Source organism: Ixodes scapularis, unplaced genomic scaffold (genome assembly GCF_016920785.2).
Source record: "Ixodes scapularis isolate PalLabHiFi unplaced genomic scaffold, ASM1692078v2 PGA_scaffold2__306_contigs__length_199485367, whole genome shotgun sequence".
Lineage (NCBI taxonomy): Eukaryota > Metazoa > Arthropoda > Arachnida > Ixodida > Ixodidae > Ixodes > Ixodes scapularis.
The window spans coordinates 122,667,233-122,723,224 of record NW_024609857.1 but is presented as its reverse complement, the minus strand read 5'-3'; the positions used below and the strand labels follow the sequence as shown (position 1 = coordinate 122,723,224).

The window sequence follows — 55,992 nt, the reverse complement described above, 5'->3', positions numbered from 1 at the left end:
CATTTATGTTTGGCCGACTAAAAACTAAAAATGTTTTCATTGTCCTTTAAAACTGCCGCATGAACCTTTGAGCGAACTTACTATTTCTACACAAAAACAAATTAAACATATATTTTTATTGCTAAAACATGGATTTGAGAGCAAGTTCATATCACATGGTACACTCCAAAATGTATCTGGGGCCAGATGCTCACATAAAGAATGACACAAGGATAATGTGCACATAGACATGTCCGAAAAAACTAACTCAGTGCTACCGCTGCGTCCATTCACATTTTTTCTGTGATTCTGTGTATACACCAACTTATGTGTACAAACAAACCGGAGTGCTCCAAGCGGCATGCCATCAAGACGGTGCATGCGTGACGGGGTGTGGGCAAGAAGTGGCACGTCCCACATCAACAAACCATTTGAATGCAATGTTGTAGGCGTCGGTGCAAGTCCTTGGTGTCTTTTTCGCATTGAGAGAAATTAATGAGGCTCATTACTACGCAAAGCTTTGCACAAATAATGTGACGTGCGGCGATTCACTCCTCGTGATTGCTGCAGAATGGACGCTAAAGCCTGATTCCCATGATGAGATTCTACTCGCTATTTCCAGTCACAACGTCGCTCAGACCGCAAAAGCGTGTACAGTAGTTGCAATGCTGACCAAGTGAATTAGGCGTAACAAGTCAGTAATGGACACTGGCAACAATGAGCTGGTTTTGCCTCTACTCAGTGTTTGAATGCATTTGAATGCAAACGCCGGCATTTGGCAGTCAAACACATTTGAAGAGTGAGTAGAGACGAAGGCAGCTAGTTTACCGTCTACCCACTAATCATTCCAGTCAGAGCTCGGTGTTCCGATGTCCTTGCGCGCTCTCCCCTCCCCCTCGCTGTTTCTCGTTGCATAGCTTTGCACTTGCTGCATGAGCACTCAAGTCTTTCTAGAAACAAACTGATTTAGTGGTTTTTAATGATTTGCAGCAGGTTTCTATTAAGGCTGCGGTCCCACGGCGGCCATGACATATGACGCTTTCCGCACGTTTTCGAAATGCGATTGTGGCGTGTTCAAGCTTTCTAAAATTATGTGTTATATATCATCTTGTCTTGTACAACATTATCCTTCCTCTGATGTAGGATTTGTTTTCCTAGTGCAAAACGCTAATTCAGTGGGCACCCGCGAACATTGGCCTTTTCGGCAAAACATGGTTTCGTAGTACAGTGGTACAGGGTGCACAATTGGAGCAATTTATTTCAAATTTTAGAATGTTATAGAAGATTGAAGAGTGCGTTCATTGTCATTAGAGGCCCTTTTTTCGTTTTTCATTTTATTTTGACAGATATTTACTTTAAAAAATGTACCTCGCGGAAGCACATTCAGTCGCGGATTTTTGGCCGCCTACTCAGTCATTTTATTTGAAACCTTTTACATGTGTTTGCAACTATGGTAGAAAGAGCTACGCTAAATTTCATTGTAATATGGCCTAAACGTTTTTCGAAATGCTCACGTGAAAAGTGACAAAAACAGTTTTTTTTGGCAAACTTCATTTGGTAGTACAGTGGTACAGCGCTTAGGGATTGGCACATTTGAATAAAATTGTAGACCTGCAAAGAAAAACATATTCTGCTTTGTCATTAGAGGCCCTTTTTTTAAATTTCACCTTTGAGTTTCCATACAAAAAGTTTGAATATAGGCGAAATCACGAATTTGTTGATAGTCAAAACTGAGTATTTTGACCCTTTTTGGCAGACATTTAGGCCGATATTTTTAGAATTAAATGGAGATTACTGTTCCAGGTCCTGATTATTAGCCCACATTTTCACTAATCGAGCCTATTTATTAAAACAAATCATAAAACATACAGAAAACACAAATTGGATGTCTGGTTGCGCCCTCTATGTGGCGGTGGCTGAAATGTGACTACGCGAGGTTCAGGAAACTGCCGAGGATGGCGCTGATTCCAGCTGTGGTTGCCAGCTTCGGAAACTGGTTGTACACTTGGCTTCTTCCGTTTCTTGCAAAATAACGTGCTGGAAAACTTGGTCGAAACTCGTGAGGTCCTTTATAACACGGTACTTTCTGCTAATATAGCTTTTAGGAAGAATTTCAGTCGCTTTCATATTGTCAAACGATTTTTTTTTTTATGCGAGGCTCCACCGGTTCAGTTTGCTGAATAAATTGTTCGCGCAATCGATATCGAAGTTTCAAATTACCGAAATGCCAAAATCGCCAGTTCCGCGTAGATACGCAGCGTGACGCACGTGCTTCTGGTGCGTGTACGTGTTTGCTGCGTGGTTCTTCGGTTGCTGCGAGTTTTCGCGTATTTATTGTGCACTGCTTACCTCCGTCTGCGCACGCCTCTCATCCTTGTAACTACCCCTGCTCTGTTTGCCTAGAGTGAAGTTTGTGTCTGTCTTTTCGTTCGCTGTCTAAGCTCGTGTCGGTGTCCTTCCTACTGGCTGCTGTTCGTGTTTGCGTACCGTGTGTGTCGCTTTGATTACTAGGTCCCCTGCTTTATGGGGTGGAGCAAGCGATGGGCGTCGCGCCAGGGGTGGGTCGTGATTGGGGAAACAGCTTAGCAGCCGGCGCCGACTTCGGCGCGTTTCTTCTGCGCACGCGCGTACTGTCATTGATATCGCTACTTCGCGCCGTGACGATGCGCTGATCTACAGGCCGGTCGGCGCTCGCGTGATATTGTTGAAAATTCTCGAGCGTGTATTTACGTTTCGAAAGCCATAATAGAATTAAAGTGGACATTTGGCCGGCAGCCGGCATACCGTGGCTCTGAAAACAGATTGCTAGGAGTGCCCTCTCATTCGCTGGTTCCACGCTGGGTGCGCGCAGTCCGTGCTTCTGGCCTCCCCGGCCGCCCAAATGCGTTTTTCTGATGCTTGTTTTGTTTTCAGTAAACAGACAATAGATTCCTGCTGATATTCTCCTTTATAATCTTCACTCTTGAAAACTCTTTAGTGTTGGAAGGAACTCCGTCAAATTTGACGATAATGCATGTGTAAGTACAACTGGAACCTCATAGTTGCAAGAATACTTTTCCTGGATTGTCTGCATTAGAGTGCCTCCATGTGCGCTTCGTGCACATGAAGGCTCCCTAGTCTGCACCTTTCTGATAATATGATCGGTCTCCATAAATTGCACTTGCCCGCTTCGGGAGCACGGCCAGCGGTGGTTCTCTGTCGGTCATCGAACCTCACACACGTGAAGCGTTGTCAAAGCTGTGATATACCGGGCGTTTTATTATTATGTTTTGTTTTGTTTGTTTTTTTGCTGAAAGAAATTATACTTTTGGTATTCCCGGGGATAACATTATCGGCTGCGGCGGACGTAAAGGAACGAGCGTAAATTGACAGTTAGTGGCCTAATAAGCTAAAATTTGCCATTTGCGAACGCTGGAGAGGGGGCGACCTCCACTCCCCCGTTCGCTCCGTTGAAGTGGAACAGGGTGGGAGGAGCTCCCACTTCGTTCTTGCCCTGTCACCGACTACAGTTGCGAATTCCACTTGTCATTTTGGAGCGATGACGAGATAGAGCTGGGTCATGTATTGCGTTCTCTGAGATGAAGAACGCAATGCGCGCGGAGTTGCTCCACGTATGCACCAGTCACCTGTAAAAACGACCTGTCCTCCGAGGAGGTCGAGCGAGACGCCGGCTGACATGGGGGTCGGTCACCTCACCGTCACCACCGTCTACCGTGCCTTCAAAAACACGGGGCGCAATGTGTTTCTGCAGTATAACAAAAAAATTGAACAAACAAGGTGCAAACTTTTATTTTTTTCCTAAGTGTGGTTTGCAGGGCTGAACCGAATACAAAAACGATACGCCGTGCTGGGATGACGTCGACTACAATGGTACACGATCATAACAAGAGCACAAATCCTGCCACATTATTTTGCTACAGTGATAAGAGCATATATATCTTTGTCCGCGATGCAGCAACAGAGACATTATTTCCAAATTAGAGTTCGAAGTTAGCCTTCGATGCTAGCACTGACCAACTCACTTCACTCACAGGGTGAAAACGTGAAACTTTGTATCATTCGGACAGAGATTGAAAAATAACACGCACCGCTTCAACTTGGACTCCCCAAAATAATTAACTTTAGTGGATCGCACGCAAAAGCTTCGCGTACGCAATAAAATTGCCGGTCAGAAGTACGGTTCCGCAAACAAAATCAACATATGAGTCATCAAATTATGAAGAAAAACCAGGTGCTTATGTCACAGTGGAAAGCCGTGAAACTCCCTATAAAATTATTTTGGGCAGTGTTTCCGACGGTGCTCGCTCGATCGTAAAATGCCGCTTTGTTGCTACTTTGGCGAATCAAACAAGGAAGCCACGTTCACCTACAATGCCCTGTCCACAAGAAGGAAATCGAAATTTTCGCTTTGTTTTTTTTTTTTTTAATATTTTTCTCTTCTGCACGATATAGGGTATGAATTATTATCCTTCCCTGTACTCTCGCTGCGACGAACAGTCCGATAGACGAGTCACCCTATGACAAAGATGGGGGTCCCGAAAATCTCCTAAAATCGTGTTTGTTCTCAGAGACACATCCGTGTGTAAGAAAAACCGCGGCCCTCTCCACGAAGTGCGGACATATTTGATAAATAGCGTTGACTTGAGGTTGAACTTTTCATTTGCTTTGTAAACACAAGCGTGACGTCACGTGCGCATCCCACGCGACCCAACTGAAGTCTGAACTGGTGTACTATGTGTGGACAATAGGGCATTATTTTGACTTCCCGACCGCGACGACCAATTGGCGAGGGAGGACAGATGGGGGTCCTGAAAGCTCCTAGAATCGTGGTTTGTTCGCAGGGACACACACATCCGTGTGTAACAAAAAACGCGGCCCTCTCCACGAAGCTTACACTGGCATTGTTGTGTAACTACTGAAGAGGCCTCCCGCAAGGGAGGCGAAACGTCTAGTGAAATTGTTTTTTCCTGTTCTGTGAAGTCGGTGCTTTTATTTTAATTATGTTACCAGTCGGCCTGTGTGACCAGTGCTCATTTGAAGAATTGCCTTTTTCTTTCCTGAACCCTAACAAAAACACCCTCATAACATTTTTTTTTACTGTTCGGCTACGTTGGCATAGCCTATAATCGACATACTTTTTGCGAAAGCCTACTTTTATTTTATAATTATCTGTAACCATTTCTAATTGAAAAAGTGACAAGAATAATAATTATATTATGATTTCATATCAAAATTCGACGAACCGGGGGATGTGAAATTCGGTGAAACAGCTTTTCAAAAAAATATCCAGTGCCCGAAACTTGCTTATATTAAAATGTCTAACATGTGTATGTGTTCTAATACAGAAGATGAGTGCAATGTGGAAACTGAATGGCCTCACAGACAATTGTCAACGAGTTGGAATTTTTGATGAATTACCCTTTGTCGAGTCATCCTACTACCGATTGGCCTATTCAATCAATTGCCCGTCGACAAATGTTGTTGGTTTATTTGCCATCTGGTGTAAAGGGAGAGTGTGGGGCTCGTCAAGCCGACATCTGCCAGCATTTTCATCACGCCTCCAGCGCCTGTACCGACTGACGCCGACGAGTTGGTCTAGAAATAAATACCCACGGACTATACTATAGCCGCTAAATATCTCTACGCGAGCATGATTTGTTTTCAAAGGGGCACCCGCCTGTCGGTGCTTCTTTGAATTATACATGCGTCACGGTCAAAACGTTCCGCAGCTAATGAGTGAAGGGCGACCAACCTATTTTGTCCAATTGTCCGTGTATGGGAGATGAGAATGCCACTGCGTCAAAGACAAGACGTGTGCGAGCGTTGCTAAAAATAGAGACCACTATCGATGTTTTAGTATACATGGTTTCATTCTTAGTCAGAGTGCAAACAGAGGTTAAATGTCATGAAAACACATACACAAAGACAAAAAGCACTTCATCACGGCGCATTGTATGAGTTGTTATATTAGTGGGTGGAATCACCCAAACAAAGATAGTGAACGCCGTGGCGTTTAGGTGTTCAGCTGTTGGTGATGCTTGATCGGTGCAATGTGTCAGTCGAGCTCCAACTGAGGGTGATATGAGGCGGGGCAGCTCTGTGGTTTTACTTGTCGTTTATTCTGGTGTCTTTCGTTTTTGCGCGAAATATTGCGGATCACAACAGCTAGGCATCTTCGTCCAATGAAGCTCTGTTTTACTGATTGGCGTTTCATCGAATAGTGGACATTTCATCGAACACCGCTTCATTGAACGCCAACTCATCAAGTAGCTTGATCGAATTATGTTTCCGCTATCAAATTATTGCAGATATAATAACTACGCTCGTCATATTTTTTAAATAACGGTAGCCTTTAGCGAAAATTTTGTTGCATAGTTAGTTTCGGCCGTCAGCAAATAGTGAAAAATATCTATCTACCTATCTCTCTCTCTCTCTCTCCCTATACATATATATATACAAAGGCAAAAATGCGTACTGTCAGAGTTACTAATTCGAAGTTTACTACGACGTTTCGAGCGGGGACCACTCCTCATCACCTAATGAAGAACGGTCCCCACTCGAAACGTCGGAATAAACTTCGAATTAATAACTCCGACAGTACGCATTTTTGACTTTATATATATATATATATATATATATATATATATATATATATATATATATATATATATATATATATATATATATATATATATACACAATTTACTAATACAATGTCTGGACATTTACACTTACCAAGTAACCATTTTCAGCTGTGATTTGAGACTGTGTTGCGGTTATCCCGCTCTTATTTATTTATTTTTTGTTTCTCTTGTTTCTGGCCTTTTTAGTATAGGCTTCCACCAGCTCGCTTGCGCGTGAACTCTAATTTCAAGTGAAACAAGTTTGTAAATTAGGGTGACACTATATAGGTTTGAAATCCTATACCAATATTATTGCCATTTGGTGAGCCACGTACAAATTTTGAAGTATATCTTTTCATCTAAATAATCAATTAGTAAATCGAATAGCAATTCGGACGAATTTACTACGACGGGAAGAACGAATTTGCAAATCTCATGGCAATTAGGAAATTTCAGCCATCCTTGGTTTCCGATTGGTCGCACTCAGTAGCGGCTCCCTCCGCACAGAGTAGCCTCGAGTCAGAATTCGCGGAGTCTCTACTGACCGGCCAAAAAAGTGCGGCGCTTCAACTGCTCCCACCCAGACGACTTGATGTATTTGTATATATGACATCGGCCGCGATCGGCGATTGAGGTTCCGTTAGCCGACGCAAGCGTCAGCGGACGTCTCATATTTCCATACTCTCATTTAACTACAGAAACAAAAACAACAAAAAAAATCATCCAGTTCATGTTCACTATGTTCACCACTGACAAGATAGTCGGTAGTCGACGAGTTTCCGTGCAAAGCCGATCAAAACGAGGCACCAGATCAACTTTTACGGCTGCCATCAGGAAAGATCTGGCTTGTCGCGTTCCCTCAACGTCACTCCGAATATTGTTTGTGCCCCGCGCACCATCCTCTTGTAGCAATATTTTTATTGTCCCCATGTGATTTCTTTTTTATGTTCTTACTGGTGTTTGATCATAATTCGGTCATTGAAATAGTTTTTGCTGCCGACCCTACCATTATTTTGACCCTCTGGCAGCAAAGGAATATTATGCCGGCATTACACACGAAATAAGAATGTAGACACTCCGTCCCATATCTCAAATTACATCACAATGTGTTTACACAACTGTAGTGCAGAGGTATGATGAGCAGGGTCTGAGAAAATATTAGTTTCAGTATTTTCAAAAGAGCGACGAAGCAAAATAAAGAAAGGACCGCCAATCGGCAGTGCGTGCAAGCAGAGGCAGTAGTGACAGTAAGCGCGAGGTGTGTCTTTCGTACGGCCGGCATCAACTCACGCACTGTCTGAAGATGTACTCTGTTTTACTCGTAGGATTGCAACGCTGCGGAATGTAGGCGTGTGATTTCAGAAAGCGCGTCCTACCATTTCTGCGCGAGAGTGCTCCTGCAACCCAAGCATTGTATACAGTTACGTCCTCGCGCCCGTGCCTTGGCCAGGCCCGTACACAACTTATGCAGTATCGAAAAGGCATAGTTCAAAATTGACGGTCCCACTTTTCCATACCGCTTCAAAACCCCATCTCGCTCAAATCACTTGGCAGCCGGACAATTTTGGCAGGGGGCCTCAAGTTGGGGATTATCCGGTACATTGTCCTCCCAACAATGAACGTGGGCGCGACGCGCCAGAGGGTGAACACGTGAAAGGAGGGGCGTAAGAGTGGAGAAGGAAACTCAAGGTCGCAAGCAACGGGAAAAAGGGTTTCGAAATTGGCGCGCAGGTTTTGCAGCATTTGCTCATACTAGAGTAACTGTATATGCTCCGCTTGCGGAGCAGAGTACCGCAATGGTGCCATTCTGGAGCCAAGCACTGCGGGAAGCCACGGTCGGTTTTTGCAGGGGACGCGAAGGTGCAGACGCGAGGCGGCGTGCTGTGGCGTGCTGTGGCGTGCTGCGGCACGCCTCGTAAGGAAAATAGTGCGGCGTGCGGCGACGAGCCGCGCAGGCGCCGTCATCGTTGTCCCGTTGTTTCCTGTTTCCCTCTCGATTGCAAAAATTGCACCCGCGGATCCTGCAGGTCGCGTGTGAAGTGAAGTCGTCCATACATTGCGGTAAATGACGCAGCGGCTGACGAAAACGCCGTCCCCTCGCTTTCGCGCAGGAGCTCGCCGACTCGCCAAAATGGCCGGATGCGCCGGTCGCGTATCGCGTACCACTCCGCGAGAGCCGCAGACGCGAGAAACGCGATCGTCGTCCGTGTCGTCTGCTTCCCATACCTTGGAAACGGATGTCCTAAAACATCGCTCGCGTTATAAAAAAAAAACAGGATTGTATTGTACCCAGTTGACGCACATAATCTTCAATGACTTAGGAAGCTTTCGGTTCGTTCGATTTTAGTCTAGGATCTATATTTGGCGGAAAATATGTTCCCCCGAAACTCGGCGCTCTGGAAGGCCGCTTTCCCGCACGAAGGTCGGATCCAGTTCTGCCCACGTGACCACTCCTCCGCCAATACGGAGATGGCGGCGAAAGGAAAAGGAACGCGATACTCTGGCTCTGCAAGCAGAGCCTATACAGTTACTCTAGCTCATACGGACAGCCAACGCCGCCCTGGTGGTTCAACTAATGTTTTGTTCAAGGTGGCCGCCGTGCTACCGCAGCCTTAAGAACCATATCTTTCTTCGCTAATTAAAAATTATATTAACAGATTTAGTTAGTTATTTGACTTATCGTGCTGATTAGCCCCCAATAATATGTCCACCTGGACGTATGACTCACCTGCACACACCGCTTTGTTGATCGCTATAGACCATTCCATTTAGCGCTCTCTGGGTGGCACCATTTTGTTCGACAGCAGCGCCCTCTCCATACATCCGGGAAATTCAGCGGGTTCGGCGGGGTAAAACGAGAGAGAGGGCACGCGCCCGACTCCGCTAGCAGACGACAAACTGGGAGGTTGCCATTCTCCATCTTTGGGCTGTAGCGGCGGGCTGTACGGAACATAGAACTCTCGCTCGTGGCTGCCGTTGTGAAGTGATTCGCCTTCTTAGAATAGCTGTGGCTACTCCAAAATCAGCCTATAGCTCTCTGTTGTTCTAGTTCGGTAAATGATCAACTAACATATTTTTTTTCCGTTACTTAAATAGCAGTTGAGTCAGCCGGCAGTACTACCCTCTACTACTGCGTATATTGTAGCAGGAAAGCACGTTTTTATTTATTATTTCAGACTTCCACTCATGGTCGCTAAAGGCCTACACCAGTACGAACTTTGTATAGTAAATAAGGTGCAGCAACCGGATTTACTTTTCGCCGGAGAGACCAGCCAGTCTGACACAGTTTTCCCTATTTCTTTTTTATTTGCACGCAGGTAACAGCGCAATTGAACCCTGTTAGTCTTGTTTTATCTAGCATAGTATTGCACGATAACTGGCATACCAAAATATGCGCATCTGCACTTGAAATTTCCAAAATTACGCGATTTTAAACAGAGTTTGCATGCCAGCCGGATGCCAGGTACTGCCCACTCCGGAGAGCAGACGACATGCGTGGTGAGAGGGAGAGGGCATTTTTTCTCTCCATTACCCTCTCGCTATGACCCTAATGGAACGGTCTATAGCCTTCACAGCTTTTTAAAAACAAATAAGTAAAGCCCAAAAAATACACTTTGCATAGATAGGTCCAACCTTCATAAGGTCAGTGCAGGTACATGCATAACTGAGAAGCCAGGATTCTAAAGCAGGTTAAATTACGACTTCCATACTATTCTAAGAAATGACCTGTCCCTGGAAAGAAAGAGATAAGCTAACATTGCTGACTGGAGAGAACAACCATTTATGCTTTGTTGCCGCCCCCCCCCCCCCCTAAAATGATAACTACCGTAGAATACCGTGCATCCGCCCATTCCACACTAAGCGCTCATACCCAAATTTGTAAGATCTGAGAAAATATGCACAGTACATTGATATGTAAAATTGATGACTGGACAAGCGCTCATCTCCCATTTTTTCGCGATTATCTCTAAATTTTGAGTGGGTGCTTGCCCGGTATTTTACGGTAGGTAAATCACAAAAAGCAAAAATAGCTCGATATTTTTTTTGTGGTTACACATTTAAGGTTATTTTACTCTTTACTTTTACTTGATTCACTCTTAATTTGAGGTTGGCTGTCTTTCAGAGTATCATGGTAGTATAGAATAACTATAAACAAAATTTTCAGTACTTCTGTTTTCAATAGAATTTTATATGAATATCACCTGATATTCTAGTTTGCACTATTAATTAATGTTACAGAAAAGCAAATAGTAGGGTATAGTGCATAAAAGTGCATTTCATAATGTTCTTTGCAGATCATGTATGCATCATCTCCCGATGAACTGGATGCTGCGACAGAGGAGCTTCGACAGAAGTCCCACCAGAGATATGTCGCACGAGTGGAGGCTTTTCTGGAGAGGAAGGAGGAATGGGTGCTCCTTTTTCGATCCAGCACCACAACAAGAGGCCACAACACAAATAACTTTGCAGAAGCGTCAATTCCTATTCTAAAGGATGTGGTACTCTGCCGTCGCAAGGCGTTCAATGCAGCGGGGGACGCAAAACAGCACAAGCCGATGACCCCAGCTCTCCCGCTCAACCCGCGAGACAAGGAGCGACCGACAACTGGATGCACTCCCTCACGAAAACTCCAAAATTGAGGAAAATAGTCGAATTTTGTGACATGGTTCATCCAGTGGCAAGTGGTGAAACTGCAACTGTCTTTTTTTAACCACCGGACTGCAGAAACTGTAATTCGGGCACTTCGGTATGCTGCAGCCTTTCGGCATAGCCACCGAGGGATTGATCACAAACAATGTAAACACTACTCGAGCAGCCAGAAAACGACAGTGTGCTCCGCGAACGAAGCGCAACCAGAAACCCGTTCAGCAGACGATGCTCGGGAATGACTGCGCTGGAGTAGTAGGGTCATTCTCTTGCTTCATTTACCACATGATAGATGGTGCTTGGCTCTAAGCATTATCATATTTGTCAATTTTCGTCACATCTCTAATTATGCTACAAAATGTGGGTCTGAACATTATTTAAGAAAACTTTTTGGGAAACATTCGCCGGCTATTTATTGTTTATGATTGTGGTGCTGGTGAGATAGGCTCTTACCCAATAGGCGACGTGGATTTGGCTGACATGCAGTGGTTCCGCGGATGCATCGCTGTGAAAAGGCAAAGAGCTTTCGAAGGAAAGAAGGTCTAAGAGTCTGGTTTTCTTTTAAAAGTTCTATAGCGAAGAATTTTTTTTGACAAGAAAAAAACAGTTTGAGGATTTTTTCACTACAAAAATTTATGATACACTGAGACACACTCTTTCTCCACCCAAAGATAGTGCTAGCGGTCTGAACCGGATGCCAAAATTTTAGAGCTAAGTGTTACCTTATGCAAAAGTTATCTGTGATATTCTCAAAAAGACAGTAGGGAAAAAAAGCTTGAGGTACACCTAAGCACTCCTTACGAGTTGTGAATGCAAAAGCATGCAAGCCGCTCGTCCGCTCCCTTTGTCGTCTGCTGCATACTTTTCATCGCCGGTCAGCACGCGTGCTAATACCTGCGTCTGCTTTCAGACAAAAGAAGAAGGCAAAATCCCGAGCCGAAAGGGGTCAATCTGCATTCAGGAAAGGATTCTTCCCCTTCGAGAAAAATGGCCGTCCGGGAAAGTGGCGTTGTGCTCGTTCTTCATGGACTGCAGCAGCTGGGCGTCATCCAGCACGTCCAGCACGGTTCGAGCCAGGGCCTTGCCGGCAACGAGCGTCGCCTGGTGGGCGGCCTCTGTGGCTGCGGCTTCTGCGAAGGCGGGCGTGTGGTTTATGGCGGCCGTGCCGATGTCGAAGGACGGGTGGATCAGCGGCACCTCGTGCGACACGTTGCCGGCGTCCGTCGAAGCGCCCATGGGCTCGTTGCGGCTGGAAGTGGCATCCTCGAACACGAATCCTGCGGACATTCATAACCCGCATGTGACCGACTATACACCAACAAGGTGTTTCCAAATGAGCCTGCTTTGCCCGCTCCGGGTGTGGGCACTGCGCGTGCGCAGAAACCGAATTCGGGACAAGTGAAGCATTTGCGCATGCGCAGCACCAACAGTAGCACCACCGCAGTGGGGCGACGTCAGTGAGTTGAGTTGGTCTATACTCCTTTCACACCAAGCCCGAGCGCAGACGAACCGATGGAGGCAATCAAAAAACGCCAAACGTGCATCGTCACAGCGCTTGTTGTCTGTATGGGTGTATCCTGTCTCCGATGGATCGGTGGAAGGATATTAATAGCTATACCCCTTGTAACGGGCAGTAGCTTGCGCCACCTAGCCTATACCTAGCCGACTAAAGCGATTACGCGCAGCTTCGTCGAATCGGAACATAGGCTGCGGGCCGCAGCCTACGTTCCAGTTACAAGTTACCAAAGAAGTAACAAAATTACAGTAACGCGTTACTAGTAACGCGTTACTACCCAAGACTGCCTGCGGCTTGGCTGCACTCAGACATAACGGGAAAGTGTAATCAAAAGTAATGCGCTTTTCGCAAACTCCTCGAATTAGTCTTGCTTCTAACAGTAATTGCCGTCGATACTGTAACTGCCTCGTGACCCATAAGACCAATAGTATGAAAAGTTAATTAAGAAGTTTTAATAATTAGACAGCTTGCCTGGACGGTTATTCCTTCATGAAGTGTCCGTTGAGCCCAGGGTATCGGAACAAAACAAAAAACAAAAACGAAAAACGAAAAAAACAATATTTTTGGGCGGAACGGAAACGTAATCGAAACATTATTTATTATTTTGTTCCGGAGTGAAACCGAAAAATGTTCTTATCGGTTTTCGGTTCAATGGGAAATATCAGGTATTTCAGTAATTTGTTTCACGCAGCGAAGAGACTGCCGTTGGTTTGTGCCATAATTAAAGAGAAGACAAGCAAGCCATCGCCCCCGCGTCTAAACTCCGGGCGAACAAGCATAGCAAAAACAAAGACAAAAATACAAAGACAAACAAAAAAACATGACGCAAGGCGCCATTGCTTCCCACCAATGAGAGCGCGGTGGCGCGACGCCTCCACACGCTCTCAACGCTCTCTTTGGCTCTTGCGCCCTTTCCCTCCACGCTTTCTTCGGACGACACAGGCACACAACAGACTACGGCAAGCGCGGGAAGTTTGCGACACGGCGTTGTAGAAGTCCATCTTTTGTTTTTCTACGGGTACGGCAGTCTGAGACTCTGTTGCAAAAGTGTACTTCTTCATCCCTATGGGGCGCGAGAGAACTAATCGCGCCCGAAAATTTTTCAACTATGACAGCGTCTCAAACAAATCGACGTGTCAGATTGAAGACTGCCAGCACGTTGTTTCTGGAGACCACGGCGGAAACTTGGAGCGCCATTTGCAGCGGCGCCACAAAGAGGTATACGGCAAGTTGCTTGCTGAAAAAGCCACAAAGCGTGTTGTACTAGGCCGGGATGAAGACTCTCCTGCCGCAAAGCTCAGGCAAGTGGACATAACAAGCATGCTTCAGCCGACTTCATCGAAGTGCGTTTGGCTTGAAATAACGGAGGACAGCATAATGAAAAGTTGCGTCGAGCTCGTGACGAGAAACGGACGGCCGTTCCGACTCGTCGATGACTCCGGCTTTCGACAGATTATTGATCCGGTCCTCAAAGCACTCGGCGCCAGACGGGCTATAACAGCGGCGACTGTTAAGGACAGAGTCCAGGAAGAAGCCAAGAGCAAGCGAGAGGAGATTTCTTCGTCGCTTAGAGGAAGGATGTTTTCTCTCAAAATTGACTGCGCGTCCCGACTTGACCGGGCTTTGCTCGGAATCAATGTACAGTACGCGGAAAATGGAAGGCTAGTTCTTCAGCCATTGGCCATGAAGGAGCTTTTTGACAGACACACTGGGGAACACCTGAGGCTTCAAGTTAAAAGCACACTGTCTCGCTACGACCTCAGCATCAGCCAAGTCTACAGTGTAACAACCGACAACGGAGCTAACATGCTGAAGGCTGTTCGTCTTCTCGGTGAAGCTGATGATGAAAGTGATGACTGCAGTTCAGACGAAGAGGCCGACAGCGGCGAGCACGCATTTGGAACCTACGGCTTAATCTCTCTGCTGGACAACCCAGAGGTTACTCACCTTCCAGGTCTTGACGACGCAGACTTGATGTTAGGCGTCAGGTGTGCCGCGCACACACTTCAGCTGGCCGTTACTGATGCCCTCAAAGAGTCTGGTTCCTGCACCATCGTCGCAGAGTGTCGCGCGCTCGTGAAGAAACTCCGCGTACAGAGTGCTATGGGCTTGATAAGGAAGCTAGGGCTAAAAAAGCCTGTCATCGATTGCCCAACACGATGGATGTCGACGTTGAATATGTTGGTCAGGTTGACTGAATTGAAGAGCTTCGTCGAGGACTTTCTATCGGAGGAAGAACGCTCCCGCTGGATCGAATGCATGTGGGCAGAAGTTGAAATGCTCACGGTGGCCCTTGAGCCGGCACAAGTGGCCACGAAGAAGCTTCAGAGAGAGCAGCTGACAATTGGAGACTTCTATGATGCATGGTTGACCTGTGTCTTAAGCACCTCCAAGATACTGTCGCCACTGGCAAAGGCCCTGGTTAAGTTCATGAAGAAGAGAGAGCGAGATCTCTGCGACACAAATATTTTTTGCGGTGCACTGTACATGGAGCCACGCTATCGCCTTCTTCTTACCACCGAGCAAAAATGCCAAGCAAGGCTGCACCTGAGCAAGACCTGGAAACGAATTACAGGCCTTCAACCGAAGCAGGACATCAAATACATCCAAGCAAGCGTGGCAGCAGCTCCAGCGGAGCCACAAGATGCCCTCGAAGCGTTGCTAAAGGAAAAGGAAGCTGAGGCTGGCGCTCACCCTGAAGCAGGTGGGCTAGGCCCAGTGGACATCGCATGTTTGTTGGAAATGCTGGACAAAGAAGCACGCCTTCCAAGAACCACAAATGTACTGGCATTTTGGGAAGAGCGGAAGGAACGCCAACCGGAACTGTATTCTTTAGCGAAAGTTGCCCTAGGTGTGCCAGCCACACAGGTCAGCGTGGAGCGGGCATTCTCGGCGCTGAAATTTATTTTATCGGACCAGAGGTCTTGCCTTTCACTGAGCACACTTGATGACGTGCTGTTTCTGAGATCATGCTCGGTGCCTTGATCATGATCTCATTCTCAAGGCAATGAACATGATCTCAGAAGCAATGTCGTTTCCGCGGATTCCTCTAGAGCGCCTGAATTATATATTTTTGTGTAAAAATAAACGTTACGTTCCTTTTACTTTTTGTTGTCATTTTTTTTTTCATAAAAAGAAACCGTTACGAACCGTTACGGAGCATTATTTTTTCGTTCGGGAGCGGAAACGGAACGGAACTTTTTTGTATGGAACGAAAATGAAAACGGAACGAAAAACATTTCGTTCCAACGCCCTGTCTGTCTATGCTAGATCGCAAACTCAACGATGAAGTTAACTCAATCGGTCGCTGATTGGCTGCCCTTTTGGTCACGTGATGTGACGTTGCGATTGAGTTTTTCCCTACGGATTCCGATGGAGTTCGAGCTATGCTGGTGAAATAATGAAGTTCGCGGTGACGTCAAAATGTCGTCACGATTGAGTTTGGCGATGGAGATAACTTTGTAGTAGTCGGGCAGCAAAAGTTGCCAAAGTCAATGAAGATGGCGACGTTCAAGCTCGCGGACGGGGCGGACCAAAGCGGACTATCGCTACGTTTTTATGTGTTCGCCGTTCAAGGTTCGTCAGGAACGTAATCGGGGAATACTGCCCGACACTCGCTGGTGCTGACATTTGCCGTGGAAGCTTTGGCGGCGTCGCGAGGGGCCCCATATGGTGACCGCCGAGCAGCAAGTGCTCTCTTTGAGCGTTGCTGGCGGCACATTTTGCTCTCTGATTTTGCTGCGACGAAGACGTCACCGTGTGTCGGTATGCTGCGAATCGCATTCTTTGGATGCTACAGAGGCGATAATCGATAACCCGGGGCTGAAGGTGGGTGGGCTTCGCGCGCCAAGTGAAGACGGAAAGACGACGACCAAGAAGTTCAGCGATACGAATTCAGTGGTGTTGTCGGTAAGTGCTCTATACACATTTTCTCAATGCGCTTGCACGAGAGCTCTCGGTAGAAAATGGGTGCCTCGTTCACCGTGATGAGTGTCGTGTGAGATAGTCGCACGGATTCAAGCTTACTCGTGATTCCATGTGTATCATCCAAATGTCTCGGGCCTCAACATCTGGAAATTGTTCTGCTGCAGCACGTTGTGTACGTTTTCATTTTACGATTGCAGGTTCAAACTGGTACAGTATCTTGTTCTTTTGCTTGTGTTGTCTGAAACGTTTCTGCTGCTTTTCTGCCACACCGGGTAGGGCGCCTCGTCAAGCTGCAAGCCATGCAGCTTGACGTTTGACATTATATGTCCCATCTCCCACCTTTGTATATAAAGGAAAATAAAGAGATTATTAACTCAATTGACACCTCTTTGCTCTGAAGGCATAATTTTGGGTATTGTGCGAGACAAGTGGAATATCTCCATTTTTTTTTCAACTTTTTTATTATTACATTTTCAGCCTTTATGGGATGCTATGCAACTACTATCTCCAAGTAGAGGCTGCATTAGCATATAGAATTTCTATCTAGTCTTGATGTGCTTTTGGACAACTGAAAAGGTTATGAAACATTCATGTCAGATACCGCCTCATTGTTGTGTGCAGGTGACAGCGACAAAACCCTGAAGCCATGCTTGCACACCAATTCCTCGCAACCCCAATGGATGCTCTGCTGTTCTGAGTCCAAGCTTAACAAAAAGCATTGCTTAGGATTCTGTCGTAGAGCAGTGAATAGGATGCTGAAAAGCAGGTTCCGGTGGTTGTAAAGGTGCTAGGCACAGTAACATCATTTGACTTTCTGCACAATGCGGGCTTGTATAGCTCTATTTTGGGGCCTCTCCCTTGAGCCCCAAGAGTCCGACCCCGAGGACGGTGTAAGCTTTGACAGCAGAGGACGCGCTGTGCAGTGCTGAAAATCTGAGAGGTGGCCACCTCTGCAAGTATGTGCTGCCTACCAGGGTCTCCCTGCTCAAACTTGAAGCCTGGCAGCTGTTGAGGCTACTACGAGCTTTGTCTCTCGTCACATCTGCGAAATATACTTGTGTGTATCCGCTTGCAATGTTTTGTCATACTTTGTAACTTGCCAAATCAAGTAGACACAGTAAGTCCCTTTGGCTGCAGAGTGGTCTACCTAAAAGACAGTTCAAGCAGAGTTTTGGTATGGCACCTAAAAATGGAAGTTTGTAATAAGTTGATGTTTCTGAAAAAGCTTTTTAACACAATGCTTTTGGCAGGGTAACCTTGCAAAAATGCAAACCGCATAAGCGAAATGTCGAGGCATTAGAATAGAGAATAAAAGAGGGCCTCCTCATGGGTGGCATCTTGTTTCCCATTGACTGCATAAGCATTCTGGCTCTAACAGTATATTGTTCCAAGCATAGAGGAAGAAAAGGTGAAGAATTAACTGTGGTTGCTGGTATCTGGACAATTGAACTTGCACCGCTGTGTCACCGTTAATTGTGAAATTTCTGGTGCCCTGTATATGAAATATACATCGACATCTGAAGTCGAGATATGAGTCCCGGCACATAAACAATTGCACCGAGATTTCCTGACCCAAAATTTGTATTCGATGTATGACAATTTTGTCGAGTGACCAAGGTAGTGCTGCAAACCTTTTTTCCATGCTATACTGAAATCATGACAGACGCAAAATGGTGCCTAGGGAGCATGTTTTATTGTGCATGGAAATTCTGCACCCCCATGAGGGGCAGCATGAGTGTGGTCAGTGAAGATGACTGCTGGCTATCTGCAGCTGCTTGTCCCTCCACAGCCTGCAAACAAAGTACACGAAAAGGGTGAATGTTTATAAAAACAAGCATTTTTAAAGACTATGTTACAGAAATTGCATAGGACAAGAGAATCCCAGGGGTGTGGTGAGCAGTAGTGTATGGCATACCACTGCTTTTATCTTTTTAGAACTCTTATGCAGTGCTGGAATTATCAAGAATGCGAGACCCCTGAAAGACATTTTGTTTATGCGGGCACCTTCCTAACCAAGGAACTGCTCAGACCAGCAAGCTCATGCTGCGGGTCTTCCAGTACAACACGCAACCTATGAAGCAAGCAGCCTTGAGCAATGTGCACCTAGCATGATCCAATCACTTTGCAGCAGACAGGCCTGCTCTGTCCATCACATGAAAAATGGAAAGTGAAAAGTTGGAAATCACTCACTTCGAAACACAACACAAAGTCCGAAAATAAAAAGGAGCGAAAACAGAAGAGTCCTGCATTCACTTTCCTTTATGCTATAACTGTCTGTCATAACTGATTCCCAATGACAAGTTAACTGTTGTTCCCGTCAATGTTTTTGGTGCTGTGGAAGTCCAGCTCTTCCGCATTGCATTGAGCAAACAACAAAGACTGTGAGCCCAAGCTGCTCTGGGTGTAACTCAATAAAGCAAGGACGAAGAAACTTGGCCTGGAATAATTCATTAGTGCCATATGACACAGGTTTTCTTTCGACGGTTCTCCAAACAATGCTTGCCAGCCAATTTTAGACCTTGACTGCACTTCTCTACATCTAGGGCACTCGTGCTGTAATGTTGGGTGCCCAGCAGCATGTGCAATGCAACCAGCTGCTCCCGCTGAGTGGGCGAGAGGTCCTAAACAGTGCAGCTGGGGGCAGTTCAAGCCCCTCACCATCCAGGGTGGCAGTGTACAGCTGCAGCTGAAAAAGATTAGCACAAGTGACCGATGACCGGAGTAGCAAAATTGCGACAGGCAGCGCTATTGTTCCCGAGCGCGCCGATAGCAAGTGCCAGTCATGTTCCATGTCTCAACGTTGGTGGCTGCCAGAAAATTGAGGGATAAGATAGCTTTCAGAATGCAAGCTTTAGGATGGGCTGCTTTGTGCCGGCCACCACCGTGTCGCGATTTTGCTGCTCCGGTCGTTGGTCGCTTGTGCTTATCTTTTTCCACTGCAGCTCTACCTGATGACTGGTGCACAGCTGACACGACAGTTTCAGTAGCATGCATACATGGTTTGCAGGTAATGTCATGTCAGTATAAAAGACAAGACCTTTGAGTACTTCCAAGGGCACCGTGTTGGTGACCACCACTTGGTACATGTCAGATGTGGTTAATGGCAGAGGCTGCTCATATTGCCATGCACGTCTCCGAGCAAGCTTGCCCGTGGCCGAATGTTTATTGTGCTTAGCTTGCACACAAAGGGCTGAGGTATGATGCCTGGCCGCACATGCACCTTTTTGTTATTTCTGTAAATGTTGCATTCTGGTTTAATTCAAGAATCCCATTGCTTGTTCAAACTCAGAATGTTCTACGCGCCGAACTTTCTATACCGATTGTTCCAGAAGTCCACGCATATACATGAGGGGCTCTGCGTGGCGATACAGAGAGAGTCTCGCTCTTGCGCTCAATCGTGCTACTGCGCCGACCTTCGATGCCTGTGATGCTACCTCTTTGTATTTTTGTTTTCAGCACAAGTTTGCCAAATTAAACGTTTAGTTTCTGTTCATTCGTCACCTGACCATATGTCATTCGCGAAATTTTGGTGGATGTGCGGGACATTAACAAAAAGGTGCACGCGCGGCCAGAAATCGAACCTTGGCCCTTTGTGTGGGAACCAAGTATGAGAACCATTCGGCCACAAATGCGCTTGCTCGGAGACGTGCGGGGAAATATGTGCTAGTGCAGGCACTTGGGCTAAGCCTAGGCAGAAGTTTAAACCGTCAAGTGATGATGACAAAGTTTGTCCGTGTTTGTCCAGTTCAGTACGCAGAAAATATTGCTCTGTGTGGTGGCGAGAACCATCTGCTACTTACTCTCAACTGTGACAGATTGTGATATCTAGCCAAAGGTGGAGGACGTGAATACCCGAGTGCAAAAAATGAAGAGAAGTATACAAAACTGCACGCCGATGATTTTGCTGAGTTCGACAGGCAATGCCCAGCCAGGTGCGTCCTGCTTCCACAGCCCTTTGGAGCAAATATTTTTAGAAGTGGACCTTTTATATAAATAGCAGACATTGGTTTTGGAATTGGTGAGCCAGTTTTGTCTTAGTGTCATTCCCTTGTCCATTTCAGGGCAGTGGGTAGATGTGGTGCTGCCGGGAATGTTCGGTGGAAGCAGGTTGCTGTTGGGAAACGGGACCGGAGGCACAGTCTTTTTCCTGACACAGTCTCATTAATTGGATCTGTGTCTTGTCCCACACAAAACTCAAGTAACCATGTGTGGATTGTCTCTGCACCATGTGTACACTTAAGTTTTTGTAAGTCTTGCTGAGGTGTCACCTTGCTAGAAACATCACGGTTGGACCTACAGTCACCTTGGGAGCTACCGACCAGGCACAATATGTTAATGACAGCATCTTCTACATAGTCATGCACAGTGCAGGTCATGTTCACATTTTTGTGCAATTGCTGAGATGGGTACAAAAGCTGTCACTTTGGGCCACTGGAGCCAGCACAGTTCACCATGATCACAGTGTAGCAAAGCTGCAACCCCACAACATCAATGGCCACCAGCATGAGGCTACCGACGGCACTCATGCATAATACATGTCCTGACACAGGCGCAAACCACGTATTATGGAGATGAATCCAGACTGTTTTAGAGCGCAGCTCTTAGGGGCCCGTTTCCGGCTTGAGCGGCGTCGCCGTCGGCGTCGCCGTCGCCGTCGGCGTCGGCGTCGGCGTAACCGCGCGGTGCATCATGGGAAATGTCCCATAATGCACCGCGCGAGCCCCCCACCAAGGTCACGTGACCTCGTGGGGGGGTCACGTGACCCCCCGAAGTCACGTGACTCCCCTGAGGTCACGTGGCCCCCTCCTCGAGGTCACGTGACCCCCGCCGATGTCGCGTGACCCCCCGATGACGTCATCGTCACTGATGACGTCACCGGCATCCACATCGTCATCGTCATCATCACTGATGACGTCACCGGCATCCACATCGTCATCGTCATCATCACTGATGACGTCACCGGCATCCACATCGTCATCACTGATGACGTCACCGGCATCCGCATCGTCATCGTCACTGATGACGTCACCGGCATCCACATCGTCATCGTCATCATCACTGATGACGTCACCGGCATCCACATCGTCATCGTCACTGATGACGTCACCGGCATCCGCATCGTCATCGTCATCATCACTGATGACGTCACCGGCATCCACATCGTCATCATCACTGATGACGTCACCGGCATCCACATCGTCATCATCACTGATGACGTCACCGACATCCGCATTGTCATCGTCATCATCACTGATGACGTCATCAGTGACGTCACTGATGTCGTCACCGGCATCCGCATCGTCATCATCACTGATGACGTCATCAGCGACGTCACTGATGACGTCACCGACATTCGCATCGTCATCGTCATCATCACTGGTGAAGTCATCAGTGACGTCACTAATGACATCATCGGTACCCGCATCGTCATCGTCACTGATGACGTCATCAGTGACGTCAGTGATGACATCATCGGCATTGGGGGTCACGTGACCCCCAAGGTAACGTGACCCCCCCTGGTTAGTTTAACCCCCCCCCCCCAGTGCCCTTCCCTCCTCCTCCTCAAGAGCTGCGCTCTAATTCGGCGTTACAGGGAGTTGTAAGCGGCTTTCATTTTTTTATACCTACCATTTGGTGGTGGTGGAGCTGCCATCTGTGCTGGGTCCTCACTAGCACCTTTGGCCACAGCAGATGAGTCCTGCATCATCCAATCAAACACAAGTTAACGCACAACAAATTGGCAGCCTTTCTGGTTCCGCGTTGATGTAATGCCCAATTGCCTACACTTTAGAATTCAGGTATCGGAGTGCCTCATGCACAGCTCTAGAGAAATTAACTCGTCAGATTGAGCGCTACGATCCGAGCTTTCAAAGAAACATCACGAGGCAGCACACTCGTGCAAAGTCAATAAGACCAAAAACAACACAGTGTCTGTTTACTACAAGTAGCAAGTTTTAGGAGACCGTTACCGTGTTCTGCGGTGGCCACGGTACGGCTGGTAAGGCTTTAAGCGCGCTAAAAAGCATGCTTCAAAGTTACAGCGCGAGCTCCCAGTAGCAATTTCGCTGCGCACGGCAACGGTACGCTAAAACCGCCCATTGAGATGCCATGCACTTACTTACCAACACTGCAGCCGAGATGCCGAGTGGCGACGGACGAGGCGCGTCCGCCCTCGAAATCATGCGCCTTCTTCCGTGTCTTAGCGAGGAACCTTTCTCATATGGGCCAAGATTCTGTCCTACTCCTCGAGTTCAGCGAGGACACTTGGTTCACGTCCCCCACCAGACTGCCCAGTGGTAATCGCGACGTGAAAAAGCCCGACTTGACAGCAAAAATTCCAAAAGTGAGGCAAATCTTCGTACAGGCACACGAGCACTTGTCGTGCGACATCCAACGTCGGCCATGACGATTCATCACGATCGCGATGCAGCTCACGCATTGCGATCATCTAAATTGTTTCACTTACGTAAAAAGACATGATTCATGCGACCTAGACTTGACACCGGTAATTATATTTAGATTGTACCGCATTATACATTTTCAGAAGTTAAAAATGTTGCTTTTACAAGACCATTCGATGCGGCGTTGCGCATTTCCCTCTAGGGACATATTTTGGGGACAAATCCCGATGAAGTTTCAACTCAATCGCCACTCTCCGTCGACGTCATCAACGCGCCGCGATGAAGTTCCCTGCCAGTTGAGTTCGCCGCCGATTGAGATTAGGCTCCTCCCACCGGCGACGTCACGATGAAGTTTCTTCATCGCTTTTTCCAGCATAGACAGACTGGTTGAGCCTGATAAATACTCGGTGAAGAGAGCACCCGCGTAACTCATCCTATTTTTAAACATCTGTTAAAATTACAGTAGAGTAGATTGTTGGGCTAGTTGGCGAGAATCAGACACCAGCGCACTGTGGTGTCTGATTCTAGTCTTTTACAGTGCAGCTCTTAGGGGCCTGTTTCCGGCTTGAGTAGTGTCGCCGTCAGCGTAACCGCGAGGTCACGTGACCCCCTGAAGTCACGTGACCTCCCTAAGGTCACGTGAACCCCTTGACGTCACGTGACTTCTAAGGTCACGTGACCCCCTGACGCCACGTGACCACCTGAGGTCACGTGGCCCCTGAAGTCACGTGACCCCCTGAGGTCACATGACCCCCTGATGTCACGTGACCCCCCTCCCCCGACGTCACGTGACCCCCTGGCGTCACACGACCCGCCCTGAGGTCACGTGACCTCAAGGAGTCACCTATCCCTCAGTACGCTTCCATCCTCCTCCTCAAGAGCTGCGCTCTAACCGGCGTTACAGGGAATTGTAAACGGCTTTCATTTCTTTTTTGTCCTTGTTTTTGAGCGCTAAAATGTATTCCAAATGTTAAAATTAACGTCCAACACCCTGCTTTTGAAGATTGAGTAGCTTAATGAATTCGTGGGAATCGTCTTTTTTCTGAGGCGAAATTGGGTAGCGTGCGAACATCATCGCAGCTAGTATACTGCATTTTGTTAGTCCAACAGAACTGAACAAGCAACAGTGACATGGGATAAAAAATATAAAAAAAAAACATTTATACATTGTATTTGCTGCTAGAGCAAGGATTTGGCCTTATACACAAAGAATGACAGCATCTAGTGACTGGATGTATACAGGAAACAAAATATATAAAACGGGTGTATTTACAGCTCACAAAGACAATCTACTTTTATTTGTGAAAACAAGGTTCTGGAATTTCATTTAGATGTAGGTTTTTAATTTTTGACAAGTTTTGTTTTTCAATTTTATTTAAGACAGACGGAAGATTATAGCTTAACATTTGAAACCCATAGATTGTGCGATTTAATGAAATTTTCCAGCGCTCCCTTTTCCTAACGTCATGAGGTTAAAAAATAAAAGCTAAATTAAAAAAAAAAAAAAAAAAAAAAAGAAATAGTGGAAGGGTGGATGGATCGAAGGGTGGACCTATATCGTGTGAGGAGAGTATACTCATATGAATTAGGGGTGTCGCGAACCGGCCGAGGTTCGAGTTTGACCAGGTTCGACTTTTTCGAACCTTTAGTGGAAATATCGACGAACCTTTTATTGAGGTTCGACTCATGTGCGCATGCGCGACAGGCTGGCCAGTTGGCTTTGGATTGGATGGTGATGGCTAGGGGATGAATTAAGGGCATCACTGATTGGTTATTTCAGTTAATACAATACAAAACAAATTATGTTATTAACTTCTTTACTGATTAGATTCGGTTTCTTTTAATTGCAACTGTTCAAAGTCGAACTGGTCGAATCTGGTGAAAAGTTCGAAGGTTCGTCGAACCCCGAAAGTTTGACCTAAAAATTCGGTTCAACAAAAGTTCGCGACACCCCTAATATGAATCAAGAATAGATGTTAGATCCAGCTCTTTGAATAGAGGAGGAGTGTGTGTGTCAGGACACATTTCGTATTGTGCGAACAGATTTTTTTTTAATATGTAATTTATTTAGGTTGGACAGGGTTGTAGTGCTCCTGACCAAGCTACAGTAACTTAAAATTGGTTCCAAAAGAGTTTTATATATAAGCAATTTTAAACGACAAGGCAGTATATTTTTAAACTGGTACAATTTTTCCCTGCACTTTTGAAAGTTTTTTTAGCTATATTGATAGTGCGATCATTCCAAGACGTGGTTGTTAAAATAAACTCCAAGCGTTTTCACATTTTGAACGAGTTCAATTTTAGAGAGGTCAAGAACAATATTAAAACTTTAACATTTCTATTCTTAGGTCTGAAAAGGACCGCCTTATACTTTTGCTCATATTAAATTCTAACGAGTTTACTACACTCCATTCATATAGCTTCTGTAATGTGGTTTTGGTTTCATACACCAGCTCCTGTAGCTCAGTGCCTGAAAAAAATAAGTTAGTATCATCAGCATAAATGATGAAAGAGGGGGTCCTACTGATGTTAACGATATCATTTATATACAAAAATAAAAGAGGATCTAAGATTCCACCTTGTGGTACTCCAGGATTTGATAGGTTGAACGGTAGAATTCTGACCATTTATTACAACACATTGCCGCCAAAAATTGAGATATGATTTTATAATATCGAGTGTTACGCCACGGACTCCATAATATTCGAGCTTTTTTATGAGGGTAATATGATCGATACAATCAAACGCTTTAGAATAATCAATAAAAACACCTAGCTATTTTTTTTCCTTCGAAAGACTTTAAAATTAGCTTTTTCTGTTGCAACAATGCCAATTCTGTTGATCGGCCTTTGCGAAAACCGAACTGAGAGTCCGTAATTATTGCGAATTTTGTACAGGAACTTGTTGATCTATTATGAATGATTTTTTTCAAGGCATTTAGAAAACACAGGTAATATATTTTTTTTTTAGTTAGAGGCACAATAAAATTATAAAACAAGCAAAGAATGACCTCCTTCAGGACGACCTTGGTAGGGATGCCGCGAACCACCCTAGGTTCGAATTCGAAAGGTTCGATATTTTCGAACCGAACTGATGTTCGATATCGAAAAGTTCGATATTTTCGACCGTAGGGAGGTTCGAATTCGAAAAATTCACAACTTTCCAAAATCGTGGGGTTTCGAATTCGAAAAGTTCGAAGCTTTCACGGTTTCTAAAAGTTCGGGTTCGATTATTTCGAATATCTGTTTACTTTAGGTTCGATAAATTCGAATATTTCGAACTTCTCTAATTTGAAATTCGAGAGAATCGAATGTTTCGAATTCCTTTAGATCTAAAATTCGACCGTTTCGAATTTTTTAAGACATAAAGGTCGATAAATCGAAGATTTCGATTCGTTCTACATAAAGTTCGAAAAGTTCGAAGGTTTCGATTCACTTTTAATGCTAAATTCGAAAAAAAAAAAAAAAAAACAACTCGAAGGTTTCCGATTTTTTTTAAGTCCAAGTGCGCAAAGTTCGAAGTCCGGTTTTCATGTTCCGCCACAGTTTCAGTTTCAAATAACGTTTTCACGCCTCACTGGTTTTCACGAAATCAGGTTTAGAAAAATTCGGGTGTGATATTTAGACTGCGCGAAGTTGGTCAGGCAATTAAATGAGACGACGAGTGCCCCGGATGGTGCTGGAATATTTGTCAGTGCAGTGACGTGTAACAATTGATCAGTAATTGTGACCGCCAGCCCGGTGTGGTCATTAACGTGCATTACGAAGTAGTGATCCTACGAACGCACTGTTCAACGATACTCATCCAGTTCGGAATGGCCAGGGGCAGACAGGTGGTTGAGGTTCAGAAAAACCTTGAAGTGATCTGGCAAACTGCCCCTACCCCCTTGCACGCTGGTAGTAATCCGATCGAACGCCGCCCGAGTGACGCTGGCATAGTAAGTTTAGTTTGTACATGATGCAAAATCCTGAGTCTGGGAATGAAATTTGAAAGAAAAAGTGTAAGAAGACAGAAGAAAGGGGACAGGACAACGTCTCAAACTCAACTCAGCTGAAAACTCAGCTCAGGACAATGTCTCAAACTGAACTCAGCTGAGTATGAGACGTTGTCCTGTCCCTTTTTTTTCTTTCTTCTTACACTATTTCTTGCGAATTTCATTCCCAGTCTCGGGATTTTGCATCATGATCAACATACACCAGCTCGCCTGCACCTTGACCATTTTTTTGTTTGTAATTGCCTTGGAGGTTTATTTTCCGGGGCGGTAGGAACGCCGAGCAAAATGCAACGGAAGCTGACGCAACTTGAGGTCGAGGAGCGTTCTACCATACCAGTGGCGTCGGAAGAGGAAAAACGGGGGGGGGGGGGGGGGGGGGGGGGGGGGAGGGAAGGGAGGGAGAGCGCTCCAGCCTCTCCTCTACCCCCCTTCCAGATATTTCGGACTGTTAAAGAAAACAATACGGAGAAAGAGGGCATGGTCGAGCTTATTTTAATCTGAAATTATTTATGCATATGTATAGCTACTGTCGCTCTTCACTGCATAAAAGATCGCGTTGATGGTCATTGTTAAGGCCGGTTCTCACATGCAGCGAAGCGCTGACGTAACGCTGCTCACGTGCCGTCAGGTACTTATCGTATGCCATGAGCAACAGTTTTGACGGTGCGATACAAAGCTGGTGAACGCTCCCGTCTAGGGTGACCACCTTCCTGTAGGCGAAATGCGGGACACCCTGACCCCGTGGGAGGGGGGGTAGTAATAAGACGAAAACGGTATTTTCACGACTCAAGAAAAAAAAGTATTAAAAAATTCAGCATTACGCACATCCCGATATCCTGTGCTGCCCGAAAGCATATTATACACTTGAAAATTGTGTGGCGGCAATTAAGCTACAATAATTTTCACTCACACTGATATATTTTTTTGTAATTGTAATGGCCAATATTTTATAGGTGTCTAAGTTGAAAACAAAAATCGACTGCAGCAGACCCCAATGTAAGGAAGAGAAATTAGAAACAGAAAGTCTTTTTCGGCTTATTGTTTTTTGTCGATACTTACTCTTATACTAACATGCTCTTGCACAAAGTTAGAAATTTATATTGTTTTTTTTTTTCGATCTTTGTGGGTTGCAGTTGTTTTGCTTTGTGTGGCCGTCTCCACTAAAAATGCTTTCAACAACAACCGTTTCACATGACACAGTATGATTTGCAAATAATTACAATAGTTTATTTTTCAAATTTTGGAGAGCAATATTCGCTCGCAATATTTTGTCATCAAGGGGAGAGACAACGGCACAGGCGCGTCCCTCTCCTGCAAGAACGACGGTCGCTTCCCGCAGTGCTTGTATAGAAAATAGCATACCATCGAGAGTCACACGTTTATCAGTGACCTTCGCGCTACCCCGTGGCCTGTTCTTCGGAAGCGCCATAATTTGCGCAGTGAATGCTACGACAACGTGAAATGCGGGACATACTAAAAATTTCGGTATCTCTTGGGGACGCGGGACACGAGCCCTCAACGCGGGACAGTCCCGCGAGTCGCGGGACGGGTGGTCACCCTACTCCCGTCGGCATGTGCTTAGCACGAGGTCAGCGCTATGCTTGTTGCGCTCCGCTGCATCTGTGAACAGGCCTTTAGAAACTCGTTGTCAAAAAGTCAAATTTGGGGGTTTTACGTGTCAAACCAACGACGGGCATCTGGCACGCCCCAGCGGAGGACGGAGGATTAATTTGGACCACCGGGGGATCTTTTGACGTGCAACCGAAAGCTCGGTTACACGGCGCCTTCTCCGCAATAAGCCTCCGTCAGATTGCGGGCACGCCACCTCGGCCGGGATTCGAACCCTCCACAAGAAACTCGTTGTCAGGAGGCACTACTCGTCTCATGCTCGGTGGCTCGAAAGTTCAAAGCTGTCTTTTCGACCTAAATAACTGTGCCATTGGTAAAAATTAATCAATAAATAAACAACAATAAATGCAAAAATAAAAAGCTGGAGAGAAAAAAAAAGCTATCAAGAACCTGCCGGAAGTGTGTTCTTCCATATTCAGAGGCTCAGAACTATGAAACAAGTTTCTAATACCGAAATGTGTACAGGCCAAAAGAAAACACGTCCCAAAAGCGTAAAATGAGAAAAAAGAAAATTTTTTTTATGACGCGCTGAACTTGAACAATTTTAGAAATCTTCCCCCTTGAGTTAATTTATTCCTCGACGTGAAAAAACAATACATTCTTTTGTATTCTGCAGATGGTAATGATATGTACTGTCTCTGGTGTTAATTTAAATGCGATACCCAAACATTGTAGGCGAAAAAAATTATCAAGTCTAGCGCATAATTGTCCGTAGGTACGTGTTTGGATATTTATTCGAAACTTGTTTTGGAGCAACAATAATCATATCTTAAGACGACACTCACCTAGGCTATATATAGATCATTCTTAAAAAGTTTAACATCTCTACCATGAATAGCTTCGGCTATGACGCGCTTCAAATATGGCACAAACGACAATTGTCGCAAACCCGTCGTCCTTCCTCGCTCCTTCGGGAATCTATTTTTCTAAAACCAAGCATGCCAGATGATTGAAATAAACGGCATTGTCTTTCGCAAGGAATGCGGCACCCCATGTAAAATTGCGAAAAAAAAAATTACGAATGTACCTCACTGCTTGAATCCAAAAGAAACCGCCCGCCGGTCTTTCGAAGTTCGACGAGCTTCGACCTTTTACCCTAAAATATCGAAGTTCGTCGAACTTTTGACTTTTCAGGAATCGAGAGTTCGACAATTTTCGAATTTTTTAGATTAATAAGGTCGAAAATTATCGCAATTCTTTGCGTAGGAAGTTCGAAAGTTCGAAGAGCTTCGAACTTTTTAGTGCAAGAAGTTCGAAAGGTCGAAAATCATCGATTTTTTTGTCTATCAAATCGAAAGTTCGACAAGCATCGAATTTTGCAGCGTAATAAGTTCGAAAATTCGAAAATTGTCGAACTTCTTAGTTCAATAAGTTCGAAAATTCGACTTCCGTCGAATTTCTCGATATGGAAAGTTCGAAAATTCGAAATCTTTCGAACCGCTCGATTCGATCATCGAAACTTCGATTCGAAAAAAGTTCGCGGCATCCCTAGTCCTTGGTCGCAGTCGCCGTGAACTAGAGGAGGGGTAGTGAGCTTAGCGAGCGCTCACGGCTGCCGCGCTCCTGTCGACGGCTCGAGAGGGCGCCACTAAAGCATGTTCTGGATAGGCTGTATCATGAAGCAGGCAGCCAGGGCGGCTCGCACTGCGTTTGCTGCGCGATTAAACAGTAATTCGGCATGACATTTTATTGGCCACAAACGACAGCAAACACGGGGTAAATATCAGTTCAGAAGGGAGCCACTTCGCGCTGCCATACCGCTAAACGGCCAAACCGCAAGCCACTCCTGCTCGCCGAAGGCCTTCGGAACGCTCGGAACCGGTCGGATCCTCCGGTCCTATGACCGCAGCGCCGCCGCGTTCATCCGGGACCTTTCTACGCTCGTCGCTGGTCGGTGCCTGATCCCACTACCCCTTTCTGGTACGCGCCGCCTTTTCCACTGCTTTGTGGCGGGTATGTCGACGGCCGGGTCATTTCTTGCTTTCGTACTTTCTAAACTTTCATTTGTTTCTTTTCTGATCTAAAAAAACTGAACAAAAACTAATTTTATAAATAATTGAAACGGTTCGCGCCACTTATATTTTGTATTTCGACTAAAAGGAAGCTCTTAGCGGCTCTGACCAGTAGTAGGCCCAGGACCAAAGACGTCACATATCGCGCGCGGAGGTGGAAGAGGTTTCCGCGTCGTCCGGTTCGAATACGACGCACTGATATTTAGTTACTCTCTCCGTGCCCGCTGGCTTGCCCGAGCCCCGAGAGACGTGGAAACCGCAAAAAAGGTAAACCTTAAATATGATTGCAGGGCCCCTGTAAGAAGATCCCCCCATTTTTTTTTTTTTTTCATATAAATAAGAATTTATTTTTACCCTGCTCGATTTGAGAGAAAATCACCCAGGTACATAGTGATTAGAAGTTATAGTGTCACGACTGACAGGAAAAGAAGCGGCGAAAATCCCCTTTCAAAATGAAAGTTTAATTGGCAAACTTGTGCCAAACAAAGTAAATAACGAGCGTCGAGACAGCAGAAAAGCTGGCGGCGATTCGGCGCGCAGCTCCCTATGCAGTGCGAGTCAGCATTCGAAAGTTCGGCCCAGAAGGTTCGGGCATTGGGCGTTCGGGGTGAGAATGAACAGGCACTTTGGAGAACAAGAAAGCTGGACAAAATGATAAAAGGTACGTCCCGAGTACGAATAGACAAGGACCTTTTAGAAGTCCGTGGCCGAGCGTTGCTTTGCTCGGCCCCGCGCGTGGCAATACATTAGTTCCACAAAAATAATCTTTAATTGGTAAAAATAAGCACGTCTACTTTTTTGAAAAAAAGAAAAAAGACGGTATCATTGAAAAGAACTAAATCATTCGAATTTTGAATATATTGAGCGCGTACTTTTTTTTTCTGGGTCCCGGACCGGCATTCAACTTCGAAGTGCCCTCGCAGTTTATTCGTTTCTTATCATGGTCATTTTCAGTCTAATAACTTCCGCACACGACCACGCGCTCAAGGTATGTCCAAAAGTTACTCATTTAGTTATTTTTGATAATGACCAGCAAGTCTACAATTAGAACTACACATTCATTTTTATTAATTAAAACATTAATTATGCACAACTACTTATATAAAGTAGTTATCCGAAACGCGATGTAGCTCACTGAATTGGCTCCTATCTGGAGACTGATGCGGCACCAATTGCATTTTTGCGCAATTCTAGTTTTCGCGGGACAAATTTGGCCGATATTCGATTAAAGACCCGGTACAGAATAGTTTTGATTGCCTCAGTTTGAGTGGTGCAATAAGATGGGCAAATAATACCCCATACTGGTTTTCTCCTCAAGAACCGTGATAAAAAAATGAAGTCCGGCTCCTCGCGGAGCATGACTAATTAAGATTTATGTAGGTGCATTTCAGAGTAGACGAATGCTATCTTATCAACACGTAGACGTTTCAGACGCCAAAAGCATCGCTTCTTCTTCTGACGACCAAATCTTGTAAGAACTACTTCGCGCGGCGTATGAACAATGCGCAAAACTTGTTTTTTTCTTGAGGTGAAAAATAGTATAGTTACAAGGGCACCCTTAACCGCAGTTAAGTCGACTTTACTGCATTTAGGCTAAACCAGAGCTACCATATTCTAGAGCAGATATTGCGGAAGTGAAGGGTGCGCGTGCAAAGCTATGATGGGCACTCAAAATGCACAAGCGCGCGTGCTCACGTAACTTTGACTGCATAGCCTCAGAAAGGTGTCCGCAAATGGGTAACGGTTGCTTCGCGTGACTCCAGCTAAGTGTGACCGTGTAACGAGGGTATTAATGAACGTTCACAATTAAAATGCAATGCTACCTCAGTGTTGAATCAGCTTTTAAAATAACACGGAATCAGAGCTGACCGGAACGTTATACTTAGTGCTGGTATCGGAGCTTCAAAGGTCACCATTGTGAAACGGCGCGTGGAAAACACTAAGAGGTAAAGATGCGAAAATTATTAACAAAAAAAGAAACAAACAAACGACATCGAGTGAAGCGTCTAAAGAACACCTCGTAGATAAGGAAAAAAACAAACAAAAAAAACTAAGTGCTTTCGAGCGTTATTAAAGTAGGCCCGTGGAAGCCGGTGATTGTACACACGTCATCGTTGGGCTAGGAGTCGTCTTCTCACCGTTTCAACACACCTAGCAGAACGCCGACGCGGTAGTTGTGTCCAATCAGCGTCCTCCTTTGTTTTGTCCTCCGATGTTTCACTTCCCCAATGTCCCTGCGCACATGTCATTTGTCAGATCTAACCATAATCTGAGGCTCCTCATTCACTGGTACTATTTTATTGTTCGCCGTGACGGGTTGTCTTTATGTTCTGCAGAAAAGTCAGTGAACTCGCAAACTGTTTAGGAGCAAGTGTCTTAGCGAGGCAGGTGTGGACACGTTGCATACCGAGCTCCTCGGCGTGGTTTCTGTAGACCTGGACCATGAACTCGTTGGTGACCAGGTGCTTGACCATGGGCGACGGAACGGTGGTGCTCACGGAGCAGCCGGAGCCTTCGGCCGCGGCCCTAAAGCACGCCTCGACCCTGGGCTTGAGCTCCAGCACGTCCTCGGTGGTGGGCGCCCGGACAGAGTAGTCCAGCACCGTCCTCTCGGGGATGACGTTGGGCGACACGCCGCCCTCCGTGATCACACCTTCAGCGGCCGAAAAGAACGCGTGCGAACGAGGGAGGCACAAAAACCATATAAACAAAATGTGTATTTTTTTTTTTTTTACCGCAAAATTAAACTATACTCGGGTCACCAAACGCTCAGCATCCATCCTTATGTACCGATAGCGGTCCGAAGCAGATGTCAGCTTCAAAGCTTGTTATAATTGAAAACGAGCGTGCTGGTTAATAGATACAAAACTTGAAAGTATAAACAGAGAGGACGAGGACAGGAACAGGACAAAGAAGTCCTGTTCCCGTCCTCGTCCTCTCTGTTTTATACTTTCAAGTTTTGTAGCTTGTTATGTTCGAAAGTTATGTGATTTTCTGAAATTTTCGATGGGAAAATGGGGCACGTTCCCCATAGTTCACGCCATTCCTCTGCACGTACAGTGTGCTCAACTGCGAAATATAGCACGGGAGTTTTGGCCGAAACTGATATCAGGGGCCCTAAACTCGTCAAACACAAAGTTGGAGCCGAAAGTTCGCGGAGCGCGCCGATTGGACGTCGGCGACAAAAGTGCTAAGTCATTGTCGCGATCGTCCAACCTGTGCGCTCCGTCAACTTCGGCCCCAACTGTGTGTTTGACGAGTTTAGAGCCCCAGAGCTGTCTAGCGATTAAATCAATGATGCGGCACAGAATAAGGCCTCTCTTCTTGCGATTGTCGCCACTCCCCGATACAATTATCGCATGCCCCCTCGTTTTTTTCTTTATCACCCACGCTTTAAATTGTTACTTGTTTGTTTTGTTGTTTTTGTCACTCTGTTTAATCACACCTGCGGATTTACCATGCGACGAGGCTACCATATCTCAGTGACCTTGCAATTTCTCTGATAAAGGCCACCTTCTTCAAACATAAAAAAAACAAAATCGCAAAGAGCGACTTTATTTGTTTTTTATCGCCGAGTCACGCGTCGGTGATTGTTTAGGAGCTGGGAGTGTAACCCCAGGAAACAACAGCGGCACAAGCTGCCAGAGTGAGCCGGTAGATGACGCATGCAGTCTCTCCGGCCACCGCTCGTTGAGTACACTGTATCTCGAGAACGCCTTGTATACAGGGCGTTCTCGAGAAAAGAGACCCATGTTTTTCGGCCCGGGTAAATAAACTATGCATCGCATAAATTTCGAACTTTCGTGACAATGTGACGCTAGCGGTGTGGATAGAACCCAAACGTTTGAGAACTTCACGTTACCGGGATCAGACGATAATTGAGAAAGACAAAATTTCTTTATGAACCCGACGTTCGCATATGCCTAATATCGTGAAAGCAAGAAAGGACATTATGGGCGCCTGTAGCATCTATTTTAGTAAAAAAGAGTTGTGAACAAGCAAAAAAAATTTATCTTTCTTGCTGACAAGTTGATTAATCTTGTACCCGATCATTCAAATACTGAAATTAATTGCTATGAAGCAGAATAGAAGTGTCGCTGACACATGCCGTCCCACGTCTTTTGATGAAGAATGCCTCCAACAGTTCTAGGTAGCACGTTTGTGTCGTTCGATGACCGGCTGTTTATCCAGCGCAAGGGCATTTGTTTTGGGTCATGCGTCGCTCCTGTGCATTGTAACATTTTTCTGTCCGCTGTTGATCGTGAATTGAATAGTGACACCGACAATGTTCTTAAAGGCCGCCGTACAGTTCGCGCTTTCCACTTTTTCTGCGTTTCCTCTTCTCCTGCCCTCCTTTCCTTCCTTCACCGCTCCCCCCCCCCCCCCCCCCCCCTTGTTTACCGCCCTTCCCCGAGGGGACAACACGGAGAATGGATTAGGAGACGCCTTTGTTAATCCGGCCTAACCCGCCGAAAAGGGGGTCTGCTGCTTGACCAAAAATTATTGCGCTGCTCGAAAAAAAAAAAAGAAAAGAAAAACGCCGCGGGCAGCGACCGAATGCGCTTTGCCGGATGCGCAACGCTCCGTCCGCCTTGAACAAGCTTGTATGCATTGGACTAACATTTTTCCCAGCGCGGCAGGTTTAGTGTAGCTCCTATCATATGGACCTGCAAGACTTCCGTGTCCGCCACAAGCTAGCCAATAATTCAAGAACATAACGACGAAAGCGTATTCAAACAGTGTAAAATAAAATGTATATAATATTTATAAGAACACCGTTGTCTTCACTGCTTGGCTTTCAAATTTTTAGCGTTGCCAATAATCGTAATCAAACTATTTTTATGATTGAAGACCCCTCGTCGTGCATCGACCCCAAGATTACGCTTACGTGAAACATGATTCTGCGCAGGAGCGGCTCGAGTCACCGTAAACTTTTTTTTTTTTCAACGTGGATTTTTCTTTTTAATTTAGCTGAAATACCACTGGCAGAACACGAATCGCATACTTGGAAGGTATATACCGTCTGAAAACTCATATAGCTGGTTGAGTGAATGCAATGCTATCGCATTCGTTGAAGCTTGATTTGTTGATTCGAACTTCAAAAAATCACACGCATCCATTCTCCCTATTCCTGTTTACACAGTCATAGTCGTTCCCTCACGATGCAATACGAGTACAAGTAACTGCAGTTTATGCATTGTTGACGTTGCACAGCTGTGATCGCACGGTTTTTAGAAGCGCTATAGAACGAGCACAAGCGTCGAATTCCAGTACACTGATTGATTTCTGTCTCACCGCCGTGACGCCACACGAGAAAAGCGATTTCGTTCTGTCTGTGAAATATGGAACACAGAAATGAAGCCATAATCCCGGTGATAAAACAAAGCGAAATGGATCTCTGTAGCCAATACCCAACCGTTTGCGAGGTGACTAGGCGAAATCATAAATTACCTCCGTACCTTTACCCTCTGCACACCGCCAACTCCTTAGAGCTATTGCCAACACGATTGCGTTTGCAAGCCGGTTGTTTGACTCGGCTGGGATTCGTCCCTTTCATAGCTCTCTATGAAACCAGAAAGGTAGATACTTTTCTACATTGAGTGGGTATGCCCGGGGCCTCCAGTTATTTACGGCCAAAATCACACTGGAGGCGCTTCAGCAATGTTCACTCTGGTCGACTCACGTGCACTGTAAAAATGCCAGTCGTCTACTCTTTCCGAAAAGATACTTGACGAGCAAATCTTAGACGAAAACAATTAAATACAATTTAGTGGGCGGAAAGACATTTTTCAAATTTATTGTCACTGTCCAGAGCAGGAAGAAAATTACGTTCTGCACCTAATGCAGTGTCTCTCAATCAAGCACAAGCGTTTAGTGACTTTGTGATTACGGTGCTAGTCCAGGGCAAGAATAGGGACGAAATCGACGTTCACAGGCAGACTGGCTAAATAAGTGCCTGTGACAACTTGTGACGCTTTCCAGCCTGATTTCCATCCATATTTTTGCCGGGAACATTCTAAATGCGCGGGTCGTCCAGATTTTCGTAACTCGTGCGAGTTGCAACAATAAAAAATGCTCTAGCTAGTGCTGCACGTCTTGGTCGTTTCGGTTCTTTGTTGGTCTATACCAAAATGTAATCGACAAAAAAAAAAAAAGCTGCTTGAAGCTCTGTACTTTTTTCACCCATTACGTCCAAGCTGATTACATTTTTTGTGTGATTATATTTTTATTACGTTACTAGAGCCTCGCGCACCAACTCCCGAGTGTGCGATGCACAATTAAAATGAGATACCCAGACACCCGTTGCGGATGCCCTGAGGTCGCTGACGCAAATTTTGAGGAATGTATTTGGAAAAGTATTTGAAGGAGACCAAATACATTTGGTTGTACTTGTATCTTGTATTTAAATGTTTTTTTTGGAAATGTAATTAGATTTGTAATTAAATACATTTTTGACGAAGTATTTTGTATTTGTATTTCGATACATATTTGCATGTATTTTGCCCATTCCTGCATCCGAGGAAGAAGCTTTTCATCACGTGTAACACTTCTGTCGTGTGCACCAGCGGAACGACTGCTCATTATTGTTCACTTTGAGGGGCATGAGGCTGTTGCGGCGTAAACAGAAAGATCTGGGTTTTGGCACTAAAAAAACAGTGTCGTCTTACACCCTTTTGTCCTATATATTACACCCCAAAACTTCATTTCGACGTACAGCGCGCTATAGTCGAACAGACGGCCCCAACTTTTACAAGGGGCTTGATAACGGTGCGAACAGCAAAAGTACGTATCATAGACTACAAAAATAAAACACTGAGGTTTTGCAGTAGGTCTCAGAAAACTCCGAATTTATTTTTCGATAATGAGTAACACGTACATTAGATATTTTAATAAGTTACACCACTCGGCTATCAATCCGCTCGCGAAAGTTGGGACCGTCGGTTTGACGTCGGTGCTCTGTACATCGAACTGAAGTTTTGGGGTGTATTATATGGGACAAGGGGTGTAAGAATATAATATTTTTTATAAGTGTGACCAAGAATTACTGCCTTGAAGGATTCAAGAGCAATATCAAGGTGATTTCATTACTTTTGGAAAGTAATTGTAATGTGATGTCGTTACATGTGTTCTGGGGTAAGTTGTAATTCAGTTTAATTACATTTTCACAGTTTTTAGCAAAATAATATGTAATGTGATTTAATTACATTTTGAATGTAATTTTGTCATCTCTGGTGCGCGAGCGCTGCATTGGCGGTTCCCACGGCTTCGGCCTCGCGCTCAAAGCATTCGTCTTGTTCCAAGTAAGTGTAAAACAAGGCGTAGTTCTGCTTTTCACCACATGAGGCCTGCCGATCGAAACTCTAGGCGAATACTTTGGAGTGAAATAAATTGAATCGAATCGAATTGGAGTTGGTCTAGCGAAGTTGGTTCAAGGACCCGACACCAGTAGGAACATGACGACATCGACTGACCGTGGACCCGCGCAGTTGGCTTCATCTGCTGCCGCAGCACAGACACGTTGACGTAGGCGCTCACGGCAGCGTCCAGGGCGTTCACTCCGTCCCACGGGACCTGTCCGGCGTGCGCCGCCCGTCCCTTGTAGACCACATGGAGCTGCAGCGGACCAGACAATAGTTGCACGCAGTGTAAGTAGGGTTTCGCGTATGCGGTAATTACCGAGAAACCTCAAAAAGTAACCCCCAAGCCGGTTCAATCAAAATGACAAAAAAAAAAAAAAGAAAAGGAAGACGTTTACAATTTTCTGTAATGTCGGATTAGAGCGCGGCTCTTGAGGAGGAGGAGGGGAGGTGGGGACGGGAGGGTATGCCCCTCCTCCCCCTCCCCTTCCGTTCTTCTCCCATTTAACAGGAAATTTAGCGAAAATTGTTTCGCTAAATTTAGCGCGAAATTTAGCAAAAATTTCACGGCTAAATTTCGCGGGTTAAGTTTCCCCGCTAAATTTAGCGGGGAATTTGACGTCACGTGACCTCAACACAAAATCAGTTTCCAGGCTAAATTTAGCGGGGAAACTGCGACGTTGCATAATGCACAGCGAGAGTACGCCGACGCCGACCAATCCGGAAACGGGCGCTTAAAAGCTGCGCTCTAAAAAAAAAAAAAAGAAAGAAAGAAAAGAAAGCCCGAATTAGAGCTGCATTTCAATAGCAAAGAACCGAAGAAAATTTCTATCAACAGCTTTGTTGTGTGTTTATCTGCGAACGCATGTCCCCCACTGTAATGTCCGCTGGGCCACTTGTTTCTTCGAAACCAGACCCCTTACCTCGTATCCTTTTTCTATCGGTACTGGCACGTTTTCCAGGTATTCGGGCCACGCGGAAGTGTTGGGAAACGCCGTGCCCGTTAATTTCTTCAACATAAACACCGATTTTAGATGCTGCCGATCCCGAACATTAGCGCCGGAAGTCACCTTATTTCTGAGAAAAAAAATACCCCCAAATAAGAAGAAAATTAAACCGCGAAAATACGGAACCCTAAATATTAGAGAATCTTACAGAACCGTTTTTGCACGTTCGATACGGTATACGATGGGCCCTCCCGTACGAACTGCGCATGTGCGAGTAATTCTGTGGTAGCGCATGCGTAATTCGTACCGGAGGGCCCATCGTACCGTATCGGATGTGCAAAAACGGTTCTCTAAAACTCTATTATAAGCCATCCTGTCGGAAGCTGTGTGTAACTTGTCCAATGAGCGGCGTCGCGGATTTGCGATACTGTTCGAGTGTGCACCAGATGTGAACAGATGCATGCTGTTTGTTGTTTCTTCTGCGCTCATTGAGACGAGCGTATAGGCATCTTTCTTGCGATGTTGACATACCCCCATCTTATATTCTTTTTTTTTTTTTTTTCAAAAATGATATATTTGTGGGCAGCGTTCTGAGGCAATGAATGGCAATCAGTCCGTGCGACCGCGAGTTTTGAGTGTTCATCGCAGGCGCCGTCTCGCCTTCTCTGAGATGCCATAACAAGTTTACAATAAACCTTTTTGCGCAAAGTATGTACCCGGCAGTCAGAAGAACTCACTTTTGTAGTCAATCACGTGATCATCAAGTACTTAGCGCAACTCTGTTTGCCAAGCCTATCGATCGCCAGTTTTTCTTTTTACAGTTGTCTTGCCTTAAAACTCAATAACTCCCACAAACGAAATTGCTAGTATGACAGAAAGTCTCCATTAAGGGCAAGAACCTAAGCGGTAAAGATTGCTGCTTATGGAAGCGTGCGACAATACCGTGTCGCCACGGTGCGTCTCCTAGAAGAAGCTTTTAAAGACATTGTGTGTACGAGTCAACCTTAGTTTTTAATCAATGTTAGCTCATCAGAGCACAGCGTTATAGAAAACGTTCTGAGCCACAGTCGGAGCTAACGTTTATGTTTACATAGAACCTGGAAAAAAGAACATAGGTCCATCTTGTGCCCTGGCAAAAACAGGGGTGATCATATCAATCCCAGTACGTCAACTGGATCCGCCAGCGAGCGAAGAGCAATCTCATAATAAGAGGAGCGAAAAATGCTTATTATGCAGGTTAGATCAATTACTGGCACTGGCGAATGTCGTCGTGTAGTGATTACCATACCGCCGATGAACATAAAACGTGCATATTTGGGCAGAGAATGCGCAATCGCCAATGAGTCATTTACTTTTGACGCAAAAGAAAGCTGACTTTTTTCCCCCACATTTTTGCATATTTCCAGTGAAAGGTAGAACGGTTCGGCTCGGCCGTCTCGTGCCCAGCGCCCACCTTGGAGACGGCGATGGAGCGAAAGCGCAGCCCGTTGCGGCTCCCCGTGTGAGCCATGAGTGCAGCGTCCACGTCCCTCAGAGCCCCGGCCTCGATCAGGGGCTGCTTGCCGCTCCCGGTCTCTTCGGCAGGCGTCCCGAGCACCACCACCTGCGCGCAACCGGCCGGGGGTTCCGAGGGAGCGCCGTTGAGCGCTTCTACCTATTCGTGGTATTCTTTCGAAGACGGCTAATAAATAAATGAAAGGTCACTGGAAATAGAGAACTGATTGCTTCAGGAAGACGTCATTTACCACGGCAGACGTTGAGTAGAGAGCGTAATATAGAATTAGCCAGCTAATTACCTAGAAACCCCTAAACACTTTTCCTATTAAATGTTCCTTTCGGCTAGTAAATTCCATTCGGAGATCTGTTGTCCGTTGTTTGAAAACAACTTGTTAAGACTTAAACAACTATACTCGTCGTCATATATATAAGAAAGGAGTTTTGCTCATTATTTATGTACTGCGCAAAGTAGTTTTTGCAATATATGGCTGTGACAGAGAGTAACGGTTCCTTTGGCGCCTGAAACGTGTACGTCTAGATAAATAACAGAAAGTTAACTGAAGGTACACCTGCATATATCTTAGGTCAACAAACGTAGGTGCGAATTAGTATAGCGTTTTGCGGGGATCCGGACTTTTTTACTTTGGTTCTTGAAGTAAATACAAGCATAGATTCTTTTTTTTTTTTTCACCATTCTCTGTCGAAGTTAGGCTGTCAAGAATCCGTCATACCGAAACAATACTCCTTTTTATCTCAAGAAAAACGAAGTTTTACGCATTGGCCGACAGACAGACAGATATATAGAGATATATTTTACGACGGTGCCACTGCCTTTTTGTTGGATCCCCACTCTAGAGTTATTCAATAACATATACATTCATCATATATTCTCAAAAGTCACGTCTTTACTGAATAAAGGAGCTATGCAACGAACTTTTTGTATGTAGGTAAATTACCCTTAGAATTAATCTTTGATATTAATTATTAACGAAATACTTTTTTTATTTCACTCCACCCAATGGCAGCCGCAAAAAAAGAAAAGGTAAAAATCAGCGTTGTTCACGCCTCAACTCTCAGCCAGAACGAACGGCCCCGTAATTTGATGCAAGGCGCAATTTCGTAGCGGCTGAGCCAATTATTTGAGTACGCCATTGTTTGGGCACGCACTCTGAGCATCAAGTGAACACGTGGCCCGCGTCCGCATTCGGCGTGAACTCGGCCGAGCTCGCGACGAGAACGAGCGCCGCGTCAGTGCTTGGCAACGGGTATCTCGCGGACCCCAATCACACGCTTCGAAATGCCTGAGGCAGTTTAGAAAAGAATATATTCGCTGGAGTCGGCGAAGCGTAGCGGCTCCCGCTAAGTTCCACACATTGTTAGGGTTTGCCTTTCCCGGCTTTTCAGCAACACTATCTTGAAGACAAGGCCACTATCGATGACGTCATGCGGAGGCCTCGTCTTCTAGGACTGTGTGGTACTGGTTGCAGCGACTTGACCCTAGCGACTATTTGCATGTTGGCCGATGAATTACTAGAGCCTTTTCAAAAGTGTGCGTCATTGCTTGCATGCCGCCCATTGTTTGGGCACATCATAGTGGACATAAGGGCTGTGCCAGCTTTCGGCGTGATCTCGGTCCAGCTCGTATAGAAGACGAATGCTGCGTCAGCTTTCGGCGATAGCTCGGGTCCAATCACGCGCTTCGGGCCCAAGCGATGGCGACCACCAGTGTTGCTTCGTGGCTTTTGAAGAGGTATATTTTCACGATTCCAAGGCAAGAGCTCACGCGGGTGCTCGTGTCCAATTTATAAACTACATTTTACCATCGTCAGCAAGGTCCGCGGGGTAATCGCTGTGGCTACGTCAACAATGCGATTCCCGCAATTACGCCATCCAGCAATGCAAAGGAAAGACAGAATACAAAAATTGTCGTTTTTTTTTTTTTTTTTTTTCTTTTAAATTTACACTGCGACAAAGCAGCTTTCGGGCCCGTGGCGTCGCTGCAAGTACATTTGGGCCACGCTGGTGAAGTGAAGTAAAAAAAAAAAATTCTATCTTGGTATTGTAGTGCAGCCTCTGTAATCTGGTAGGTTTGTTTGCAATAAGAACATTTATGGCAAATTGCTCGTGTTGCACACGTGAAACGTTCTAGCATCACAAACGTTGAGCGATGAGGTTCCAGACGCCAGACGCCTACGTTCACGAAGGTTTTCATCGGATAGTATAAAGCGTATCATGTTTTCACTTGATATTTGTTGCTAGAATGAAGCGATACTACCAGTATTCGGGCTGGTAAACCTGGCGATCTTCCAGTGCCTTCCATACTCCGGACCTTCTCTTCCTCAGTGCGCAAAGGTGGTAGAGCTCCTCCTCGCCCACGCATTTGGTCACATGACCATCTCGTTAGCCAATCAGTGTCGAGCCTCGCGGCCACGCTTTTATCCAGGCTTCTCTTTTACCTGAGTTTCACGAAATGCGGAACACCTAACCAAAGAACGTTTCGCGTTAAAGTAGATTCAGGGAGCCTTCTACATGTTAGCGAACCTTGATTCAACAGACCCTTTTCGAAGCAAGTAACAGTGGCGGTCGCCATGTCTTGGGCACGAAACCTGTGGTAAGATCCGAGTCTTCGCCGAACTGTGACGGAGCACTCGTTTTGGATAAAACTTGAGCTGAATTGATGCCGAACGTTGATGCAGCCCTTGTATCAAATCAGGGCTGGGCAGTATCGCGATACAAATGCATCGCGATAGTATCTTAGAGATAAACTATCGAGTATCTGTATCTCTGTACTGAGATCCATTTGACAAATGTATTTGTATCTCAGTAGTGAAATTCATGTACAACGTATCACTTGTATCGCCATATTTTGCCAGACTTAGGTATGTCGTTACATCTCTTGCCGTTTATTACGATGACTGTAGAAGATAAAAAACATGTTTAGTGCTAGGTGCTTTAGAATTTATAATATCAACCCGCCCTATAACAGGATTCATTACAGTCACCAGCATTAAAAAAAGCTGGTTTATAGAAGGTTACTTGCAAGAATTACAGAATAAGCTCCTTTCACAAAGCTCTCCACTTTTCCCAATAGGCAACCTGCAATGCTGTTTGGTTTGGCTCCATCTAGAGACTGAAGCAAGAAATATTGGGTACCCCTGGGAGTGGCGGCTGCATTGTTCAAACGTGAGCTTTTACTCTGGTGGCGCCGCTTAGCCTAGTGTCTGAAGCAAGAAATACTGCGTATCCCAGGAAGCCGTGATCGCGTAACATGCCAGTACAGCGGAAGCTACGGCCCTGGCGGGCCAATTGGAACGTGACTGCGTATCACCGGAGCGCGCCTCAACTCCGGAGAAGTATCAGACTTTTCGCTGCGTCATGCTCCAATATGTGTGCATTGCGCTCGTATACGTCACGCATTTCGAAGCCTTCGGCACGCAATCTGGGGCTCATCGTTCACCCTTTGCCAAGTTACAACGAGACAGGATATAACAGCGGGCTCTCACTCTGCCGGCGCCGCCTGGCTGTTGCCGGCTGGCTATTAAGTAGAGCGAACGTTGCAAAGGACTTTAGTGTAGAAAAGATACGGCTCCGTTGTCTAATCTCCTCACGTTATGGGTGACTCAGAAGCATATAGGACGACAGCTAGAGATGTGCCCTCACGGAAAAATAGGGTTTATTTCATGCAGTCTTTACCGCTCAGTAACTATGTGGTTCACCGGGGATGACATGTTATTTTTAGTGGCATTAATAATAAATAAACAGTCATTAGCTAGGGGAAGTGCATAAAATTACACAAAAAGAGGAGCACAAGCATACACTACCATTTGCATTCACCACGAGGTACACCCTCCCTACGTAGCACCGTTCCGGAACAAATGTATTTCTATTAGTTTTTGTATCTGTATTCCGGAATATTTTTTCGCCGTTTTTGCAGAAATATCGCAGGTATATCCCGTTGTATACGAGACAAAATATCTCAGTGTATGTATTTTGGGCCTTAAAATACATGTATTTCAGTATTTATATTTCCGAGTATTTTTTTGGAGTACCACTGACCAGCCCTGTATCAACTATATGCTCAGAGTACGCGCCCAAACAATGGCGAATATGGCTAATTAACGCAGCAGACTCGATGGCGCGCACTTGTGAAAATGAAATTATTTTTCGCGTGTATCACGCAAGTTGTGCACTGCGCAAAGAGCATCCAAGGCCCAACCTTTCCATGTTTAGTCGGTCCCAGCGAGTCCAGGGCAGCTTTGACGCCAACGGCTGCCGCGACCGACACTTCGGCGATCAGGTTGTGCCCACAAGCGTGGCCCATGTTAGGCAGAGCGTCGTACTCGCACAACAGCGCCACCACGGGACCTGGGCCTGTGATACGCGAAAAAGTAAATTGCGCTAATGGATCCTGGAAGTAGACTGCGCGACACAGTGTGAGCACAGTTTCCGTGCTTTGTAGCGGTTAACTGATCAAGGTTAGTGTTGAACACCAAACCTTACTACACGAGTTGGTGCAGCAAAAGATAGTCAGTTGTTTGGACTGTTCGAAATATGGCGACGCATTATCGAATTCACCACCTCGATAGCTTTGATCGTAACCTTTCAGTCATGTGAAAACAAAAACTCGCAGGGTCTCTTATGTTATCCCTAAGACGACTTGAAGGCAAAAGCCCAAGCGCCGATGCATTAAAGACAGACGCATGATTTACTCCCTGAGTCATCCCTCTTAATGTGCTGAGTCATCCTTCTTAATGTGCTGAGTCATCCTTCTCAATGTGCTGTGTCATCCTTCTCAATGTGCTGTGTCATCCTTCTCAATGTGCTGAATTATCGTCTTAATTCGCTTAGTCATCCACTGAGTGATCACGTAAACGTTTGGTACCTTTCGTGTCGCCGACGTGTTTTCGCTCAAAAACTTTGAAGGTCGACTGAACGATGAGACATACAAGGCTTCGCCTTAATAAAAAAACATTGACGATTCAGCGTTCGGGCTAATTAACCGTGTTGCGCTTTGTGCCGGGGAAACCTGCGCTAATTCTCCTCCTTGCTAAACCTTAAACACTAGGAACACTGCAGGCAAATCTCATCAAAGCGTTCGGCGTATGCGTGACGCCGCCATAACCTTAAATAACATGAGGCAGGTGGCAATGCACAAAAGTCGCTCGAGCCATCTCGGCCTCTGTCAATACCGCTTAGAAGTCAGGGCCTACGCGTGACGTCATCGTTAATATATCTGCGACCCGCTTCAAGCGGCAAACATGCTGAAGCTCGGCGAGCTAGTTGCCCTACAGCTGCAGACGCTCGCGTCTCGGCGTCGCCGCGTGCTACCGTCGCATTCGTTGTTAGATGCAGCAAAACGCTCTGATGGCGATGCTGACGCATGGTATACGCTTCGCTGCGTGGACCCGTAGTGTTGAGCGTCTGCACACACACACGCACCCAGTCGTTTTTTGTTTTTTTTTATGTCTTCTAAAGTGCACGCAGTCCGGTGTGACCCAGCTCGAGCGCGTAGCCTTGGTTAATAACTTAATATAGGGTGTTTTACTAGGCCGTGTTTCCCCGTCCGCTAACCTTCCGCTACGAAGAAACCGCCACTGCGCCGGCGTGCCGATGGCCTTGGCTGTAGAGTTCCTGGTAGCGGAGGGGCTTAGCTGCCTTGTCATGTACCGGGTCCGACAGCGCGTCACGCGCTGGTCCAACCAGTGCAACAAATTATGTCTTCACCATGAGACGGACAGATAAGCAGACACCCTAGCATAGGGATGATGTTTGGGGAGTGGGGTGTTTGGGGGGGGGGGGGGGGGGGGGCGGGCGCAAGCTTTGTTTTTTACTTGGTATTAGCTTTGCACGCTCAGCCCATCAGCGAGGTTATCGCTCGTGTAGAAAGACTAGGGAGTTTTCGTAGACCGCGCTGCCCCCTCCGCTAACTTGTTCCGCAACGAAGAAGTTGCTACTGCGCCTGCGCGCCGTTAGCCTTGACTGTGGAGTTCCCGCTATCGTAGCGGGTTGCGGAGGGCCTTGCGGGACGGCGAAAACGACCTACGAAAACTCCCTACTAACGTTCCCTCCATGCATTGCGGCAACGGCGGCGTAGACAAACTGGCTGGTGATATCGGTCTATTGGTACTAGCAAAAACGCCGAAACCGCCTATGTTTATCTTACCACCCCATTCGGCCCGGAAAGCGGTGGGCAGGATGTAGTGTCTGGAAACATGAAATCCCTGGGACTCCAAGTAGTGGGCGAGGTAGTCGTGGGCCTTGACCTCTTCGAAGCCCAGCTCGGGGTTCTCCCAAAGAAATCGGCCGAGCTGCTGCAAGGACTGCGCTCTGGCGTCGATAGCATCTTCGGCGAGCTGGTAATTCACCATCTGTAACGTAAGACGGAGGTTTCTATTTTGATAAGCGCACGTGGGTAAATTTTATCGTATTTAAAGTCAGGTTTGCCAAGAGGTGACTAATAGTCGTAGCCAATAGATTACCTAGAATAGAAATGCGAACTTAAAATGGAAAAGTACAATAATTACGACACTTATTAAAGACGCCATCATCAAACCGTTTGAAGTTAATTCACACGAAGTGTCTATAATTGAACGCTGAAACAAATACGAGGCAAGAGCCTTTCATCCTTGGCGCAACCAAAGATGAATGGTTTTTGTTGCAAGCATTCCTATTTGGTTGGGTTAATGATGAAGGCTTACGAGGAAAAAAAATATTGAGGCCCAAGACAGGCGTATGACAAAAAAGACAAGAAAACCCACAGCTCTTAAAGGGCAGGCGAACCTTCAAAAGGCCTGCGAACCTTCAAAAGGCCCCCCACATTTTGTTCCTTGTATTGCCCTACACCTTGCGTTTTTTCGTTCTCAGAAGTCGTTCTTTGCTTTTTAAAATGTAATGCATAACATAAGGCTCTTCTTAATTTATGTTCAAAGGCCAAGGTAACGGACATATCAATAACATTGATTTTGAAAGAAGTGGAATTAACACAATAATATTATCCTCCATATTAGGTCAAAATCTCGATATCCATCTTCTATTTTTTTTTACTGGTTCCTGGCAACAATGCACAGAACAAAAAAAAAAAGACATACTAATGACGTTTATATTGCTTCTCCAAAATCCTCAACTCCAGGAGATTTTCGACCTAGCCCCGTAGAGCAGCAGCCAATATTATCTCATGTGACACCATGCTTAGGGCCGAAATACATGTATTTCATATCAAGTTTAGTGTCAAATTTAGTCTTCTAAACCGCTCGCGGTGAAAAATACGAACAGCATTTTTTTTTATCGGCAGCCTGCCAGCCGTTTTCAGGCAACGAGCCTGATAACAGCTGGGCTGCTATCAGGATCTTTAGCGTTAGTCGACGCGTCGTTAAATGTCCGTAACTGGCGAAGGTTTAAACTTGCTACGAGCTCAAGTGGGTTAATTCGATCGCCGAGTATTGACCATGTCTCCTTGCTAGCCATAGAAGCCAGAGGTTGTGCATCCTTCGTTAAGAGCTTGACGGTATGTTCAATGACATGCACTATCGAAAACTAAAGCGGTGACATGCTCTGACAACTAAATCACGCGAAATTTTTGCTGTTTATAGAACCTACAACAGGAATCCATTCTCGTAACAATCCTTACACTTTTTAAGAAAAATAAATGATAATAATGAGTGTAGGAGCGAAGTTTGCTTTCCATTTCAAATCAATCGCGAAATGAGAAATCACGTTCTCGCTGCAGGATTTCACGGGATCCGAAAGTTCTCTCAACCGTGTAAGGGTGAGGGGGGGTTAGCAGTTTATATTAGCGGTGTGTTAGCCCCCGTACACACACCATCCAACTTCTCGTTCGCCACTGGTTATATGTAGCCATGATCAGAACTTGTGACGCCATGGCAAGCCAAATCCTGGTTGTGACGTCACGGTTGGAACCAAGGTAGGTAATAGGTCGCTAGTGAAATACGTGCGAGTGTAGTAGAAGCCAAGAAAGGAAAGGTGCGGCTACGGGCAAAGGCTCCGGGCTTGGAAAGTCTCTGTCGAGCATTTGCACTCGTGCACTGAAAGCATCGTTCGATGCAGCATGCCCGTGTCTGTACTTCTAACCTTGCTCGCCCATAAATTGCAAAAAAAAAAAAAACAAAAAACAAGACAAAAAGCTATAAATTGTGGCGTATACACTCCGTGCGGGAACTATAGGGGGCGCTTTGAAAAACGCGCGCAGCGCCGCTAGCGGAGGAGCTGGCGTTCGACTGTGAGGCGCGTTCAGCAGCCTGCGGCGCCTTTTCGCATGCCAAGCTGTGGCGGCGGAAGCGCGCGCGGACGAAACTTTTGCTTTTTGAGCCGATAAGTTGAGGGTGACGTTGCATGAGTGCTGGGGCAGAAGGGCATTTAGCTGTTCTCCACTTCTTATATATTGAGTTTGAGTCGTTATTAGGGGTAATTTCTCTAGTTGCGGCCGAAAAAGGAGTTGGAGCAATTTTCCGAAAAACAAGACGGCCGCCACCATAATTGCTCTGAGTGAGAAATTTATTTCGCTCGTCGCTGTAAACCTAGGACTGCTGGAACGATGATATTTGGAGGCGAGTGAGATGTTCACTTAGTTTGTGCACGAAGAGTGCCAAGTTTCTTTAAGACAGCAGGTGTGAAAGTTATGTTTCTCACGAATGAAGAAATAAAGCTGTACGGGATATCCAATATTGGACCCAAAATGCTGTGTTACAGCGGGCTGTGCAAAGTGCAGATTTGGGTAGACAGGTGCTTGGACTTGACAGTAACATGACACAGCACTTATTATACAAAAAGAAAAAGGTGGCATAGAAAAACCAGGTGAAAATTTGGTTTGGGCGGCGTAACTCAATGGGAACCGGTTTTGACCATGAAAAGGCTGTCAAGATAATACCACTGATTGTGGGAGGTGGAGACTTTACAGGTAGGAAGGGACTGGTGGACTGTACTTCCAATTGAAACAACTTTACGGAAGGTGGTTCCAAAGCCGAGAAAACAAAGATGTCGGCCAACACACGGTTTGGCCGCCAAGGGCTTTTGCGGTCAGCTGTTGTGTAATAACCTGTTGTGCGAGGTGCTGATTTTCGGCGCACAGGTACTTTGACATGACCGTCACTTGGCACAACACTTATTATAACAAAAAGAGTTGGCATAGCGAAACCAGGTGGAAATTTAGTTTGGGCGGCGTAACTAAATGGGAACCAGTTTTGACCGTCAAAGGCTGTCAAGATAATATCACTCATCGTGGGAGGTGCACACTTTACAGGTAAAAATAGACCAGTGGACGGTACTTCCAGTTCGAACCACTTTGCGATAGGTGGCTCTAAAGCCGAGAAAAAAAATTGTTGTCTACAGAACTCAGGGTGTCAGCGTTTTCACATCCAAAAGGAGGCTGATCCAGAAAGAAAGCACACCACATAAACTTCCATACTCAAACGTCGGTTCCCCAGTGATTCCGAGTTTCATTGTTGTTTTCTTTAGGTTTATATTTGTCACTTTTTTTACCGTTCGAATCTTTCTTCATGAAGTACAGATTGCGCGCCATACTTGTCCGGAAATATCAATGACACGTACGATGGGGACGAAACTTCTTTGGAGGGCATTCCTCCAACAAAATTGGCACTTCATACCCGCGAGTGTGGGATGGCATTTCAGTTCGTCCCATCGGCGCTTACACATGTAGGCGTTACTGGTACGAAAACAAACGCAGAGCGCAAAGCGGCAGTGTAGAATATGTCAGCCGTGATGACACAGTGGCAGACATGATCGGGAGACCAAATTTCTCGTGTCGTACGGCACGGCTCCATCGTTGTCGCTGTCCCAGAAAACATCGGCGAGGTGAAAAACTGTGAAACTTTGTCTCCACGAGGTACGGCGCATAACTATTGAAGCACTTAATGACGCAGCACAGGCAGCACTTCATGCCGTGAACCCAGCGCAACCGCACCACTCCGACTTCAATGCGTACCGAAGTACGCGGCGTGGTTTCGGTTTCGGTTTCTCCGGGGTTCTCACTGCCTACCTTCGCTACCGGCCGCGCAGCGGCGCGCCAGTCGCGTTGCACGGAGTGTATAGTTACGGATATTGTTAAAATTTGCCCATTTCGTTACGGCACTCATTGTCCATGATCGCGAACCCGAATGTTCGCTGAAGGATTAAATGTTGACGAGCGCAGTGTGCGTGACGGAGTTGTCTCCAATACGTGAGCTGGATTAATTCGGCTGATGTGCTTCAGCGTTGCGGATGCATCAGAGGGAAAAGGCAAAAGGTTTCGAAGGAGAGAAGGGAAAAAATAACCCACTCAATTTTTATTATAGCCAAAATGAGTGATTTGGTTTCCTACTATGTTGGGATAGTTTTCTTTTGACCGACAAAACGATTTGCAGTGTAAAATTCAAGTCCAAAACAATTTCCCGCTTTATTAACTGCAGCGAGTGCACTATGCTCGACGCCGTTTCTTATTTCGTTGAAATCTGCAAAAGCGTCGAAAACAAGGTTGCGTTGTCAACTGCTCAACACTACGACAGAACACCATAACAATCGGTAGAATTGCGGAACATGCGATACTTTATTTTAATGGTGCCCTCTAAAATCAGACAAAGATAACCAGAATCGGAAGTGATCTTGGGCCCCTGTCATGGCGATCGAAAATCGTCTGAATACCCCGTACATTTTGTTTCACCCCACGATGAACAATGATCAAGGCTACGGGACGCCAGGTTCATTCACGTGCCATTTAGAAACCACATAATATATATTGGCCCAACTTGCGTATCGGTACGCACGTCTTGAAGCACGATATGCATGTTGGAGTGACGTGCCGCGTGGTTTCTAGTATACCTGTGATTTGACCTAGTAGCCTGCGGCTCTGGCTGTTGGAAAGAAGACAAAATTGTCAGCCCCTAGCGGATAAGCTGTAAACTAAAACTATGGGTCAACAACAAGATGCCCTTTTTTTCGTCTGTGCTTCTGAAGCAGCGCTGAGCTGACTTAGTCAAACGCAGCGTCATCGTTTGACTGGGGCACCAAGAGACCCTTTCCGAAAGTCAGTCTACCCACCTTGTGCAGAGCCAGACCCGACGCTCTAATGGCGAAACTACACTGTTTCTCCACACCAGAAAAATCAAACGTTTTCAAAAGCGTAGAGCAGAAAAAGGGAAAGATGTTGGTCGTTTCACGTCACCTTCGATGCACGAAATCGAGGGTGCCTGATTTAGCCGCGCATGATCTCCTATCACCGCCATTAGAGCGGCAATATTTTAGCTTTTTGGACTGCCACAAGAGGACTTTGATTTTTGAAAAGGGTCCATTGAGCACAAACCCCAACTGACGCAGAGCTCTCGCACAATCTCTACCTCACGCTTGGTCGAGAAAATATGATGTCAAGGATCGTGTTTCCAGGCCTTGAGTCGCGCAAACAACGAGCTGTGTGGAAAACAAGCTGGACAAAGCGCCCCTATAGCTCAATCCCCTCTCCAATCGTCCATTCTAAAATTAGGGAAATATCGTGTCCTGCGATAAACAGCGTGATGTTGACGACTACACCAAGCTTATTCGGTGATGACGAACGACTTTAAAGCAGCAAATTCTTGTATAGTTAGCATCTGTACGTGGTCCGTACAGCCTCAAACAGAGTGTACCTTTACTGAGGACTAATATATAGCTAGGCTTCAATAACTTGGAGACCCATGGTGCGGGCTTGGACTGTCCCACTAAGGGCCGTGTCCGTGTTAGGAAGATGATCACTGCGAAAAACGTGCTTGGTATTTTAGGGGGTTTGTCCGAATTACAGAGATGCCAGATTCAAAGGTTTCAGTTTATACACAGTTGGTATTAAGTTGTAGCTGCCTTCAAGTAACCTCACCTTTGATCTGTTGATTGGAAAGATCGCTATTTAGTGCCGAATTTTGGCCGAACTTTGAAACTCTGTGTACGCTAAATGCAATTGGCTCTGTTGGCCGCAAGCATAATTTGGGACGCTTGGCCGCACATTTCAATTCTTGCGAGGTGTCTAAATAAGCTTGGTAAATGCGAACTCAGCCACGACCATGCGAAACTGATCAAGCAGCGCCAAGAGCGCATCGTTACGGCGCTTGTATTTCTGCATTGAGCCGGGGATAAGAACCGCATTCACTGTTCCTGATTGGTTTAGCCGGTTAATACCGAAGGCACTAAGGTGACGAGCGCCATCACGATACGCTTCCGCTGGTTGATTGGCTCCATCGGATTTTAGTGTCGGCTGCAGTTCCACTTCATAAATAGGAGACTCATAACGCCGCGGTAAAGATGCGGTGTTGTGTTGACTGCAGTTACTCTCATTCACGAGGCTACATTATAGCTGTTGGCATTGACTCACCTTGCCGGAGGAGATTGCGGCCTTTCTTTGGTACCTTTTGGTTGAAATGTCTGAGAACGGGACCCTAGCTATTGTTATATAATCTACTAAAATGTTCGCGCTTCCGACCGCAGCACGCACACCAGGGTTTCCTGTGAGATGAGAGATAATTCGACCGACTTTCCAAAAAAGTAACTTACGAAAGAACGACGAACTTTATCCGCTGGGCTGAGACAGCGCTTTGAAGACCGATAATCTGAAAAGCACGATACGGACGCCACTCTTGGTCGTCAGCAGGAAGTGCCGTAAAGGTGACCACAGTCGATCTTTGTTTTTATCTCTAAAATTGCGAGATCACGCGGGGCACCTTTTATCTCTGATAGCGATGGACTCGTGTTTTCACTCAAAAAGGCGCACCGCTTAAAGGAAGCAACATACAATAATAGGTCAGCCGGACTAGAGTCACAAGAGGGCCCTGAAAGGGCGTTTTGGTTTTGCACCCTGCCCATAGGAAGTATTCACTGGCGACTATACATGTCTGCGCGGCTGCTGAGTGCGTGGTGACGGCGAGCTGCTGCAGTTCTCTTGCGAATTGCATTCCGCACCACAAATATGGCCGGGGTAGCAGGCTATTATTGTCAGCTCGTTCTGAGCGTGCCACTTAAACATCGCCCTCAAAGATGACGTCCAGTGAATACCCCCTGCTGGGCGGTGATGAAGCTTGACTGGCACTCCCCACGATCTTGGTGTTCAAGTTGCGCGGGCGCATGGGCGGATTGAGTGTATACCTCGCTAGAGGAATCAAATAGTAGTGCCAGCCAATTGATTTCAGTTGCTTTCCTGGTGTAGCGGCGTTACGAGAAACTTATCTTAGCCTGGCTGCATCCGTGGATAAGAAAGTGCACTTAGGAGTTCGGAACTGTGCAGTTTTTAGCTATCTACATTTTCGCCTTTTTTTCTTTTAGGGCCGAAGCTCCTAGCCATGTCCGTATATCCGTCCGCCGTCCGGCGTGCCCCTGCTCGTAAGTTCAGCAGCGAGAGCAAAAAAAAAAAAAAAAAAAGAGATGAAAAAAAAAAAAAAAGATAGGGGGCTGTAATGGCGAATTCCACTGGTCGTTTTGGAGCGCGCCGGGATCGATTTTTCTTAAGCGAGCCTATTTCACTGAGCGATCGGGATCGAAACCGATGTGTTTCACAGGTCGTTTTGGATTAGCTCCCGCTCCAGATCTCGATCTGGATCCGAGAAAAGTCGCTCCGACGATTTCGGGGGATTCAACCGGACGCCAGCCGGGCCAGCCCTCGGCGCACACACGGGACTTCCTTTCTCGTGGGGCATCTCGCCTGATCTCACCCATCTCGTTTCAGAAGAAGAAGCACGTCGCGGGCTGGGCTTTTATATTGCCTCGACATCAGAAGAATTCGTAATGGCCGCTTGCTTACCCCTTGGCTCAACAGCCAGTAGACCGATCTCACAGCTAGTTTGAGTACGCCACTGCTGCCGATATGCATCGTGAAAGCTGTAGTCTTTCTGCACGCGCGACAACCCTGCTGGAGGTTTGCGCGAGCAGACCACAAGGCAGCATTGGCTGTCGCGTGAACTGGCGTCTGCCTCCTACGAACTACAGTTATGGCGACGTCACGCATGCGTGGAACGTTTGGTGGGATCGGTCTATTCATTTTCCAGGAAGGAGAAGGCATTTGCCGGCGTTACGGGCATTCCGGCTATTTTTGCTAGAAGCGCCTAAGCCATTCCTGCCACTTTTGCGTCGAACACGTGCTAGCGCCGCGATTGCAAAAACGTATTCGAAACGACTGCGGCGGCCGCGGATCGTTTCGAAGACGTGCTATTCCCGGGCAGTTGAATGACGGGAAGGCATCCGCCGATTTCGGAGCAGTGGTCATGTTCCGTTCGGATCGTGTGCTCCAGTCCGGATCTGGTCAACTGATCCCGGCGCACTCCAAAACGCCCAGTGGAATTCGCCATGAGATGCCATCCTATCTGTCTTCTTAAATATATGAAAAACAAGAAAACCACACATTCTTCTACTGACATGAATGAAAACGGCACCATCAGCACTACCTATGACCAAAATCAGTATCAAGAAAAAGAAGAAAAAAAAGAGTAGGGGGTTCTGAGTTGCCATCCCACCTGTCGTCTTAAACAGAATGTAAAAAAGCCAACAGCCCGTGCCGAAGGGTGGGGAAAATAAAGAAAATTGCTGCTCGTCTCCTCTTGGAGGGGATGAAGACTATTATCAGCTGGGTTCCGGGTCACGCCGGAATCCAGGGTAACAAAAAGGCACATCAGCTTGCTCGCGTCGCCGTTATCTCCCTCCGCGAGCAATCCGCTATGCCCTCACACCAGCTGGACCACGGCTACTCCATCGCTTGTAATCAAGCGCAGGAGTCCGCGGTCGAAAACAACTACGACCCCGGTGAAGAAAAGCTTCGCATCAAAGAGCAATACAAGCATCGCCTGTGGAAAAGCTTGCCCTCGGATCCGGATTCCCTTCCAGGGGGATTAGGACGAAGAGGACGAGTAATCCTCACTCGCTTACAAGCCAACGCCAATCCCACTCCGGCCCGGATTAACCGGTGGGGTAAAGGGTGATCAGGCACATGCGTAAAATGCAACGGAACAGCAAAGGCAGACACTGTCCACCTTCTATGGAACTGTCCATACTACAAGGACTTGAGGACAAAGCACAAGCCCACAAACATCACATCGCTGGAGGAATGGGTGCGACCACCTCTAAGATCACCAGACAACGTGAACATTCTGAAGAGTCTCTTGGACTTTATCTTTGAGGCGAAACTCGATGTTCACATGTAGTGTATATAGTATGTAGTATAGTGCCAAAAGTATCCAGGTCGCCGTCACCACCGACACCGCCCTTATTCCTCATCCCTTAGTTTATGGCCATTAAACGTTTTCAATCAATCAATCAATCTTAAAAAAAAGAAAAAGAAGAAAACCACACATTCTCCTACTAACATGAATGAAAACGGCACCATCAGCACTACCTATGACCAAAATCAGTATCATCAGCACCACCAGAGCTTCGCCCCAATCAACATCATTCACCACGTGGAGATGCGGTAATTTTTTTCTTTAGTTTAAAGCACCATATAGAATT

General features: G+C 46.1%; 2 protein-coding genes across 2 annotated transcripts; one reads left to right on the top strand and one right to left on the bottom strand.

The window, feature by feature from the left end:
• Positions 1-12,206: 12,206 nt before the first annotated feature.
• On the bottom strand, positions 12,207-46,898 carry LOC8041333 (peptidase M20 domain-containing protein 2-like). The gene is made up of 6 exons (XM_040219496.1): positions 46,694-46,898; positions 44,747-44,901; positions 40,487-40,636; positions 38,201-38,342; positions 33,136-33,381; positions 12,207-12,526 (listed from the first exon to the last, which is right to left on the bottom strand). Exons 1-6 carry the CDS (start codon positions 46,896-46,898, stop codon positions 12,207-12,209), a joined length of 1,218 nt encoding a protein of 405 aa, XP_040075430.1.
• LOC121048176 lies at positions 13,346-15,863 on the top strand. Its single transcript, XM_040504208.1, has one exon. It carries the CDS (start codon positions 13,831-13,833, stop codon positions 15,748-15,750), a length of 1,920 nt encoding a protein of 639 aa, XP_040360142.1. The 5' UTR covers positions 13,346-13,830; the 3' UTR covers positions 15,751-15,863.
• Positions 46,899-55,992: the final 9,094 nt, after the last annotated feature.

Excerpts from the sequence above, each read along its gene's own strand:
- LOC121048176 (XM_040504208.1), top strand. The coding sequence starts at position 13,831 with ATGGGGCGCGAGAGAACTAATCGCGCCCGAAAATTTTTCAACTATGAC.
- LOC8041333 (XM_040219496.1), bottom strand. The coding sequence starts at position 46,898 with ATGGTGAATTACCAGCTCGCCGAAGATGCTATCGACGCCAGAGCGCAG. Across the intron at positions 38,343-40,486 it reads GCTCCATCGCCGTCTCCAAG|CTCCATGTGGTCTACAAGGG; the intron begins GTGGGCGCTGGG and ends GGTCCGCTGCAG. Across the intron at positions 12,527-33,135 it reads AAACCACGCCGAGGAGCTCG|GATTCGTGTTCGAGGATGCC; the intron begins GTATGCAACGTG and ends GAATGTCCGCAG.